The sequence below is a fragment of the Pteronotus mesoamericanus genome, unplaced genomic scaffold, assembly GCF_021234165.1.
Source record: "Pteronotus mesoamericanus isolate MK-2021 breed Mesoamerican mustached bat unplaced genomic scaffold, CSHL_Meso_final scaffold_705, whole genome shotgun sequence".
In the NCBI taxonomy this organism is placed as follows: domain Eukaryota; kingdom Metazoa; phylum Chordata; class Mammalia; order Chiroptera; family Mormoopidae; genus Pteronotus; species Pteronotus mesoamericanus.
In genome coordinates this window covers 13,428,271-13,495,978 of record NW_026555326.1, presented here as the reverse complement: position 1 = coordinate 13,495,978, position 67,708 = coordinate 13,428,271, and the positions used below count along the sequence as shown (strand labels likewise).

General features: G+C 49.5%; 1 protein-coding gene across 5 annotated transcripts; it reads right to left on the bottom strand.

Annotated features, from left to right (window-relative positions):
* Positions 1–10,463: 10,463 nt before the first annotated feature.
* MEF2D (myocyte enhancer factor 2D) lies at positions 10,464–47,423 on the bottom strand. Of its 5 annotated transcripts, none has more exons than XM_054563064.1 (12): positions 47,087–47,423; positions 31,099–31,290; positions 30,276–30,479; positions 28,164–28,301; positions 26,909–27,119; positions 26,646–26,702; positions 24,771–24,961; positions 24,287–24,307; positions 22,942–23,071; positions 15,367–15,631; positions 14,590–14,896; positions 10,464–14,251 (listed from the first exon to the last, which is right to left on the bottom strand). In XM_054563064.1, the coding sequence occupies exons 2-12, from the start codon at positions 31,150–31,152 to the stop codon at positions 14,240–14,242; spliced, it is 1,590 nt and encodes a 529-aa protein (XP_054419039.1). In that variant the 5' UTR covers positions 31,153–31,290; positions 47,087–47,423; the 3' UTR covers positions 10,464–14,239. The 5 variants fall into 5 exon arrangements, with proteins under 5 accessions (XP_054419039.1, XP_054419041.1, XP_054419040.1 ...); XM_054563066.1 differs by lacking the exon at positions 28,164–28,301 and adding an exon at positions 27,974–28,108; XM_054563065.1 differs by lacking the exon at positions 47,087–47,423 and adding an exon at positions 31,640–31,860.
* Between the last annotated feature and the right edge of the window lie 20,285 nt (positions 47,424–67,708).

The following is a 67,708-nucleotide window of genomic DNA, read 5'->3' as shown; positions in this document are numbered from 1 at the left end:
TTGATGTTTCTCTCCCCCTCTTTCTACCTCCTTTTCCCTCTCTCTAAAAATAAACAAATAAATAAAATCTAAAAAAATTAAAAAAAACCTCACTGTGCACAAGAGTAGCAAAAGTGGGACTAACGGGGGTGGAGGAAGGTAGGAGAGGGTAACGAGGGGATGAATGGTGACTTAACTTGGAGTGGTAAGTGCACAATATAGTATACAGATGATGCGTTATAGAATCGTACCCTGAAACCTATGTAACTTTATTAGCAAACGTCACCCTAATAAATTCAATTTAAAAAATGGGGTTAGAGGCTTAAGGAAAATGCCGAAGACTGAGAATTTCTCCTATGAGAAATTTGGTGTCTGGGTAGGGCAGAGGAGAGTAATGGGGAGGAGGAAATGGGAACAACTGTAAGTGAACAACAATAGTTAAAACAAAAGAAAAAAAATTTGCTGCTGCCTTCCCCTCTACCTTTCAAAAGTGAGTTGTGTATCCCGGGGGAGTTGTGGGAATACTCAGAAGGGAGCGATGAAGGATTTAGCAAAAAGTCAGGGACTGAGAGTTGGAGGGTGGGATACAGTTTATTAAGTCAGCAAAAATTAAAAATAATAATATTCAAAGGTACAGGCAAATGAATGTTACCATACACTTCTGGTACAATTTTTCTGGAAGGCCAATTTAGCAATATGTATTAAAAGCTTTTCAAATATGCATACTCCTTGGCCCTCCCTTTTGAGTTCTAAGTATTCAATCTAAGGAAATAAAAGATATGTACAAATATACATTTATAACATACGATTCGCTATTTAAAATATTTTAAATAATTTATTGATTTTAGAGAGAGATGAAGGAGGGAGAGAGAGAGAAACATTGACTTGTTCTTTCACTTGTTTATGTATTAATTGGTTGATTCTTGTATGCACCCTGACTGGGGATCAAACTTTAAACCTTGGTGTATAGGGATGACATTCTAATGAACTGAGCTACCCAGCCAGGGCAATAATATATAATGTCCTATTTATAATGGGAAAGGAGACAAACAGAATTTTCAATAAGACAGTAGAATATAGTACATGTGTAGGATGTAATCTATGCAGCCACTAAAAATGTAGAAAAGTATTTATTGACATGATAAAATGATCACATTATTGAATGAAAAAGAAAACATTATACACAAAAAGTATGTTCCTATTCTTTTAAATGCCTTCCTGCACACACACATAAACACGCATTTGGAGAGAGAGAAAGGGAGGGGGAAAGAGAGATGAAGATGTATATCTGATGTCTTGGGTAACTGGGACGTATTGTGACCACTAGCTAAGTTACTTAAGGGAAATTAAGAGTTTCAGTCTTGAAGATACTGAGTTCCTGTTCAATTTAACCTATGAAATATCCTGGGGATAGGCTATATTGGTAGCTGGATACACAGACACGAAGCTCCAGAGAGTGCTTTAAGATACAGACAGACATAGATTGGGAGTCATCAGCATTTAGGTGGTTGCAGCAATAGGTGACATTTTTTCTGAAAAGGAGTAAAGAAGAGAGGGTAGCCAAAGACAGAAGCCCCAGGAAGCATACTACAAGGAAGAAAAAGGAGTTTAGCCAGCAAAGGGTAATATCTCTAAAATAGCCAACAACCTATAGTTCTACTACACCACCCAGTTACCAGAGACATAACCTTGCTTCCATCTTATTGATAAAATGCACAGGAGCTCCCCTACATTACCTTTCCCCACCTTAAGGGTCTGCATATAATTGCGGCTCGTGCCTTTTATCCTTTCTGCCTACTTGAGAGGAGACTTCTCTTCTTTGTAAAGGCCAACCAATTCCTTCATTTGGCTGATTTCTCAGCTCTCTCCCACTGTCTCTGATGGTGTATTCTCAAGTATTCTTTCTCAAGTATCTTCAGCACCTACCGTGCTGCTGGATTTGTTCCTTTCACCTACAAACATGCTGGGATTTTCTCAATCTTAAGAACTCTAGTTGGCATTATTGTCTCTAATACTTGTTGCTTGATTTTCCCCCTATAGTGTCAAACTTCTCCAATGTGTGATCTATACCCTCTGTTATCACTTCACAACCTTTTTCTTTATAAACTACAGTAATGTGTCTTTCAACTCCTTCTGCTGAAACAGCCTTTTCAAGAGTTACCAATAATTTCCTTACCTTAATATCTAATGGGTTTCATTTGGCCGCCACAGTCTTCAATCTTTCTGCAACTTTGATGATGCTGACCGTCCTTCTTTCTTGAAAACACTTTCCAATTTGGTTCAATAAACACAGATGGAACACCTCTTAGTTAGGTGATTTTAAAAAAGGATAACACTTTATCTCTGTGTGGGGAGTTTAACCCAGATGGAACATTTCAATGAATTTAGCAACAGAGACCTTAGACCTGGTCAGAAAGGTTTCAGTGGAGTGGTGGAAGCTAGCCTTAAACTACAGTGAGCGAAGCCAACTTAGGTGAGAAGAAAGAGAATAGAAATAGAAAATGCAATTGTTCTGTCAAGAAATTTGTTGGAGAAGGGAAAAAGAGAGTGAGAACTTTTTTAAAAAATCACTTTAAGCGGTTATAGGAGAATGGAGTGGTATCTTTAGAATGTGGAGACTTCGGTATGTTCTTAGGTTAAAGGAAAGATGCAAGTAGAAAGGGAGAAGCTGAAAGCAGAGGGGAGTGAGGGGATAATTGACAGGGCAAAGACCTGGAAGACCCAAGAAGGGGTAGGATTGATATCACAGAAATGTTATGAACAAAAGCAGGAAAGTCTTCCACTAAAATCATATATAAGCATGTATGAATGGAGGGTGGGGAAAGCGTTCCTCTTTGGTATTATGCAACAGAGATTAAAGACTGGTGGCCCACAAATCTGGCCTACAGCTGTAGAGTTTTCTTTTTATTTTTCTTACCTGCATAGAGTTTTAAAATAATCTGGATTGATTGTCAACTCTTAAAAAATCATGAGATTTTGAATAAAAACTGGAATAAAAATGTCCAGTTTCATCTTATAAACTGGAAGATATGGGCAACACAAGCATTGGCAACACAAGACGGGCCACGCACGGCCTTTCCTGTTCCCACCTCTCACTCACACACACCACAGGACCATTCACTCATTTATCTTATTTTCCTGGCTCCTTTAGGCATCCGAACTTGTTACCCCTGCTATTATTATCTCTCTTACTTCTCACACACAAAGAGGGAATAGTACCCCTGCACCTGACAGCGGTCCGCCAGCGGCTGTGCAGCGTCCTTAACTACTTTCAGGGCAGCCTGTTTCACTACGAGACACCCATGTAATTAGCAAGTTCAGTTACTTACCTGCTCAACAAATGTTTATGGGCCATATTCTCTGTCGCAGGTACAATGCGAGGCACACTGGAGATTTAGCTGCACAGGGCACCCCGTTGGCCTTCTTCATTCACCCCTTTCCTCTCCTTGCTCACTAGCCTTAAGTAACTTTCAGTTGTGTTTCTTCATTTCTAATGTAGAGATGATATCTTAAAGGGCTGTTCTGAAGACGGACTTATATATGCAGAAATGCTCTGGAAACCAAGTATAATGTAGGTAAGGCTTTCTCCCTTCTCTCCAGCTGTGTAATACGTAATTTTCTTAGGGGTGATTCCATGATCATCATTTAAATTATATTTTACACATACAAAAAAATAATTGTTGTATGTGATATAAAAATAATAAAATACCCATAAATTTACCTTTAACCCAATAACTAGAACATTACCAATAGCATCCATTTGTTCTTCCCTATCCCATCCCCAGTCTCTTTCCTAGGTAACTACTAGTGAATTTTGTGTTTTTAATTCTTTTTTAAAAAACATTTGGTTATATACACCTAAATAATATATTGCTTAATTTTGCTTGTTTTTTGAAATTTACAAAATTATTTCAATTGTTTGTGTTCTGGGATTTCTTTTTTCATTCAATATTATGTTTCTAAGATTTATCTAATCCAACTATATACTCTGAAGCTGCTTCTTCACGCAGCCTTTTCAGATCACTAAAGTACAAAGTGATCTTTCTGGTGCCTATTTAAAAAATGGGCTGAAATTCTACCTTCACTTTTCCTATATCTTAAGTGTCATCACCTCAACTATACAAACTCCTTGGACAGAAGGGAGGCCGCTTATCAAGGCTCTTCTGCCTTGGGTGGCCTGGGGTTCAGCCCAGGCTGTACCCTCACAGGCAGTGAAGGTATAGGTGCTCTGCCTTCCCTTCAGCTTCTCCGGCCTTCTGTAACCTAACTGGAAGGGGTTTTGTGAGGAGCTCCTGAGATAGCGGATATAACATATGGATGAAGAAAGGGGTTCTGTGGAAAGTAACCTCACAGGGTGATGTGAGCATAAATTCCAACTGGGCAGGTGATGGTGGGTAGTCATGTCCCAGGCCTATAACTTCTTTAGTGAAAGGTTTTAGTATAGCTCTGTCCATTGTTCTTGTGCATCTAGGTTAACACACCTTTGAAATGCCAGGAGAAACACCCTTCCAAGGGATATTTAGCTCAAGAGAGCACTAATCTTGTTAACTACTTTATAATCCAACCCCAGCCTTGCTTTCCCCCACCTTATTAATTTCAAATGCATAAAAGCAGCTGCAAAACTATTATTCTCTGAAGAATTTGAGATCTTGCCCTTCAGCATATGTCAGTTTGGCTCAAAAAAACAGACCAACCAACCAACCTCATAAAAATTCTCCACAGGTTTGGATGTTTCTTACATGGACAGGCTTGGTAAACTGAGAAGTATCATCAACAAATTAATATTCACATTACCCCAGAGGGTCTCTGCGCAAAAGACCCAGGCTAATGGCTCTGGCTGTGTTTGGAGATAGTCGTGTGGTCCCTGAGGGCAGCTATCGAAATTCGACTATTTTTAACGGATCCTCCAGGCAGAGCCAGGTCCGACAAACTGTTCTTGGAGGTTAGACTTTTGGGAAAACTACCAGAAGGACAGAGGGCGCTATGTGCCCCTCAAACAGGGCAGAGAGGAGGTTGGGTCTACGCATGCGTGCCTCCTCGGTCTAGGCCCTGGCGAGACCCAGCCAAGATTGATTCGCTGCGCTCTTCCCCCACCTCCCCCGCCATAAAGGGGCTCAATCTTTTGTGTACGCATGCGTCTTTTCCAGGCTGCGGTTGGCTGACCGTCCCATCCGTCATTAGAAGAGCCAAAGAAGTGAGCCGCAAGATCCAGTGCCCCCTGGAGGGGACGTTGGGAATGGGTTTGGGTCTTTGCACCCCTGCAGTTGGGGACGAGTCGATAGAGGAGTCTGTTCTGGCGCGGGCAGCAGGATAGGAAGCTTAGGTTCACTCCTGTCATAGTCGGACGGTGAATGAGGAGTGAAGGAACCGGCGTAAAGGGCGATGGGCTCAACTACTTCTGGCTGTGTCAGAGTGATAGTCCCCAACCAACTTCTGCTGAGGCACTTTGGAATGGTGATCTTCGCCTCCTGGGAGCTTTCGGTCTAGAGGGGCAGGTTAGACCGGTGCCTTTATTGCCTTCTCTCTCCCAACTTCCCCCTTTGCCTTAGATGGAGATTTTTTTTCTTCCCGATCCCTGAACGGCTCCGCTGCCCCGACATGTCCCTGGCTGGCGGCGCACGGATTGGTCGCCAGCCGCCGCTCCTAGCCGAGTAGTGACCGGCAAGGGACCGGGCGCCGCGGTCACGTGAGGGCGGGGCTTGGCGGGCGCGTGACCTTCCCCTCCTCTTTCGGGCCTGCGGTATAGTCACCAGTTTTTATTCCTGTTGTGGGGGCCGCTGCCTCGTAAATAGGATTGAGTCTGGGCAGCCACGCTGCGAAGGCAGGGACTGCACTTTGCGAGATCGGAGACCAAACTGCCCGAGCGAGGCCCAAGAGCTGTAAACATGTGGAAACGCGTACAAAGCAAAGGAGGAGGGATGTTAAATACGAGTAAGTCCAACTGGAGGCAGTAAACCCCAGGGCTCCAGGCCGATCTGAACTAATCTACCCAGGGACAGAGTGAAGCGCTGTGGGAAGAACCTGAAAGTTGCCTCCTCTTTGCGGCCTCAGGTTTACCAACTGTAAAATACACTCTTGGGTATCTGATCTGTGGAACCAGACGTGTCCCTTAGCTGGGCAGTAACACAGAATCATTTAACTGCACTTGGAGCCTGGGATGGGGGTCACCTTATGTCCCTATCACATCCACTAGCTGTTCTTAAAACAAGTTTCCACAGTCACAAGGCTGGAAAAGTTTTACCCAGCCCATGGGACTGAGGGCTGAGTCAGAAGAAAATGAAGTACAGGAAACTGGCCTGGCCTCCTTAGCTGGAACAATCAGGTGGTCCCCTTGCTTCCTGCCTCCCAAGAGCCACCTCTTTTCGGGGCAGGAGCCCAGTAGGTGCTAATTCTAAGTGAGGAGCTAAGCCCGCGCAACTGGAACCCACACTCCATTTCAGCCTCATTGGATCTGGTGCTTCTGGAGCTGGAAAGTAGAAGATGCAGAAAGATACCACGCCCTTGCAGGAAAAAAAATCCTTGGGTTTGAAGCAGTCTAGCTTACAAAGTGCACTTTCACATGCGTTATCTCCTTTTAGTCTGACTGAACACATACTGTGTGCCAGGCACTGAGCGAGGCACAAAAGAGATGAGGCAGTGTTTTGCTTTTTAACATGTTATTTTTAGACAGGAAGGGAGGGAGAAAGTGAGGGAGAAGAACATCGATGTGGAGAGGCCTCTTGCAGGCCCCCAACTGGGAACCACAACCCAGGCACCTGCCCTGACTGAGAATTGAACCGACAGCCTTTTGGTTCGCAGGCTGGCACTCTGTCCACTAAGCCACGCCAGCCAGAGAGAAGCACTGTGTTTTTTAAAGGGGCTTTTAATCCAGTTTTAGAGAGAAAATTGAAACTAGTACCCATGTTTTCAGGAAACATGAAGCAGGTGCTATGACAAAGGGGCAGATTCCTAACACCCATTCGAGAATAACACAGCCACCTGGGTAGGAGAGGAGAAATAAAAGCTTTACAGAGGGAAAGTTGTAGGGATGAAACCATGAATGTAGGAAAGATTTCAAAGACAGATACAGGGGTGTAGAGCAGTTTTTTAGACCTTACCCAAGAAAGCTCATCTCTTTTCATAAAATGGCAAGTTAGCAGTAATAAAAATAACACTTTCTGAGCACTTGATATGGGTCAGGAATGGTTTTAATTTATATATATCATTGAAGTCTCACGGCAACCCACTTTACACAGGAAGCAACTGAGGGATGGAGGGGGCTGATGTCCCGCAAGTTTACCAGGTAGTTCCTCCTGAATATCTTCCAGGCACCTAGGAAAGAAGTCTCATCTGCCCCGGCTGGTGTGGCTCAGTGGATTGAGCGTCAGCCTGTGGACTGAAAGGTCGCTGGTTAGGCTCCCAGTCAGGGCCCGTGCCTGGGTTGTGGATAAGGGCTGCAGTTGGGGGATTGCAGGAAGCAACTGATTTGTTTCCCCCTTTCTCTTTCCTTTCCCCTCTTTCTGAAATACGTAAGTAAAATCCTATTTAAAAACTAAAAAATAACCCTGGCTGGTGTGGCTCAGTGGATCAAGTGCTGGCCTGCGAACCAAAGGGGCCTTGGTTTGATTCCCAGTCAGGGCACATGTCTGGGTTGCAGGCCAGGTCCCCAGAAGGGGGTGCAAGAGAGGCAACCACACATTGATGTTTCTCTCCTCTTTGTCCCTTCCTTCCCTCTAAAAATAAATAAAATATTTTAAAAATATGTATTTTTTAAACAAGGTAGTGTCATCTTCCCTTATCAAAAGAAAACAAACGACCAACCTCTAGGGTTGCACTGGGTGTCTGGCCTTTAGAACCGTATCTTCCTGAGGTTCCCACAATCCTGACTACTGTGCCTAACCTTGTAATTATCTCTGGGGAGCAAAGCACCCCTTCTCCCCTTTGATGCCCCAAAGGATGCACCAGTGAGCTTTCCCTTATTTCCAACTCAGTTCATCCAAAATCTCAGGATATATCTGGTGGCCCTGTCTGGAGCCACAGCAGCCACCATTCAGGCAGTCCCAGCACAAAGTTGGGAGTCATGGACCCTCCACCCTTTCCTTCTCTACCTTCACCAGCCGTTTCCAAGTCCTGCTATTCTACCTCTCAAATATCTACTAAATTCATCCTCTCAGTTGCAAAGAACCCTGACTGGGCCTCAATGTTGTATTCCTTCCAGCTGGTTCTCTGCAGTAGTGGGAGAACGAGCTTGTACTGGCAGGAACTTTCTGAAATGCAAGTATGATCCAGTCCATCCTCTTTAAAATCCTCTGATGACCAGATATCTGCAGAATAAAGTCCATATAAACGCAATCAAGGCTCTTCACAATGAGGCTTGTGCCCAACTCCAGCTTTTATCTGCTGTTCCTTTGACCTGCGCCACAGTAGTGGATTTCCTGAACGCACCGTTCTTTCTCCATACCTTACATGCTATTCCTGCTATTGGGGATGCCTTTCCTGCCCTCATTTGCCCAGGAAACTCCATGTCTTCAAAACCCAACTCCAACACTTGCTCAAAGGAGACTCCCTGAACTCCACTGGCTTGGATTGGTTGTGCCTCATCTCTGATCCCACTGCCCCCTTACGTCCATCCTATGTGACACTTAACCCAGATCGGTGGCTCAAGTATTTAATGGTTCCCTTGGCTCTTGTCCTCACTAGACTGAGTTGCTGAGAAGCAGGAGCTGCCTCGCTCCTCTCTGTATTCCCAGTGCCTAACAAAGGATTTCACAGAGTAGGTGCTTAATACATGTTTGTTGTATTTGAGACAGAAGGATGACATGAGCAAAGACACCAAGGATGTCTAGGAATGGAGTGCGCTCCTTGGCCAGTTTGAGTCCAAGGGATGTGCAGCAGGGATGTGTGGACTAAGCCTGGAAAATAGGTTATTTTGGTTCTTTCAAGGCCTTGGGAGCCAGGCTGAGAAGTTTGGTGGGCAGTGGAGAACACTGAGGTGTTAGATCACCGGAACTATGCCAAAGACAGGAGGAAAAACTGGAGGAGGGGTTGGGGTGGGGGTGAGAGAAAACAGGCAGCTGTCTTATCGTGGATTAAACAACAGCTCGGGGAGATTATGACTACTCAAGGCTACACAGCTGGTAAGTGGCAGAATTAGGAGCTGAACCAGTTCTAGACGATGTCAAGTCCAAAGATCTGCACCTCACCGCAGGGGCTGTCAGTAGATGGGGCTCCCAGGTTGTCCAAGTATGAATGGAGGACAGGTTCTATTGCAGACACAATGCCCAAATCACCAGCGTGACACATTTATTTTCTATTCACACAAAGTCCACTGGTGGTGCTGGGCAACACCTTAGGCAGCTCTGCCATCCAGGCTGCTTTGATGTGCTTCCATGGTGCCCGCAACAGGGAAAGGGCACTTGGAGCATCATGTACTAGCTTTACTTCGGAAGTTTTATCGGTCATACGTACCAACCATGGTTCAATGTGAGCAGACCACACAAGAGCATGAGTATCACATTGAGATCACTGAACGCCATCTTGAAGGCTGTCACCACAGGTAGCCAGAAGGGAGCCTCATCTGGATGATGGTATCTTCCTAACCCTTTCCTGCTCAGCTCATCTTTCATCTCTACTCCAGCTGAGGGAGAAGCAAGGTGAAGTCTGCAATGACCCTGAGAGGGAGGCCAGTTTGCAGATGAGGGAACCCAAGGCACAAAGACATTCTGCGACTTGCCTGACTCCCGTGTGCTTTTGCATCAACCTGCATGTGCAGCAACCAAAGCATGAACCATGCAGTGTAGACTTTATAGACATTTGTAAGCCTGTCTCTCACTGTATAACTGGCCTCTCACACTCCCATCTTTGCCTCTGCAGCACTTAGCTTGAGACTCGTACAGAGGAGTGGCCAAACCTATTAGCCAAGCCTTGCACACTTCCCTCCACAGCCCTTGGACCTGCCCACAAGATAGCTGTGCAGGACGTGGGGAGGCAGGAGTAGGCGTCACCTGCCCATGAGGGCACCAGGTGGGGGGAAGCCCTTTAGGATATGTGAAGAGGGCAGGGGGAGGCTCCCGGGTGCTGCTAAAGGGCAGATGCCCCTGCTGGACTGAGCTCTGTGAAGGTGGAATTCACCCGTGCCTAATGCAATGCGTGGGCACGTTCCTGCTGTGGAAAGGTTTTCAGTAGTCAAAATTTCTCTACCATGCTGTTGCCTTATTGCATGCCACCCTGTTCCAGACCTGGCCTTGAGTGTAATCTCTGTTTCTCTTGTGTCCTAGGATCCCGCCTATGGCTCTTAACGGACAACCGTCCCTAGCCCTGGGGCCGCCCCTGCTTCTGCCAGAGTACCTGAAAGAGATTCTCATGCGAAACCCCACCTCAGTCACCTGCAAGCGCCCACCCGAAGGCTAACACTGCTCTCTCCCGCTGACAGGATGCTCGGCCTCTCACCCCGGCTGAGCCACGCAGTCCCTTTCCCTCCTCAGCCGACCACACCAGAGAAACCAGAACCCAAGCCAAAGTATCAGAAACGTGTATTCTTTTTCTTTTAATAGTAAACCTCTTTACAACAAATATAGTGAAAGAGTTTTCAAACAAAACTCATAAGAATATCGAGGACTTTGTCTTTTCTTATTGTGTAGAATACTAAGAAAGCATCACCATACAGCACGAAAAGAAATATTGAAAACAAATCAACAGCCACACACTTGGACTCGCCCTGCCCAGGACCCAGGAGGAACCCCAGGAGGAGTGTGGGTGATTGTCGGGCTTGGGGGCGGGGCACCTCCATGGCCTGTCCCCTTCCTCCCTCTGGGACTTGAATGGGGAAGACAGAGAGAATCCAGATTCTCCATAAAACATTCCAGCGCCCCTCCCCCAGTACAAATCCCATTTCTTATATCAACTGTTTAGGGGGTGGAGAGAGGTGGCAGAGGGGAGAACAGAGGAGTTCCCAGGCTCCATGTCTCCTCTCCTCCATGAAAGCCTAAATTCACCTCCCACCCAACCCCAGGGGATTGCAAAGAATCAGTTAAAAATATATAGATATAGATATTTCTAGATACACTTTTACATCATTTCTGTTTCTCCAAACAAATAAATAATCATTAAGAGAAGGTGCATTATTTCCTTCCTGTCCAAGATGGGGAGGGCTGGGTAAGGGTCAGGGGTCAGTCTCGCTGCATTGAGTGCACTGCTGGGGGAAGGGGAACGGTGTATTCAGCTGGGGTGGGTGGGGGTCCTCTTGCCCACTGTCCCTGAAAGCTGTGGGAAACCTGGGGAGGAGAGAGACATTGGATGACTCCAGTGATTACTTTGGCAAATGCCCAGTTATTTGGAGGAAGGAGTGGGAGGAGGCAAATTTGGCTTGTGAGAGGAGGAAGAAATGAAGTCCACATTTGAGGTCTGGATTCCCAGGGACCCTTCATCTGGCCGGCCAGGAGCCCCTATCCCCAAGAGAAATCTTGGGGATACCGAATTGCAGAAAAGTCACATATTCACCAACAGACCACCCCCTGCCCCTAGAGATAGAGAAGAAAGGATACACACACATCCACACATGGTAATCAAAAGCCAGGTTTGCCGCTAAAGGCAGAGGGCAAAACTGGTAAATATTGCACCGTGAATTGCAAGGGCCCTCACCCGCACCCCATGTTTAATGGTGGCCAAGCCCAGCCTAGAAGGGTGGACAGACTGATGGCGGGAATAGCCTGACAAGGGAAGGCCAGTCATTCAATATTTATTGAGCACCTATCATTCAACCACTCACCCGTTTAGCATTTAACTGAGTGCCAACTATGTGCCAGGCACCGGACAAGGCTCTGGGGATGCACACACATAGGACTACGTCCTGTCTTTCATGGCCCTGATTAAGCCTCAGCAATTCTTGAAACTCCCTCTAGGAACCTGCAGGAAGACTGAACAGGCTTTGAGGTGGGGGTTAAGGTGTGAGTAAGGATGGTTCACTGATCAGGTGAGGAAAAAGGTTTAGGGAGGAAGAGGAACTTGACTGTCCCCCTGAAAGCAGGCCTGGGGTGAGGGGAAGAGGGTATTCTGGACAAGGGGTTATGTGTACAGGTGTGGGTTCTGGGTATACAATTGTGTGTGGAGCCTGGGAGAGGCAGGGCTGCAGGGAGAAGCAAAGAGGGTGAACTGCTAGAACCCTTCGAACTGAAGGGCAAAAACATCAGAGCTGAGGGTGAGAACAGGTGAAGGAGCAGGGCATAAGGGAGTGGAACTCAGGGAGGAGGGTCATGGAGCTGGAGGCCAGGGCTGTGTGGCTGCAACAGCCACCTGTCCCTCTGTAAACACATACCCAGGCACATGCTCACATGCACACAAACAGACACCCTCAGAGCTCAATTCGCCCACAGACTCATATGTATGCCCAGATGGGCTCAGGGACCCACACGACCATGCACACAAATACAAAGGGACACTGGGACATACGAATACCAAACATCTTCATGAGTGCACTGGGTGCCTGTGCAGCCACATGCCTCCCTCTGCTTCTGGTTTCTTCCCTGCCTCATGTTGGAATACTGCTAGTGGCTGGGTCATAGAGATGGGCAAAGACAGTCACCTGGCACAAAACTATGCCTTGTCTCCTCTGCTTTCAGCCCACCGAGGTGAAACCCCAAAGGAGTGCTGCACCCTGTGGGCAGAGGGGTGGGCTTACGTGAAGCAGTGGGACAAGACCCCAGTCTGCCTGCCCATGCACCCTAAGGTGGCGGGTGGTGTGGATCACGGGCTAGGGGCCTGCACCCTCCAGTCTGATCTGACATCCAGCCTGAGGTCTCAGGATCTGGGGAGGCAGCAGAGAGGGGCAGGCTGGGGGGAGGAGAGGAGCAAGAACAACAGCAGAAGAACCTCATCTGTACAGTACGGGCGTTTGAATCATTATTATTACAATATACTTTGACAAAAATAGAATCTCATTTCATATCAATACAACAACAACAACAACAACAACAAAAAACAGTTCCTGGACTGTTACACTGCTAACGTTTTCCAAAGGTTGCTATTTACAATTACAGTAGCCAAGAGGGAAGGTAGGATGCGGCCTGGGGGTGGTGGGACAGGAGGTAGCCAGACAATGAGGGTGCCAAGAGCAGGAAGGTGGGGTCCACAGCTGTTCGGGAGTGGAAAGAGCAGGGAGAGGACCGGTGAGAGGGGCCAGGGAGGAAAGAAGGGAGGTCGGCCTCCTGCAAACCTCCCGGTCCCCTCTCCCGTCCTCACAACCCTAACCCCAACAACCACTCCCCTGGGGATGTGTACGTGCAAGGAAGAGCAAGTCCCCTCACTCACACCTGCCCGTGGATGCAAGGGTCCCAGTCCTCAGGCACCCCGGGGTGACCAAGGCCTGCTCCCACTGAGCCACCTCGCTCAAGTTCCTCTCCCCAGTTCTCCCTGTGCTTTGTGGCCAGCTTTACAGGGCTGGTGTCAACTGAGGGACAGGGAGCTATTGCACTGTGTATCTTAGAGAAAATGCTGGGAAAGGGAAGGGACACTGACTCACCCCTAGCCCCGGCCTTCTGTCCCTCCTCAGCCCTCTCCTCGTGGCTCTCTCTCTCTCCAAATGTGCTTCACAGGGGCCCTACCTCAAAACCTATCCCCAGCCTCAGATTCCCAGGCAGCCTTCCCAGACCAAAAGCTCGGCCCGCACCCCCACACCCCAGAGGTGCGGCTCACACAAGAATCAGTGAGAGAGTGTCGTGTGTGTGCAGGGGCACATGGGGGCCAGGCGTGGGCATTCTGCCCCACAGAAACAGCCCAGAAGCAGAAACCCTTTGCACAGCCTCTGACTCATTTTCCCCGAAACACAAACCCACCACCAAGCCAACTTTGGGGTTTTGTTGTTTGGTAGTTTTTTTGGTTATTTCCCTCTATCTGGGGGATGGGGTGGGAGGGCTCTGCATGCAGGGCTCGGCACCTGTCCTTTCCCAAAGGCCCGTTGGCCCCACCCCCTCCTGCAGCATATGTGTACAACGTGCAAAGTGTCCCCCCTACTTCCCGCAAAAAAGAGCTCCCACAGCCAGTGAAAATGGCGGGGGTGCAGAAAGAGGGAATGAGAGCATCCCCTCTCCAAAGTGAGAATCCAAATTAAAAAAAATATAATATTAATAATAATATAATAATAATTATACACAAATGTAACCGTCAACAGGACACGGAGCACAAGAAAGGAAGTGGGGGTCGAGCGGGAGGAGCCCAGGACAGGGGGGTGGGCGGTGAGATTGTCAACTCTTCATCAGGGAGGCTGAGAGGAGGGGAGTGGGGATCGTCACTTTAAGGTCTGTGAAGAAAGGAGATGGAGAAGGGGGTATGAGGGAGTGGCCCAGGCTACAGGGTATGTGTCCCCCACGCCCTTCTCCCTGTAGGGCCAGGATTCTAGTGGCAGGACCAGCTCTGAGCGGAGGACGTTATCGAGCAGTAGGACTGATGCTGAAGGGAGGGTTAGGAGATGGGCCTTCGGTGGGGGTAAAAGGGCATCGATGCTGCCCTGAAAGGGCTGACGGGAGAGCTAGCTGGCCAAAAGGCCTCTCGGGTGGGAGATAAGACAGGCTGGGGGCACACGGAGCAGTCCCTGGGTGTAGCAGACACTGGCAGACGGGAGGGGCGATGCTACAGTACCCAGGTGTCGAGCCGCATCCTCTTCACCGCTGAGCCCTCGGCCTCGGGCTCTGGGGCTGGGCGCAGCAGGCCCAGTGTGGGCCCGAAGTCCGCCCGTGCGTCATCCCGGTCCCCTGTCTCATAGGAGCCCCCAGCTGGGCTGCTGAGACTGTCACCAGGCTCAGGGCGGGTAGCTGGGAACACAGCTGGAGGGGGAGGCGCAGGGCTGCGCTCACGGCTTGGGGACACAGGTTCCGACTTGATGCTGATGTGTGGATGGGTGGTAACCGTGAGGGCAGCACCCACATGGGGCAGAGGGCTGCCAGGGCTGGTGGCATGAAATGGGGATGGTATACAGGGAAAGAAATAGAGGAGAGGAGGTGACAAAAAAAGTGATGGGTGTTGACAAGACAGAGGGTGAGAGAGGACAGAGAATGAGAAGACAGGCAATGAGGGTGTGAGGAAGAGACAAGTGGATGGGGACAGAGAGACCAGGAAAGAGAGATGGCCAAGTGAAGGGAAAGAAGGGAAATAAGTCATATTAGTTCTCTTTCTATCATATGCCATCTTTTGTAGTCTAGGGTCCCCACCCCACCCCCACCCCAGGCCGGCTGGAGGAGGGGCTCGGCGTGGGTATCCCAGGCCCATACCTGGGACACAAAGGCTGCCATTTGGTGCCTCATACTATCCACTGATGATAGACAATTTCAAAGGGATCCCAGTTCTCAGGAAGCCCCGCCTCTTCTCACCCCTCAACTGTCCCTTCCCAGACACCTGCACGGATCCCCAGGGACTCACATCAGGTTGCTGAGAGACACAGGGACCAGGTGGGGCTGCTGCTGTGGCGGTGGTTGCTGCTGCTGCTGCTGCTGCTGCTGCTGCTGCTGCTGCTGCTGCGGTTGCGGCTGCGGCTGCGGCTGGGGCTGGGGCTGTGGAGGTTGCGGCTGTGGAGGCTGCTGGGGCTGTGGCGGCTGCTGCCAGGCGGTGACATTGCCTAGTGACAGCCCCCCAGGTGAACTGAAGGCTGGTAAGGAGGAGAGCTCCGCACTGGTCAACTGGTAATCTGGGTGGGGAAAAAAGAGGATGAGCCTCAGTGGGAGGGAGAGGACTGAGGCTCGGGGGCACCTCCAGGAGGAACGTGGAGATGGAAGAAGTTGTTAATGATACACGTGACTAATCCCAAGAACCCATACAAACTCAGGAAAATGGCACTCCCAGTTGAGAAATGCAAATTGATAACCATGAGGTGCCGTTTTTATTTGTTGTTATTTTTTTAACAGGGTAGAAAAAGAGGTGGTTTTTCATTTTCATTTTTTAAAGATTTTATTTTAGCCCTGGCTGATGTGGGTCAGTGGACTGGGCACTGGCCTGTGAGCCAGGGAGTCACTGGTTCGATTCCTGGCTGGGGCACATGCCTGGGTTGCGGGCCAGGTCCCTAGTGGGGGGTGTGCAAGAGACGACCACACGTTGATCTTTTTCTCTAAAAAGCTTTTATTTTATATATTCTTTTTAAAGAGAGGGGAAGGGAGGAAGAGGGAGAGAAACATCAATGTGTGGTTGCCTCTCCCCCCACTGGGGACCCAGCCTGAAACCCAGGCATGCATCCTGACCGGGAATCCAACCAGCGACTCCCTGGTTTGCAGGCTGGCACCCAATCCACTGAGCCACATCAGACAGGGCAAGAGGTGGTTTTTTAAAAATAGTGTTTAACTTTTTATTTTATTTTTTTTACTGTGCGTAGGTATCACTTTCAGAAAGTGAGTTTATAAAAAGGGTAAAAAAATAGGGATGGTCTAATATGTTTGTCATCTCTTCAACCGCCAAGTCTTCAAGTGCCTTTCTGAGATCAAGGGGAGTCGTGGTAAATGCCAGGTGAATGGCACATCTGAAGCAAATTACTGTTAATGACCATTTCCACCTTTTGTAAAGTCTAGAGTCTCCTAAAGACTGTCAAAGCGTAAGGAGCAGTCAAGGTTTGAGCTGCTGGGCTCATACACATGAACACAGAGGATACATGTCTGTCCCCCAGAAGGGCCTGCAAGAGCAAAGCGGCCGGGAGAGAAACAGGTCTGCAGCCCAGCAAGCCAAGGTGCCGCCCAAGTTCTCAATGAGGTGCCACTCATTATTTTCCAAAATTTCTGTCTCAATAAAGAAACTGTGATGTTTGCCCTGTCACAGAACAAACAGAACCATGAGATGCTTTACAGTTTACATAGCACTATTATGTTTCAGGTTGCATCATGTTTGGGACAGTGTAGAAAATGTCTCCCCTAAGGAGTATAACGTGCTCGCACTGCGGCGGCGGGCGGGCATAAGCACCCACTCGCTGCAGCAGCCTGCTGCCACCGCGCTCTTACTCAAGGGCCCATCTGCTCCAGCCCTCTGTCTTTATGCAGAAAAGAGAGTGCTATCTGTGCGACATAACAATAAAGTTACAGGCATGAACGATGAGGTCAAACTTCCTGGCTACCTCCACTTATAGGTCGTGTCACTTAGATAAGCTACTTACTCTCTATAAAGTGGAGGCAATAATCCTGCCTATATCACACAGCTGTTGTGAAGACTGAGTTAATACACATGAAGCATAAGAGCCAGCAAATATTCAAAAGATTTACTTATTGTTGTTATTAATTTACAAATGAGGAAACTTCAACATCCAGTTTGAGGAACTCAACCCAATTAAAAAATAGGCAACAGATCTAAATAGACACTTCTCCAAGGAGGCCATACAGATGGCCCACAGACATATAAAAAGATGCTCAACATTACTAACCATCAGAGAGATGTGAATTAAAAGCCACAATGAGATGTCACCTCATACCTATCAGAATGGCCATCATTAATAAAGCAACAAACAGTATGTGTTGGTGAGGCTGTGGAGAAAAGGGAACTGTAGTGCACTGTTGGTGGGAATGCAGACTGGTGTGGCCACTGTGGAACAGAGTATGGAATTCCCTCAAAAAATTAAAAATGGAACTGCCTTTTGACACAGCAATTCCACTGTTGGGAATACACCTTATGAAGCCCAAAACACCAATTCAAAAGAACTTATGCACCACTATGTTCATAGCAGCACAATTTACAATAGCCAAGTGCTGGAAACAGCCTAAGCACCCCTCAGTAGAGAAGTGGATAAAAAAACTGTGGTACATTTATACAATGGAATACTACATAGCAGAAAGAAAGAACTCCTACCTTTTGTGACAGCATGGATGGAACTGGAGAGTATTATGCTCAGTGAAATAAGCCAGTTGGTAAAAGACAAATATATGATCTCACTTGTAAGAGGATTCTAACGAACAAAATAAACTAACGCGCAAAAGAGAACCACAGGCATGGAAACATGGGACAGACTGACAGCAGCCAGAAGGGAGGCAGGACGGGGACAATGGTGGAAAGAAGGGAAAGGGAATAATCAAAGAACATCTATGAATGACCCGTGGGCATGGACAATAGTGTGGATATTGACTCTGGGAGCGGGGTGGGGGGTGGCACTGGGTGGAGGAGGGCAAAGGGGGAAAAATCAGGACAAATGTAATAAAATAGAATAACAATAAAAAATAAAAAAATAAAAAGACTTCCAACCAAGATGTAGGCATAGTAGATATACTTTGCCTCCTCGCACAACTAAAAGAAGAACAACAAATTTAAAAACAAAAAACAACAGATTTAAGAACAAAAAATAAACAGAACTGCCAGAAAATCGAACTGCATGGAAGTCTGACAACCAAAGAGTTAAAGAAGAAACATTCATCCAGACTGGCAGGAGGGACGGAGACCCACAGCTGGGGTGGAGGATGCACGGCAAAGCAGCAGCTGGCAGTCCCACGTTTGTGTGCCGATAAACCAGGAGGAACAACTGGGGAGCAAGATAGACCATGCAACCCAGGGTTCCAAAGAGGGAAAAGAAAGTGTCAAAAACCTCTAGCTATAAAAATTATGACAGTAGCCAGCAGCAGGAGAAACTCCCAGCCTCACAGGTGAGTTTGTTGGAGGGACCCACGGGGTCCTAGAATGTATATAAACCCACCCACCTGGGAATCAGCACCAGAGTGCCCAATTTGCTTGTGGGTAGCGGGGGAAGTGACTGAAAACCCGGCGAGAGCTGAGCAAGCGGCATTGTTCCCTCTCTGACCCCTCCCCCACATATAGCATCACAACACAGCTAAGTGGGTTGCCCCGCCCTGGCAAATACCTAAGGCTCCACCCCTTACAACGTAACAGGCATGCTAAGACAAAGAAATATGGCCCAAATGAAAGAACAGATCAAAACTCCAGAAAAACAACTAAGTGACAAATAGATAGTCAACCTGTCAGATGTGGAGTTTGGAACACTGGTAATCAGGATGCTCACAGAAATGGCTGAGTATAGTCGCAAAACAGAGGAAAAAGTGAAGGCTATGTGACGTGAAATAAAGGAAAATATACAGGGAGCCCACAGTGAAGGGAAGGAAACTGGGACTCAAATACACAATTTGGAGCAGAAGGAAGAAATAAACGTTCAACTAGAACAGAATGAAGAAACAAGGATTCAAAAAAATGAGGAGAGGCTTAGGAACCTCTGGGACAACTTTAAACATTCCAAACCGAATCATAGGGGTGCCAGAAGGAGAAGAGGAAGAGCAAGAAATTGAAAACTTACTTGAAAAAATAATGAAAGAGAACTTCCCCAATCTGGCCAAGGAAACAGACTTCCAGGAGAGCCAGGAGGCTCAGAGAGTCCCAAAGAAGTTGGACCCAAGGAAACACACCAATACACATCATAATTACATAACCCAAGATTAAAGATCAGGAGACAGTCTTAAAAGCAGCAAGAGAAAAGGAGACAGATACCTACAAAGGAGTTCCCGCAAGACTATCAGCTGATTTCTCAAAAGAAACCTTGCAGGCAAGAAGGGGCTGGAAGGAAGTATTCAAAGTTATGAAAGGCAAGGACCTACATCCAAGATTACTCTATCCAGCGAAGCTATTATTTAGAAAGGAAGGGCAGACAAAGCACTTTCCAGATAGGGTCAAGTTCAAGGAGTTCATCATCACCAAGCCCTTATTATATGAAATGTTAAAGGGACTTACCTAAGAAAAAGAAGATCAAAACTATGAACAGTTAAATGACAACAAACTCACAACTATCAACAACTGAACCTAAAAACAAGCAAAACAAAAACAAACTAAGTCAACAACTAGAACAGGAATAGAATCACACAAATGGAGATGAGAGGGGAGGGGGATAGGGGAGAATAGGGGAAGGTACAGGGAATAAGAAGCATAACTGGTAGGTACAAAATAGACAGGGAGAAGTTAAGAATAGTATAGGAATTGGAGAAGCCAAGGAACTTACAGGAACGACCCATGAACGTGAACTAAAGAGAGGGGATGCTGGTGGGAGGCGGGGTGCAGGGTGGAGGGGAATAAAGGAGAGAAAAAAATGGGACAACTGTAATAGCATAATCAATAAAATATACTTAAAAAAAAGAAAAAAATTAAAAAAGTTTAGGGAACTCGCTCCAGGTCACAGAGAAAGCCAATAGCAGAGCTAAGATAAGATCCTAGCCTCTCTGTTACCTTTAAATCTCACCCTAGAGATGGTCCGTGCTTGCCTCTGGCCTCATAGTGTTAGCCAGGAGCTTTGAGATGCTTATGTACATATTTAAAAAAGCAGAGCAAGGTCAGAAAAGGGCCCCTAGCACCAACTATTTCTAACACTCATTTAACAAGTGAGGAAGCCAACCACAGAATAGTGCATTACCTGCCCAACATCCCTCAGCAAGTGAATGGTTGAGCCTCAAGTCCCAGTCCCCACCTTCGCAGCACACTCCAGGCCCGTCCACCCAGAAACTTGGCTCCCCAAGAGGCTTGGCTCTTCTTAGATAAGAGGAACATGGCCTGGGGGCCACCTGGCATCCCACTTGGTCTGCTCCTAGCATGACCATAGCCAGACCTCTACAGCCAGTGTCAGCAAGGGCTGTTCCTTACCTGAGACACGGCCACAGCCAGATCAACCACAGGCAGAACCTGAACTGGGACCCAGGATTGTAAACAGAAATAGCTAAACAGCAATGTGTTTGTTAGGGTTTTGTTTATGTACCTAGAGTCACCAGAAAACCCTGCTGCTAATACACTATTGGTGGGAATGCAGACTGGTGCAGCCACTGTGGAAAACAGCATGGAATTTCCTCAGAAAACTAAAGACAGAACTGCCTTTTGATCCAGCGATCCCACTGCTGGGACTATACCAATTCAAAAGAGCCTATGCACCGCAATGTTCATAGCAGCACTATTTACAATAGACAAGTGCCGGAAACAGCCTAAGTGCCCATCAGTAAAAGAGTGGATCAACAAACTGTGGTACATTTACACAATGGAATACTATGCAGCAGAAAGAAAGAAGGAGCTCCTACCCTTCGCGACAGCATGGATGGAACTGGAGAGCATTATGCTGAGTGAAATAAGCCAGGCGGTGAAAGACAAATACCATATGATCTCACCTGTAAGTGGAACCTAATCAACAAAACAAACAAAAGAGCAAAACAGAACCAGAGACTTGGAGATAAAGAACAAAATGACAGTGATGGGGGGCGGGGGGTAAGAGGGGAAATGGGAAGGGGCAAGCAAAGGAACACGAATAAAGGACTCACGGACATGGACGAGGGGGGACAACTGACTGTGGGAGTGGGGGGATGGGGCAGACGTGAGCAATGGGAAAAAAGGCAGGACAGCTGTAACCGAAGACAAATAAACAAACGAACAAACAAATTTAAAAAAATGAATTCCTCCTGCAGCAGGAAGACCTGGAGCTCCTGACTGCCGAGAGGATATGAAGAAGGCCATACAGTTCCCAGCATCGGGGTATGTCCTCACACCACACCGACAGATATAATCTAGTCTGGTCTGCTGAGCACCTGTCCCAGGTTCATGGATACCCACTAACCTCTCTCCTTCACAGAGTGGCAGAGGACCCGAAAGGACAGCAGAAAATCACCATGGGATTCCCAAACCAACAACAGCTTCTGAGAAGTGGTCTGCGCTGCCCTCTGCCGACCACCCCCAGCCATCCTCAGGGAGCTGGTTTTTCTACTCAGGCCCGTGGCCCCAGCTGGCAAGGCTGGACAAGCCTCAGAGACCTCCTGCCCACCCACAGCTCTCACAGATGAGGAGATCGGCACACAGATACACGGCCAGAGTCTAGCCCTTCAACATGAGGCAGTTCCTCCAGCTGTCTTCCCTGCCCCAAAGTGCTTTCCGACATACAGGGCTGGGTTCTGGATTTTTACACGTGGGGAAGAGGTGCAATTTCGTGGATATTTATACTGATGTCTGGGACCTACTGTGGTTCAACTCTGGAATGGGGGCTTGGAAAGGGGAGAGAAGTTGAAGGGTCTCCTGGTCTAATCTGATCTCATCAGTAAGCAGTCCTAATACAAGCCATTTGAGAACCTGGGGGAATGGCAGAGGTCTTCTCAGCAGGAAACTGACCAGGCTCCCCTGCCACACACATGCTCTGAAACCAGGTGACGAGGCATTTCCCTGCAGGCAGTCCTTCCTGACACAGCAGCTTGCAGTGCAGGCAAGGAAGGCCAAGAGTGTCAGACAGTTCCTGGGAGGATGCGAGTGGTGGCACAGGCCAGGACCGCCCTGGGTACCCAGGATGGCCTGGGCACTGGGAGTCCTGTCTGAATTCTTCATGTCTCCAAGTGACTCTTCACCTTCAGCTCCCTCTCCTCCACCTTCATCACTCTTCCTCCTCCTTGTCCCCCTTATCACCCCACCACCAAGCCAGCATCAGGGTGAAAGACAGGCTCTGGATCCCTCTGTGGCCTTCCCTGGAGCCTGGATAAATCCTCTGGTGTGGCCTGCTCAGCTCCCTGTCTCTTCTCCCTCATCCCTTCATTCTCCTCCTCTAAGAAGGCTTGCTGAACTGGCCATGTCCCCCTCCTCACCCCCCGACCCTGGTAGCCTGAACCATCTGCTCAGCCCACCTCTGGCCTGGCTTCTCCTAAGGGGAAGCTCCCTAAAGACAGGGCTGCCCTTCTCCATTAGGTCCTCTATTAAAAATAAGGGATACCCAGTTAAATCTGAATTTCAGATAAAATGATGAATAATTTTTTATTGTGTAAGTAGGTCTTTGGGACATACTTTGCAGAAGAATGTCTTTGAGACATACTAAAATATTACTCATTGTTTTATCTGAAATTCAAATTTAACTGGGCAGTCTAAGTTCCTAATGACTAAATCTGGCAACCTCAATTAGGGGCTCTCCCAAATCAACGGCCTTCCTCAGACTTGGGTGTCTCCCAGAGAATATTTCGTGTTCCCTCTGGCCCCTCCCCTGTCCCAAATCCATGTGCACACAGTTCAGGCCACCCAAATACTCACCTGTGTTGTAGGCAGTGGGCATGGAAGAGAAGGGAAGGCCCTGGCTGAGTAAACTCGGTGTTGCCACGGAAACCACTGGGGTGGTGAGTGAGTGGGTAGACTGGGAGACCCCAAGGCGCTGGGCGTTGTTCTGCAGGAGGAAATGGTCTGTCAGGAGGTGGCCATGGGGGTGCTGCTTGATCGTGGCCTTCCATTCCAAGGCCAATCTGGGGGCCTCTGAGTCCCAAGGCCCAGGCGGAATGCCTCAGCACAGAGGCCCCACAGACACAAGAACATATGCCGGTGCATTCACAGAGACTGAGATCCATGGAGAGAAACATGCCACACAGATCCACTCACGCCTACACACAGAGAGGAACGCACTCATGCTTGCCCTGTGGGCCCAGCACTGAGCTCTCCTATGGCAAAGGGAGAGCCGTTCTCCTGGCCGATCCCTCTGGAGTCTGTTCTCCATCCATCACACTGCAGCACATGCTCAGGGAGAAGCGTGCTGGCATCTGTGAGGGGAGTGCGTGTGCCTGCGTGTATGCACACACGTGTGTGGGGCTGTCAGCTCCATCTGCTGCTGACTCACTTGTTTATTCCAACTCCACGCTGGGGCCGAAACTGCCGCCGTGTTGGCCGCCAAAGCCTGCCTGCCTTTTCCAGCCTCACTGGCCTCCCACCAGGGAGTTAGGGAGGGAGGAGCCCCCGCTCCACTCCTGGATGAGGGTGAGTATGCAAGTGTGTGTGTGAGAGAGAGAGAAAGAGCAGTTGTGTTTGCCTCTGAGTGTCTGTGAGGCGGCCTGTGTGCAGGACGGAGCACAGAGACAGAGGGGAAGCAGGGAGGCCACCCACTGAGGACAACTCTGGCCATGCCTTAAGCCTCAGCTTCCCCCCGAAAACAGATTTTATTGTCTGGCTGGTACCCCTTCTACAGAGGTCCACCCTGGGTTCCAAGAATGCTCAGTGGGCCTGAGTAGAGTCAGAGGGCAAGTGCAGCCCAGCCTCTGAGACACATCCTAGGACGCATCCTGGGACAAGGTCTGGGGCAAGCTATGGCCCACTCCTCTTGCACATGCACAACACACAGACGAAGGTGTGCTTGCATGAATGCAGTATCACAATAAGACATCCATATTGCACAAGTACAAACACATGCGTGTCTGACCCCTCACCCATACCCCATTCACTTCTGTATCCCACTTGGCACTAAGCATAGCTTCTGGCAAGTAACAAAATAAACAATATGCTACACACACAGGCCAAAGGACAAGGGCACACACATCCTCCATGCTGTGGGCCACAGAGCAATGAGATGATCCCAAATTCAAAGCCACAGCAAACATCTCACAGTCTCACTCACCAGATCTAAATGGTCCTCAGTCTGGGAGCAGAAATAAAACCAAGGGATGGTTCAGTCTCTTGCCTCCACCTTCCCCTCATACCTCTGTCCCCAGAGCCATCCCATCCATCTCTCTGCATGGGAGCAGGATGGCTCTGCAGCCAAGAAGCACAGAGCTTTTCACTGTCCTGATGGATTTCCAGAAGATGCTACCTCCTGAAGTCCACCAGGTAGGAAATCCTCACCATCTAACTCCCATTCCTCTGTTGTAATGGCAGATCTTTCCTATTCTCCTTCCTGTCACAGAACATTCTCTCCCACCTCCTCTTCCCTTTTACTTCCTTTGAAGCTGGTACTCCTGTGTTCCAACCTTTCGTAAAGCCCTCTGGGGTTTCTTCCCAGCCATGCTGCCATGATTACCCTTCATCTCCCTGCTGGAGGTCAGCTCTTTCCTCCCTCCACTCTCCCATTCCCCAGCCTCTCACTCCACCCAGACCCCACTCACCAAGTGGTGCATTAACCCCTTTCCTCCCTGGGAAGTGATGACCCTGAGGTCGGGCTTGCGGCTGGGGGCTCCAAGCTGGGTGCTGTGGGTAGGTGGAGGTGGAGACTTGGCAGGGATGACCTTGTTTAAGCTGTTGCCATTGGCCACAGGGAGGAGGCCAGGAGAAGCCCGAGCACTGACGTAGCCATTCCCTAGAGAAAAGGAGATGAGCTTAGAAGGACAAACATGGGCCCACCCCTCAGCCCTGTTAACTGCCTACATGCCAATATTCCTGTCACCCAGCCCATCAAAGCCACACTCAGGCTTTGAGTAGGTACTGAGCTCTCTGATTTTCCCCTAAAACCCCTAACTGTCAAGTCATTGGGTTCATCTTCCTGACTTCAAGCTATGCATGATGGGGCTGGGTGGTAGGAGCTCTGAGGTTGGCAAGGAAGAACTGGAAACGGAAACCACCATGGCCAAGAAGTTCTCCTGTAGCCAAATCTTCTCCACCTCTTCTCTCTTTGGTCTCCACGGGCAGGAAGTTCAGCACCTTCTGATCCCACTACTGGCCCCTGACTGGGCCCACAATGACCCAGGCTGGAAAGGGGGTGCCAGGCTGGAATGTAGGCCTCAGTGAGGATCCTGCTCACCAGGGCCACTCTACCACTCAGGCTGCTCCCTTCACAATAAGCTGGGGACGCAGTGATTTGGATGAGCACATGACAAGATGCCCACAGCTCTGGGGAAGATGAGTCATTCACTGCTGTTCCTGACACTGCGGGACTGATAGCCCAGCCATCACCGTAATTAGACTGGTAATAACAAGCACAATAACTATCCTTACATTTGCTCCATACTCCACAATCTATGTGGGGCTTTCACATGCCTATTATCTCACTTAGTCCTCACAGTAACCCTTAAGACGGATGGGACACATATCATTAGCCCTATTTACAGAAGAGGAAACTTGAGGCTTGGATGGCTGAGGTGTTAATGACTTCTCCATGGCTACACAGCTGGATGAAAGCCAAGCTGGGGCCCTCACCGCCCTCCACATGCCAGGCTTGAGGGCCCACAAGCATCGCTGCTTCCTGAAGGTCTGCAGGCATTTTTCTGGCCCTCTCCTTGGAGAGGGAGGGTATTCATCCTTTTCCCCCATTTCCTGAACCCGTACACAATTACTGCCAAAGAGCTACTATACGGTGCCTGGTGATAAGCCTGGGATTCTAAAGCCCCAAGATGCGGGGGTGCTTACAATCAGAGGTGTCACCTTGTTCTGTCGCCTGAGAGCACACTGTTGTCCTGTACTTGTGTGGCTGCCTCCATCCCAATTCTCAGATCACTCTGGGAATGGCAGGAATGCCAGGGTGACGTCAATGGTGACATTCGAAGTCACAGTCACCAGCACAAGGCAAGAGGGACGGTCAGCTGCCGGGTTTGGGAGTTTGCTAGGGAGCAGCCTTCTTCTGGGGCTTATAGATGTGTACAGACAAATGTACATCTAATGTCTGGATATTTCCACGAGTAAGAATGTCTGTGTGTGTGTTTAAGTGTGTGTGAGTCTGTGCCTGCTGTTCGTCGGCAATGCCAGATCCTCCAAATCCCAACCAGATCGCCCCCAACTCAAACTGGAAAAACTTGGATCTTCACCTCCAACTAGAAATGTTGGTCCATTCTTATGGTTTGTCCAGAATTCCCTGAGCCTACAACTCCACATCAATCATTGCTACAGACAAAAAATTCCTGGGGCTTAGAAATCCTCAGACAAGATCTCCAATTCAGGCCTTGGGATCTTCCTCTCCTGTAATCTAGGTCCTTCCTGGTCTCTGGACCCCCGAGGCCTCTGCGCAGGCAGACCTCCCCCCACCCCCAGGCAAGGGCAGCCGCACTCACCGACAGGGCTGGGGCAGGCTCCGTTAGCACTGCTGAGGTCGCCCCCCAGCATGGCCCCTGAAGGACAAACAGACCCATGATGAGCTGACAAGACACCCCCTCCAGAGTGAGTCTTAGGGACGAAACAGAAAGAGGAGTTCCTTTCCTCAGGAACCACAGAAATGGGAGAATGCTATGCAGATGAAGGGAAATTATTGAAAATGGAATCCCAAGTCCCCATCACGCCTCATTTCCACCTCACCTACCGCCTACCGCCCACTCACCTGCACTGGCTGGGCGCTGGGGCAGGCCAGGAGACACACTGTTCCTCTGTAGTGCTGGCTGCTGGGGGGACAGGAGCCGTGGGTCCGTGAGGGATGACGTCACCAGGGAAGGGGTGACCAGGGAGCCGCTGGGATTGCTGAACTGCAGTGAGCTCTGATTGGACACGGGCACTGTCACAGGCATGGCAAAGTTGGGGGCCGGGACAGCTGACTAGACAGAAAATGGAAAGGCTGGGTCAGGCCAAGGTGACCTCTTACCCTAGACCCACTATGCCTGAGAAGGCAGGCGAGGGTTCTTCTAGTGTTGGGCAATGTGTCCTAGGGCCAGCAGCTCGATCTCTCTGCCCTGGGCCCTTTTGGAGTCCTGCCTGCCACTCCCACCAAGGAGGTATGCTGGTGGGAATGCTTTGGGATCCAGCGCTGGCCCAGAGAATGAGAACAAGGTTCTGCTCACTACAGACAGGACCAGGGACACCTGGAACGCCCCCTAGTAGAGGTAGGTTAGTTCTCAGCCAGGCAGGACACACAGGGAGCAGGTTAGAGGCCCTGGGTACAGATTCAAACTCACACACACAGCTGTTAACAGGCCTGTGCCATGGGCCAGGGCATTATTTCTCTTGTACTCTCTCATCCATACGGTCTGCTGCAGAGGGTGTTCACTCCACCTCACCGCCTTTGCCTTTAGCAGTCTCTGCCTCCCCTAAACAATGCTACTAAGCACCTGAGCCTGGGAGTGTCAGAGAGGCCCAAGGGGGTCTATCCCCGAGAAACATCCAGACAAGAGCACATTCTCTACATTCCTGTCATCTGAGGATCTCATGTCACCCATACATTTCTTGCTGGTGAGGGGGACACTCCAGGCCTCCCCTGGCTTATGCTCCATCCAAGTGAGTCTTAGCAAGGGTCACAGGTTTATCGCAACCAAGGTCAGAGGTTGCTCACGAGTCACCAATAGCCCCAGCATGGCTCAGAGCAGAACATCCATCAGAGGCAGCAGAGGGCCGGGCCAGGGCGCGAAGCCACACCATGCACCACAAGGAGGCTCTCCTCCGTGCTACTACTCACGGCCAGTCTATAACTCTGCATCATTTTATCAAACTCCTCGTCTATCTTTTTATATTTCTCCTCCGTCTGGGGGGTCAGGGCAAACACCTCGTCCACCTCAGGGCTTTCACATTCCCTGTGCTTCTTGTGCAGCGCCTGGGGGGAAGGAGCCGGAAGGGGGGCCAACAGAGAGAGAGTGAGTGGGGCTCACCCCATAGCGCCGGAAGAGCCCGTCGAGCTCCTCACTGGCGCGCCGGTACTTGTCCTCCAGCAGGGGGCTCTGTTCCAGCGAGTCCTCCCCGTCGGGCTCTGGGCTGTCGCAGCCGTTGAAGCCCTTCTTCCTCAGGGTCTGCAACCACACCACTACTGTCAGCAGAGGTGAGGGTCCCCCCCACGCCCATCGCTCCAGTGTTCTTTCAGCCCTTCCAAAGGCATATTAACTTCCCCAACCTCCATCCTCAGGGGTCCCAGCATTTCCCCAGCCCCCTCCCTTGGTGCCACCTCCCCCTCCTGGGGCATTGTGTGAAGATGTGGGCAGTGTGGGGGGAGACATCAGAATGCAGGGATCAGCCCTGGCTGGTGTGGCTCAGTGGATCCAGTGCTGGAATGCAAAGCAAAAGGTCGCCAGTTCAATTCCCAGTCAGGGCACATGCCAGGGTTTCGGACCAGGTTAAGGGGCGGGGTGCGCCTGAGAGGCAACCACACATTGATGTTTCTCCTCCCTTTCTCCCTCCCTTCCCCTCTCTCTAAAAATAAATACATAAATATCTTCAAAAAAAAGAATGCAGAAATCACATGAAAAAAGGTGGGCATAGCCCAGGGAATATACACTGGGCAGAGAGACATGTGTTTCCAAGGTGATAGGTGAGGAGGGCTCTGCGGGTTGGGAGGGATGGTGGTGCCCTGGCCAGCCCCTGCCTTACCACCCATGACCAGCCCCAGGTAGAGGCACGGAGCATTCCCCAGGGAAAGATAGTTAGGGCTGGCTTTGCCCAGCTGAATCCCTGGGTCCTGCTTAGAAGATGTGGGAGAGAAAAATAGAGATGAGCCAGAGAGAAAGAGAGACAAGAGGGAGAAAGGCACACAGGGTAACTAGCATTTATTAGGTTCCTACAATGTACCATCCCATATGCTGTCCTTGCTCAATGTCAGAGCTTCTCACATGTGGCCAAAGTAGGGACACACCAGTGGATCTGAAGTAGATCCTAAAGCTGCCCTCTCAATGTTCAAAACACCTTCATAGATACTTGTTTTGTCTTTAAAATGAATGCAAATTTTACATTCTAGTCTTGATTAAATGTTTTTTCTTCTTTTGTTTATTGTTCAAATAAATTTGTCTCCATTTTCCCGCCACCACTTTCCCCTGCCCGCCCCCCCACCTCCCACCCTCGATCCTTCCCCACTTGGGCTTTGTCCATGGGTCCTTTATACATATTCCTTGATTTGACCCTTCCCCTCTTTCACCCATTTCCCTTCTCCTTCCTTCCCTCTCGTTCTTGTCTGTTTTTTCTTTCAGTGTTGCTGGTTATATTTTTTAATATGTTTTCTCTAATATAAAATAAGGGAATTTCCTCCAAGTCTTTGAGTTGAAGTCTTACTCCAGGAAGGCAGGCCTGTGCCTTTGCACACATCCCTCTCCATCGGCACAAGTCCACATGCCCAGTGCACGCATACTTCAGTGTGAGGAGCAAGAACCGGACCATCTCATTTCCCACAAACCCTTCAGAGCAAGCACTGGCCCCATTTCGTGGAGGTGGGTGAGCACCAAGGCTCGGAAAGGCTAACCCAGAAGGCCATGTGGCCAGTAAAGGCCAGAGCTAGACCCCAAAGCCCGTGTCCCTTGGCAGTTCACAATGGCAACTCTTTTTGAAACAGAACATAGGGCCATGGGAGCCCAAAAAGGGACTGAGACAGCAGGAGAGAGAAAAACAAAGAGGGGGGAAAAAAAAAAAGGAAGAGTCAGATGCAGTAGCAGACCAAAAGCTGGAGAAGGGAGAAAAGACAGAGAGTTTGAGAAAAGACAGAAAAGAGAGGCCGTGTCGTCCACAACAGACATGAAGAAAGACTCTGCAAGAGGGCCGCAGTGGGAGAAGGCTGGGTGAGCAGCCATACCTGACATCCACTCACTGACCCTCCTTCCTCCTCGGCCCAGATTTGTGTGAGAGGATGTGAGTTTCTAGTTTGTGCACACAGGTGAGGAGCTATGAGGGAAGGTGTACACAAGCACATGTACGGGCAGGCCCATGCGTGCATGCGTGTGCTGCACAGGCACATGATGTTCGGCGGCAGGCAGGGAGGGTGAGGTCCGCGAGCGTGGGCCCACCTCGATGATGTCAGCATTGGTGCGGCTCTCGTGCGGCTCGTTGTACTCTGTGTACTTGAGGAGCACCTTGTCCATGTCGGTGCTGGCGTACTGGAACAGCTTGTTGGAGTGGTTGAAGATGATGAGCGCGATCTCACAGTCACACAGCACGCTTAGCTCATACGCCTTCTTCATGAGCCCGAACTTCCGCTTAGTGAATGTCACCTGCAAGTGGGTGGGTGGGCAGCCAGATCTGGCTCAGTGAAGGCCTGCCTAGGAGTCCCCACCTACAGGCAGCTGGAAACAGCCCCTTCTTGAAAGCCACCATCTCAGGATGACATAGCTCTTTTCTCAGGCGCCCCTGGCCTGGGGAAGAAACAGGCCAGCACCCCTCTGCCAACACACGGGCCATGACATAGCCCACAGCCAACTCACTGGAGGCAGAGGATTCAGATGAAAGGACCTCCACTTCTCTATTTTGGGGACTATAGCGAGGTCAGGGAAGGAGAACAGAAGGAGTTCCTGGCTCTTCCACCGGGGTAGGAAGAGGAAAGGATTCATCTTGGGAAAGGGGGTGTGCCTGGGTGTGGCCCGAGACTTGCATATAGCTCCTGGGTAGGGCGCACAGGTCTACCTGGTTGCAGCAGCAGGAGTTCTGAGACACAGGGTTCTAAGAGTTGCAAGGAAGTGGGGCTCCTCTTTTCCCAACTCAGCCCTTCCCCTTCCATAATAACCTCCAGAGTACAATTCCTCCAGGAAGTCCTGTTGGGGTGGCTGCGAGAAATGGAGGCAGAGGCCAGCTCCCTGCCCTCATCCACACTGTGTGGCTCCAGGACCTCCTCACCTGTCGGTTCCGCTCATCGGTGATTCGCTGGATCTGAATCTTTTTCCTCCCCATCTTCTCTGGGGATCCTCAGTGCTAGGGAGGGGAGGGGATCGCTGGATGGTGGGTCTCAGCACGCCTCACACTGTGTTCATGAACGGTCTGGGACCAGTGCTCAGTTCATGGTCTGCAGGACACTTTCTGCACAGCCTCCTGTGGGAATAGGGTCATGAGAGGACTGTTAGCCCTGGCAGCCCTCAGCCCCGCTCCTTGGGCACACAGGCCAAGCCCAGAGCACCTCTGGGAGAGGCTGTCAGCGTCTGAACCCCATCCTGAAAATGAGGACATGGTGGCAACCGAGGGGATGGCATGCCACAGCCAGGTACAAGCTGGACCTCACACTCGAGAGCCCAGGACTCTGGTACAGACCCTTTCCACACCATCACTGCTGCCCTCACGTTCCAGGTCAGACAGGGTACACAGAGCTCCCCAGCTTCTAAGGGCCTGGGTCTTCGAGAACACCCCACACACTTTCTTCTGGAGCAGAGACACCTGAGCTCACCAGCTGGCCCTCTGGCCTAGACTGTGGTTCTTGTGCTGCAGCATGGTGCAGAGAATGTGTTGAGTAAACACCCGCCAAGTCCACAAACTGCTGGCACAGGGCACCTGGCGCCACGATGGGAGTGTTTCTGCATTCCTGTATCAAGAACATATTAGAGCAGGTCTGGAGCAGGGGTCCTCACACCTGGTTCATTAAGTCCTGGTGCCTGGCAACCTGGAGTCGGATTGGGGCTACAGACCCCCTACCTCTTCAACCAGGGCGCTTCCACACCAGTCTATTTCCTTCAGTGGGCCTCAGCCTACAATTCTTTTTTGAAGGATCCTGCTATCAATCTATCAATCAATCAATCAATCAATCAATCACCTTTCTAGACCAGAGGCTGGCAATTTTTTTCTGTGAAGGGCCAAATAAAAAATGTTTCAGGCTTTGCAGGCCGTAGTTGTAACTACTCAACTGCCATTGTGGCATGAACGCAGCTGTAGACAACACATCAATGAGTGTGGCTCTGATCTAATAAATCTAGATTTATTAGAACAGGCATGGGCCATAGTGCTGATTCCTGCAATAATGAATGGGCTAAGTCCAGAACCCAAGCTCACTCTGAATAGTGCTTCCCAACCCTGTTCACTGTGAAGCACAAAGAGAAAATACAAGCCTACTGGAGGACGCAAAAGGAGACTGCTGGACGCCAGAGAATGCACGCCTCAGGCAAGGATCTGTGTCTCAGCGTACCGATAAACCAGTCATGGCCCACTGGCTGAAGAGCTTCAACTCCAGGGCCAGAAAGGCTCTGTACTGTATAACTCTGGAGGCACCTTGGGATGGGAGGGGGCAGGGGTGAGAGCCCAGCCTGAGCCAGAAAAGGGGCATGCTTTCAGGCGTGGGTAGTGCCCAAATAGGCTGGGTGAGCCCCATAAGATAATCCCAGGGTCTCCCCAGCTCTTAGATTCCAGAAGTCTTTGCACCAGAGGTGGAGCCTTCCGGGAGATGTTGGAGCTGGTGGTGAGAATGGGGCTCATGTTTTCTAAAGCTTTTCTGACTGGTTCCTGAGAGGAGCCCAGACCACAAAAGTCCAGCCCTTCCCTCCAGAGTTCCCCCTTCCACAGAGCCCCTGCCGGAGATCCCACTGCAAAGTCGAGGGAGACGGGCAGAGGTGTCACTGTGGTGTTTAATGACAGACATCTGTAATTCGGAGCCCCCTCCTCAGCCCCCATTTCCAATGGCTGAGCTTTTCCAGCTCCATTCAACAGTGGCACCCAAGGTTCCACAATAGGTGCTGAAGATCACCCTTGGCATCTTGGCATGGCGGAAGGGAAGGCAGGGAATCTGTGGACTTGGGAGGAGCCAGGACTACCCCTCTCCACTCTTTCCCATTACCTGGACTATCCCTCAGGCCTTCCCTAGCCCAGCTGGAACAAGAGCTTCTACTCTGTCTAGGTATCTTCAGAAAGCCATGCAACTCCCTTCCCACTCCTGGAAGGACCCTCTGCCCCTCTCTCCCCCCAGACACGAATGTTCCCTTTTCCTTGTTCTCAGCCTGCTCCATGAGGCCTGAGCCTTCTGTTGTCTGCCCTCACAAAGGCCCTAAGACAACACCAACCCAAGCCCCGCCAACCCTGAGTAGCCCAGCAGACACCTCGGCCCAGAACCGCTCCATCCTGTGTGTTTCTTGCCTGTAAACCCAATTCTGCCGAACTCCCACTACAAAGGCTCCAGCAAAAGGATTTCAGTTCCCTTGCCACCTGGTGCAATCCATAGGCTGCATTTTCTAGAGTTTTGCTGGAGAGGTGGGGAGGGCACACCAAGGGTCGGGGGTGAGGCTAAGAAGAGGGCTTTTTAAACAGGATTCTCTGGCCTGCCTTGGAGACTGCAATCCAGACTGGTAAGTGCAGTCAACACAGCACTCCTAGCTCACAGCATCTAACTGCCCTCCCTCTCCCATTTTACCATCTCCTTCTCACAATCCTTTGTTCATAAGCAAATTCTTGATGAGATGTGACCTCTATCAACTTATGGCCAATAACGTCTTACTCCAAGTCAGAAGAAAACCATCTCTTAGCTCTCATGACCCTCAGAAAAGTCATTCCTGCAAGCCAACCTCACTCCTTTGGTTCCTCCAATTATTTACTCTCATGGTATCTTGTTCTTTTCTTTCTAGCACTTATCATGACTGTAAATCATTATAATTCTGAGCTTCTATTTAATGCCTGGCTCCCCTATGAGACTAAAGCTTCGTGAGGGCAGGAACCACATCGGTCTTTTTCACCACTCTGGCCCCTGAAAGGAGAAGCTCAGGAAATATCTGTTAAGAGGAGGAAAGGACTTATCTTCATGACCCTGTGAGAAGGCCTTCTTGTGGTCCTTCAGTCAGTCCTGCTGCAGGACCAACTCCTCTCTCCATCCTGTGTGGAAACAGAACACTTCCTCTGCCAGCTGAGCCTGAAGCTTGACCAGCTGGAAACCATCTACCTTCCAACCACCTCTGCCTTCAACCTTCTCCACCCTTGGGATGGCTGGAACAGAGGGTGAGACTCTGAAGTCTTCTAAGGAGCAGCCCTAAGCACATGGAGATGGAGAGGATGGGGTTGCTTAGGCAACTGTCGCCTGGCAACCAGCTCCCTGGCTGATCTCCTACACCGCCCCCCCCACCCCCGCCTCATGCTGGGGGAGCTGGGATGTGAGAGGGATCAGGGCTGAAAAGACAGGGAAGCCAGAGAGGCCCATCCAACATCCTCTAAGAGGGAAGTCAGGGCATCATCTATCCCCAGTCCCTGCCAAGGTAGCCCAAAGGACTTTTTATAATTCCATGTCCTCATGGCCCCTTCTCCATTACCCTCCTATCTTTATGCCAATACTGCCAGAGGAGGAGATGCCCCTGCCTTAGGCAGCCCTTCCTCCTATCTAACCAGGAGCTCTCCTACAAAGCAGGCCCAGGTTATACCAATCTCTTTCCTCTCTGCTCCCCATTCTACATTATTGCGGTCTTAGAAAGCCCTGGGGCAAGAGCATGAACTCACCTCTGACTTTGGAAGAAGGGGCGGCTGGGGCCTGGATGGGCGGCTGGGGCCTGGATGGGCGGGCACAAAGGATCCTAAACTGACCCTATCCAAGGTACGGAGGTCTGTCCTGTCCAAGATTTCCTCCTACACAATTAGGGAGATTTTAATGAACACCTGGACCTTCTTTATTAGCCCTCTGCCTAATTACCTAACCAATTGCCAGGAGCCAGAGGCCTTGGCATCTGTTCTCCAGATGTGAGCCTTTTCTCCCTCGTCTGCTCTGGGCCCGTTCCTCTTCTTTCCCACCTGCTCCTCCTCTAGGAAGCCCTCCCAGATAAACTGGCTTTTGGCTACTTCTCCTGGAATACAAGGCTTGGGAGGGCTCAGGGCTGCCATGGAGATGGGGGAGGGGCAGGGTGTTAGCCAGGATGGCCTTCATGCTCTGATGGCCCCAGGGCCTGCCCAATCCTGACCTCAGGCCACAGCTATGACCCCTTCAGCTGGCAGCATCTGTGTCACCAAAAGTACCCCCTGGAAGTTTCGGACTGCTTCTGATTCACCCCCTGGGGCAGTGCTGGCAGGACAGGATAGAGCAGCTCCTCTCCTGGGGGTGGGGAGTGGGGCAGGGAGAGGTAGGGCCTTCCTCATGGAGACAGAAGGAGCAAAGCGGGAGGGAAGATTGCAGCTGGGCTGCAGAGAAGTCTTTGCAAATGGAGAGCAGAGAGGATGAAGGGTGGGAGGCTCATGTGACAACATTTGGACAAGGAGGAGGGGCTGTGAGGACCAGAGCCAGGGGAGATCCAGAAGGATCCCATGGACAGCCTTTCTTCCAAGCTGTGCTATAAGACCCAGTAGGAACACGTGAGTTATATTAACATGCACATGAGGTGCAGATAATATGCGAAATGTACCCTAAAAGGGGTCTTGGTTTGAAGGGGGCCTGGAAGAAGTAGCAGGCCTCAGCCTCCCCCAATGTAACACCTCCTGGTACCTGAGCAATATTCAAACCATTCTTGGGGTTTCAGAATGATACTATCTCAGTTCCTGTGTAAGAGTGGCCTGGGGCCAGCGGGGGTGGGGAGCGGTCAGGGCTGTCTCCCGGAGCACAGTTGCAGCAGCGCTGCCCTTCCTGGGGAGCCACAGAAGTGCCTTCCAATGGCTAGTGTCAGGGGAGTACCTGCCTCTCCTTCCCCATACCTTTCCACCCATATCTGTCCTCTGTTCCACAGACTCAGAGGAACTGCAAGGCACCGCTTTCAGAACTGCCACACCAGTGCAGGTCAAACAGGGCAGATGCCCAGAGAGGCTGAATAAGCAGCCCCCATCACAGAGCAATGGCTTCAACCCTGCTCCCTGCTCTTCCACATGGTGAGAAAGGCAGCTCTCATTAAGTGAACCTTTTATCCCTCCCTCCCAGGCTGCTCCGGGCAGGCAGGCGGCAGGCTGTGGACTGGAGGGGAAGGTAGGAGGCGCTGGAGACAGCTGTCATCCCTCCTCCCGCCCCTTCCCTGTGGCTGGGCTGCAGGGCATGAAATAAGCAGCAGGAGCTGGGGGAGGGGGTGACAATCCAATCCACCTGTCACCCCCACAGTCAGGCGGCCTCAAGCAGCCTGCTCACTAATGAGAGAGGAGGTGTGGGTGAGGCAGACACAGAGGGGGACAGACACACAGACGTAGGAAAGGAGAAAGAAAAGAGGTAGAGAGGCCAAAAAGAAGGCTGAATATGGTGCAGAGGCACACAAGGAGAGGGATGGAGGAGAGGGGGAGGCGGGAGCAGACAGAGGGGAAGGTACAGAAATAAGTGGGTGGAGAACAGAGACAGGACCCTGATGCCAGGCCTGGCGCGTGGGCATAACTCAACAGGACACCATCCCTGCTCTGAAAACTTGCAGTCTGCCCAAGAGACAGACAAGAGAAGGGCAGGTCCCCCTTGGGTGAGGGCAGGGAGAGGCAAGGGGGCACTTGGGGGCCTGCACTAGGCCCAGTCATCGTCCCCTCCCCCCCGTGCGCCCCGCCTCCTGTCCTGCTGCTAAAAGGATCATTTCAGCCCTTGAGGCTCTAGATTGTGCCCAGCCTTGAATGCAAGCAGGTCCTGAGAGTGGGCAGAGGTAAGCACAAGGCCCAAGGGCACTCTCAGTCCCCTGGGTACTGCCTTCATTCCCACCCCAGCCCAGTCACTCTCTGAACCACAGCCCTGGGACCGCTTCCCTGCAACCGGAGGCATACGATGAGGAGCTCTGGGAGATGGGGGGGGGGGGGGGGGGGGGGCGGAGGTGAACCCAGTGATGGCCCCCAAACACGAGGAGATGGGGCCCTGGACTGGGAGCCCTTCCTTCACAAACGTTGTACTGGTCCCGAAGTGGGGGCATTAGTCTCCCAGGTCTGAGCAAAGGCAATGCCCCCTGCCCCACCCAATTCTTATCGCCCCCAGCCTGTTCCCCACCCACTACTCAGTGGCTCCATTCTCAGTCTCCCCCATCCCTCCCCATGTGACAGTCTCCTCCCTTTCACCCCAGAGTCCTTTGGTCTGCTCTCAAAGGCACAGGTGGGACCCACCCCCATCCTCCTCCCTTCAAAGTTCTGTTTGGCAGGCTCTTACCCAAACCCCTGGTTCCCACTATTTTCCCCTCCCTCAGGGACTCCCCTCCCCCAGCCCAGCAGCCTCAGGGTTGGGCAGGGGCTATTTTTAGCCTGGGCACTGAGCTAATTTTAACTCACCCACAAGGGACCTGGGGGCCGGCTGCGGGCTTAGGGGGAAGGGGGAAGGACCAGCCCAGGAAAGCTGGACCTGCGGCAGGGGTGGTCTCAGGTCCCAGGCACCCTAGGAATGCAAGTGGAGGCAGGGCATTACAGCCTCAGCTTAAGGGACAGGAACTGACTTGCCAAGAAGAGCGCCCGGTGTGGGAGCAAAGCTGAAAGCCCTCCCTCCAGCTTCCGCTGGACAACTCTTGCCCCACCCTAGGCTTCCCACCCTGTTCTCCTTGGCACATCTCCTGGGATGGGGTCATCCTGTTCTCTGCCCAGGAGATGCTTCCCCAATGAGGGTCTGTCTCCTGAGTCTCCTCCACTTCTTCCCCACCCCAGCTTGTCCTTCCTGTAGTCTAGCTCTCATCCTTCCTGTAGCAGCTGTGAGGCTGTTCTGTCTCCCTGCAGAGGCAGCAGCCAGTCCGCCCTCCCAGGCTCCAGCACCTCCCACTGCAGCTCTGGCCTTCTTCCTCTGGTAGCCTCTGAGCCGATTCCTAGGAACCTCCCCAAACCCCCGCAAGTTCTTGGAGCCACCCAGCCTGACCTCAGGAAGAATTTGGGAGCAACAGGAGATTGACTCCTAATAGAAAATGGGTGCGTAGCATCCCAGGGAAATATGGGGGGTCTGGGCAGGGATTCTGGAGACCTAATTCTAGTCCCTGCTTTCGCCCTAAGTCACCGTGTGACCCTGAATTAAGTCACTGCTCCCTCCAGGTTTCACCCACTGGCCAGTAACGGATGGGTAGAGTGGACTAGGTACTCGAGTGCCCTTCCAGCCTGAACATTCAGTTCCTGTGCTCCTCAGAGAGGCCCAAAAGGAAAAAAAGGTCAGGGCTGTGTGATTTCAAGGAGAGGTAACAGCAGAGATGACCTGGCTGTGTCCACTGTCCTCCAGTTTAAGAGGGGAAGGCAATGTGGAGGCCAGAAGAAAGTAGGGAGGCATCTTTGAAGAGGGAGGTGCTTTCTGAACAGGCACCCCCACAATAGATGGCTAAGGGTTGACAGAGGCTTGTGGCCAACTAGGTCAGGCGCCAGGTGGGGCACAAAAGGCCCTGGGGGCAGCTTCAGTCATCCCCATCCCCTCACGCACCTGGAAAGCCTATCAGACCAGGGCTTGGTTCCTGCTTCTGGTTACCGAATAGTGGCTGGCCCGAGGCCACTGTCATGGTTATTAGTGGGGCCAGTTCTGGAACCCAAGCCTGAGCCCTGCTTCAAGCTCCACCCCAGCAGGCCAATCAGTAATGACTCACTATCTCTTATTTGCATGGGGATTTGCATAGTGTCTCTGACCTTATTCCATCAGGCTCAACTTTTCATTTCAGGAGCTGGGCCACCCAGCATCCCTAAGGCACTTAGGAACCCCAAGTGGCGTTCTTAGTACTTCAGGCCTCCAGTCCCATCCTTCTCCTCCCAAAAGCATTCATCAATGATCAATAACCCCCCCTTCCCTGTACTGTCTACAGTTCTCAGCCAACTGGGTCCTCTAGTCTTGTCCAGGTCTCTGTCCAGATAGAGACAGGGACTGGGGGAGGTGTAGTTATGAGGAATTTAATAAGATTCACAGGGTGAAGGGTGCTGACTCCACAACTGCCTTGTGGCTTCCCAGTAGAAAAACTCCATGTCCCTCCTTGGTGCAGAGGCTGGGCAACAGGAGGATGAGGTGGGTGGTAAACTTCTACCTCCATCTCCATTTTTACAATCCACTCCTAAGAATGCCATACAAGAGGCAATGGCTTACCACAGCAAGCAAGAGAGATGCAAGACTACAGAGAGGACTTCCCCGGCTGGAGTCTTTGGCCTCCAAATAGTCTCCGGGGCTCAAATTTGCTTTGTTAGAAGCCACCCAATCAAGCAGGGACAGCTAGTAACACCGGAGGGCATGGAGGTACTGGCGTTACACTCTAACCAACGGGAACTGGAAGAGGTCAAACTGACCTCTGCTTGTCCAGTAACAGTATTACACTTTCAGCCACACCCTCTAAAACAATCAAGCCCAGCAGTGGTCTCCAATCCTGGGAGGTCCTTCCTGCTATCTAACCACCATCCCTCTCACTGTAGCCAATCCTTGCACTGCAACCTAAGCCCATTTCAGTCACCTATATGAGAGTGGCAGACAGGACCCAGGCCATCTCAAGCCTCAGCTAAGGAGAGGTGGGGGCGGTTGGGACGGTTAGTGTGTCACCTTCCACCTCCCCACCCAACTTCCCCCTGGGGTCTCAGGAGACAGAAGTGAAAGTGGCAGCTGGGGCCTTGGGGGCGGGTCAGCCTGAGAGCCGTTGGGGTGAGCATCATGATACCAGTGCCAAATCTGGGCTACCTGCCATTGTAGCGGGTGGGCTGATGGTTAGATCGGAGGAGGGACTTCCCATGGAAAGGAGGGTGGGTTTAACTGGCCAAAGGAAAACCGGGCTGAATAGGAAAACGTGGCGAAAAGCAGACAGTAGACAGTCTCAGAGAAGTACTCTCTTCCAGGGCAGTGCTTTGTCCCCTTGTTTAAAGCAGCGAGATCCTTTCTTTCCACCCACAGAACAAGGGCAAGGCTCCTCTGGCTGAAGCAGATGAAGGGAGTCAGGCCCTGACTGCTGGGACAGTTGTGAGCAAGGCGGGCGGGGAGGGGGCCTGCGACCTGGGCCCTCAGACTGGACAGCACCAATCCTGATGAAAGGAAAGGTGGAGGATCAGAGTGTGATATGCCCACCTACAATTACAGACGGGGGCCAGAAAGAGGCCAATCCAATCAGGGAAAGCAAATCCTGCTAGAGAGTCATGCCCCTGGGAAGCCACAGAGGATTTAAAGGGGCCACTCAGGGAGGCAGCTGGGTCTCCTTCTGACTCAGAAGGACAGTCCTCTAAGCCCCTGGCAGGGGAGGGCAGGCAGCGCAGCTTCATGGGCTGCTGAGAAGGCCAACCAGGCAGCTCTTACAGGATTAGCTTGCTGCTTTCAGGAAAGGTGCCAGGTGAGGCTAAGATGCCCAGCCAGATGGAGGGGGCCCTGGGCTGGCAGGGCTGGGGGGAAGGGGACCTGCACACAGCTATGCAAATACTTGCCCCCAGATTCGATTCATGCTCCTCACCAACACCCAGCTCCTCACCTTTTCATGGAGACACTGTGCAAAGACCCCTCTGGTTTCTGTCAGCAAGGACCCCTGCCTACCAAGCTTTCTCTGCCATTACTGTGATCTGGAGCGATCCTTCCTCTGAGTGGGAAGTCCTGCCTGTGGTCTACTCTCAATCTTGCTACACTTTATAACCAGGCCCCAATCCAGGGAGCAGGTGAGGGGGCCAAGAGGTTCCTCCTCTCCCCTCCCCATCAGCTTCCCACCCACTGGGCAGACAGGTGGGCAAGACAAGAGGGAGCAGCCGGTCCTGGACACCTGTTCCCACCCAGTCAGCCGAGGCCCCATGGGCCTGCCTCGGGGTATGCATAGGGGAGTCGGCAGGGAGGAAAGCAGCTGTGGGAGCTGGAGGAAAGGGGATAGAGGTCAAGAGAGGTGAGAGTGGGAAGGCCTGAAGCATTTTTTCAAGATAAGCCATTTCTCCTGGTTTACCCCCAACCATTGTCCCTCACCAAATACAGAACATATGCATGGTTTAAAGGAAAAAACTTAAGGTGCAAGGTCATTTGCTCCATCCCCATGCCTCCAAGTTACTTGATCCAACTGGAGTGGGAAGACTCCAAGAAAAAAGAGACAGACTCCCCCTACACACCCGCACCATGGTTTTCCCTTGAGGTTTGGGGTTGCGCTCTCTCTCTCTTGTTCTCCCAACCCTCAACCCCAAGTATTTGCTGGAGGGGTGGGAGTGGGGAAATCAAGAACATGAAGCTAGAGGGATGTCGTAAGCTCATGGGGCAGAGTGCGGAGGGGTTCTGAGACCAGGAGACGACGGGCTGGGGAGCGCAGGGCTGCACTCAGCTTCCCAAGCCCATCCCAGGGTCAGGCTGCGCCCCAGGCCCGGAGGTCCCCTCAGGGCTTCCTCAGTTGCTCCCCTCCTCCCTAACACAGACACCAAGTCCCTACCTGGGACACCCCCTGCCCCCACCCCACCTTCTGGGTGGCTGCCTTAGCCAGCAAGTCCTGGGCCAGATGAAAGCTGACGTCTGGAAGAAAGGACACACCTACTTTCTAAGCACCCTCCACGCATTTTCCCATTGAGCGCCACACATTTTCCCATGGAACCTCCTTTCTTTCCCAGGTGAGGTATCTCTTTCACAGAAATTAAAACCAACTCAGAGTTGGGCAGGGACTTGCCGAAAGTCACCAGGAATAAGTGACAGAGGTGGGCTGACTGCTGAGTACAGCGCTTCCCTGCGTGACCTGGGCTGAGAGCAGGCAGAGTCTCCCTCCACCTGGGATTACAGCACATATCCTGCAGCACAGACCCCCAGAACCTCTGGGCCTGGAGAGGCTCCTGTCCGCCGTGCCGGCTGCCTTCACACAAGCCCAGGACTCTGGTGGCTCGAATCTTCCAGCTCTAGTCTCTTTCCTCATCCATCTCATGCGGCAACTCAAGGGGTACTACTGGGTCCCCAGGAGAGGTCTCTGAGTGTCACTCATTTCTCCCTTCACATCTCTGCTTTGGGGGCTCTCTTCTATGGCACTCCATCAGAAGACAATACTTTCTCAGGGAAACAAAGCACCTTCTCTCTACTTGCCACCAAATTTTAATTCTCTGCCCTTTGCCACAGAACCGTACCAGGCCCGCCTTTTCCTTCACCATATCCTCCCCCTCCTTCAGGTTCTCCCTGGGCCATAGGTTCCACTGTCCCCTGCAGGACAGGGCACTTTCCTTATGCTCAGACAAAAGTCCCTAACCCCTCCTCACTGGGAAAGCTTGAGCAAGTCATTGAAACCTCTGATGCAGTCTCCCAAACTATAAAAAACAATTGTAGAGAAAAATAAACAAGTCTTCATATGTTTCCATGCCCAGTACAGAGCTTGGCACACAGCAAATGGAAGTTTCCTTCCTCCACTCCCCAGGGACCTCAAAAGTTTTAGTTTTTTGGTCTCCAAAGTTTATTGGAAAATAGGGGGAGTTTGGGTAAAGCTCTCCTGACCAGGGGCAAAAAAAAGCTCGTTCCCTATATGCTTCCCTGGCCTGCCAAACTCCTAGGGCAGTGGCCAGAGGCACCACGCCAAGGTAAGTGACCAGGCCTAGAGCCCAGAGCCTCCTGGGACAGAGAGTTTAAATGAGTAAATATGGTCCCGCCTGGGTGTGGCCAGCAACAGGCCAGAGCTCTGGACAAGTCCCTCCGCTCCCAGACTAGAACAGAAGGGAAAGAAGATCAGAGAGCAGGAACAACGTCCCCTCCCCCGCTTTCAGACTATCCCGGTCCTATGCAGAGTCAAAGCATGCATCTCCCCATCTCCACGCCTGGCCAGAAGCAAGGCTGGGCTCCCCGGAAGGGAAGGTTGTGGCCACAGCCTCAGGAAAAGGAAAAATCAGATGCAAAGGGCCTTGGAGATTACCCAAGCCAGGGATCTGCCCCAAATGCCTGAGGGCTCAGATGCAACCTTGATACCTCAGAGTGGACAGCGCTCATCAGCACGAATGGGAAGGGCAACAGAGACCAGTGACAAACCACCAAAACACCCCGGGTGCTCTCATCACAAGGTTAGGCAAAACTCCTATACATCTGGAAGGCTAACTTATCCAAGGACACAAGGCCAGCGTGAGGGACAGAAGCAGGCTAGGCCAGGGCCACGGAGAGATAAATGGGGGTGGGTGGGGCGGTAAGGGACAGTGATGGAAGTCAGCCAGGGCTCCGCAACTCACAAGCTGTGCTCTAGGTCTGCCCATTTGTACCCCAACCTCCATCCTTCATATTCCAGTCAACCCTTCTCTCTTCAGAGTTCTTGCATGACCTTCACTTCCTTGCCTCCACCTCCCCCCGCGTTGTATCCCCAGTCTTCAATCCTTTAATCATCTTTGCCATTCAATATCCCCTGCCCCCCCATCCCTGATGGGGCAGCAGCTGCTCTGTGGGTGCCTACACACCACGTGTGAGCGCGGCACACCTTCATGCCTGTGTGCCACTAAATGCTGTGGACCTGCCAGGTGCCTCTGGACATATCTATCTACACAGACCCCCACCCAGCCCTGCTGCTATTCCGCAGGCTAGCCATCCCACAGCTGCAGGACAAACTCTCCTCAGAATGCTTTCAGCCCCAGGCAGCGGGAGAGAAGGGAAAACAAATATTTCAGGAGCCAAACTGCACCATTCCCACTAGGCCAAAGTTCAAGGCCTTTCAGCAGAGCCACCAAGAACCACTGAAGAAGAAAGTGCTTTGACATCCCCTTTTTTTCCGAAGCCAAGTTAGAGCCACCTGTCTCTCCAACAACTGGCTCCATTGGCAAGTTCTTCCTGAGGTCGAAACTCCATTCTGCCTGCTATAACTACGGACAGACAGGGCAATATCAACCACAACACAGCAAGGTGTCCAGCTTCCAGAACAGAGCTACTAGGACCTTACACCTCCCCCTTCCCCCACAAGTAAGTCACCAAACTGGAACAGAGGGACAGACAGTTGGCCGGACTCCGACCCCATGACTGGCTCATAAAAGCCACCAGTGATTACAGTGATGCTGAGGTTATGCCGGCCTCACCACCATCTCCTCCTTCCCTGTAAAAGGGAGATAATTGCCTCAAACTAGTTGGTCTCAGAAAGTCTGGAGAGTCCCAGCCATAGTCCCAAGGGGTAGGGAGAATCTGCCACGAATGCCACAAGACCTAGAATCTAACCCCTGATGACGAGTTCTAGGCCCACACCTGGTCCTTCCACTCACTGATAGAACCCAGGTGAACACCAACTCTGACTTGTGGCCAAGAGGTAGACGCTGCTATTACCCGCCTCACCAACTCATCTTCTCCACTAAGGCCACTACCTTCTGGACTAAAGAAGGGGAGAAGCAGGGGTAGTGGCTCCAAATAAACCTAGGAAATTGCTGGACCCACCGATTTGTCCCTGACCCCTGTTGTCCGCAAAGATAGAGAAGTAGGTGGCAAAGTGTTTGACACAGGGCCCACCCACACCAGGCCAGCACCAAGATAAGCACTGAGATTCCAGACCCAGTGCCAGCCAGAGAGGGAAGGGGGCCCAGCTGGCAGAAGGGGAAGGTTTGACAGGATGAACAGAGGGCCAGAAACACCCACAGCAGAGACCATCCCAGGGAAGGATCAGAGGGGGAGGGTGGGAGGGGCTAGATAACAATCAATGAGGATCGAAACCCAAGGCCTCTTCTTCCCCGTCCACCTCAGGGGCCAGGGGTCTGCGGCCTCCCCCAGCCTCCTTGCCACTCGTCTGCCAGGACGCTATCTAGAAGTCTATCCTTCACCTTCTCTCCCCATCACACCTCTCAAGAAAGACCCAGGGAAGATTTTTTCATTTCCTTTCTTTCTTTTCTTTCTTTCTTTCTTTCTTTTTTTTTTTAAATAAGGAAAGCCTGCTGGAGAGAGATTATATAACAGCAGCCAAAAAGACTATTATATCTCCCAGCTGATGAGCAGATCCAGTAGCCCAGAGGGGAGAGCTGGGAAGCCCAGGCCCCTCCAGCACAGGGGCAGCAGGTACTGAGTTGAGTGGACAATGGGCACCTCCTGCCATCCTTCCATGTCTTTCACCTCCCTGTTCCAGGCATTGGGTACAGAAGACAGAAGCTCTAGTCCAGCCTCCCATGCCTGTCCCCCAACACAAGGGTTATGATGCTCTCTTACTGGGTCTGGCTACAAGGATGGTGTCTTCCTATGGTCTCTCCCTACCATAAAGCTATGTCTGAAAGAGTGGCAGTGGGACTCAAGTTTTGACACAGATGTGCTGTCTAATCTTAGATAAAAAGCTCAACCCTTCTGGTCTCTAAAGGAGTATGAGCGAAAGCTTCTCTTTTCCCCAGAGAAACGAGAACCCCCCCACCCTTACAAATGTATATGTGCAGAAACACACACACACTAGTTATGTTGGGAGCAGAAGAACTATGACAATGAAAATATGATCACTGAGACCCAAAGGTCCAAATACCTATGCTCAGGCAAGTGGAGAAAGAACTACACATAAGCTTCCCAGAAACTGGTCCTCAGCCACCCTCACATTGATCCCACCCCACCCCCACCTCCTGCCCAACACTGGGAAACCACAGGAAGGAAATTCATTCCCAGGCAGGCCACGGGAGCTGTAACAGCCAGGCTAAGACCTGGAACGGGTGTGACCCTCAGCCACAGGCGGATGGACATCTGTGAACACTGACATATGCCTTTTCGATGTTCTCCTTGGCCACCCTTGGGGGTTTGGAGGGGAATGGGAGGTGGACAGCTCCCTAACTTCGAAACACTCAATCTTGTGCTCCCCTCCTATCTCCAGGCCAGGGCAGCCCAAGGTCACTGCCCCAGATGGCAAATTTCCCATCGGCAAGGCTGGCACCTGAATTGCCTACCAGACCCAAAGAAGGGGTGGGGAAAGGGGAGGGGAAGGGCCATGCGGAAGGGGGAGGGGTGAGCCACCCTCCAACTCTCCCCCACCCCCAAAATAGAAGCCTACAAGGAAACCTCAAAAGGGGGGCTGGGCACAGACTAAGAGACACAGGACTCACCCACGGTACCCTCCCCTAACCCATCAACAATGCAATGCTTAAAGGGACTTACAGAGAGCCTCCCACTCCGGACAAACCTGGGATAACCTAAGCAGTGGCTCCAAGCCTGTTCACATCTAAGAGCCCTCCTCTCATAAGAGAGACCGCAAAGGAGGCTTCGGAGAGGTCAGTTTGAATCACTGAGGAATGGAGGCCCTTCCCCCCCCATCTCTGTAAGACCTAAACCTGATAGGATGGCGCCCTGCTGGGATGAAAAGAGAGACTAGATGCATCTTAGTTTCCTTGGCCCTCCCTCCCTAAAAGCCCCCACCCCACTCCCCAGACCCTCAAGTCTGGGCTCAGTTCAGCCCGCCATAGGCGGAGAAAGGGACTGGAGAACTCTTGCTCAGATGTCACACAGCTGCAAACTTCTGGCCGCTGACAAACCAGATCAGGGGTCTCAGGAGCGGGCTAGGAGATCCGAAGGAAGGATCTTGGCGTGCCCACCTCCGTGGTGACTCCGTGTCCGAACTCTACAGGCGCTCGGCAAGCCCGGGCCGCGGACACACACTCACACACCCCAACCCACCACCCCGGTGTCATCTGAACAACAACCCCCCTCCCTCCCCCGCTTCCCAAACAGCTGCGGCTCTCCCCCCCCGCCCCCACCCTCCCGCCGCCCTCCCAGGCCCCCTTCTGCACCATTTCGGGCCAAGGAGGAGGGAACAGGCGGCGCGAGGAGGGAGAGGGAGGGGGGCCGGCTGTTAAAATGTCAGTCGCTCCCGGCTGTCACCAGAGGCCCCCTCTAAGGATGGCGTCCCTTCCCAGACCACTTGGAGGCCGTCGAAACACCCGGACACCAACAGTCCGGCGCACTCCCAAACTGCCCGTCCTCACCCCGACCCCACAGACCGCTCCACTTGTCCCCCACAGCCGATTCCCTAACACAGTCTCCCCATGTAATCTCCCACCAACGCCACAGGAAAAACACAGTCCGCTTCGCGAGTTCCTCCCGGCCCAGAAGGCCACCGCATCCCACCCCTCCAAGGGGACGGCCTGGACCACCCTCCACCTCAACTCCAGGGAGGGGTGGGGGAGGGGGCCTCTTAAAGCGACAGGCGCATTATTTTTCTCTACTCACCGGCCCTGCTGGGGGAAGGGGAGTGTCACAGCGGGGAAGGGGTATCCCTTGCTTCTAGTCCGGGGGATCTTCAACACCGGGAAGCTGCAGCTCCGGGCGGGGGAATAATAAATGAGGCCGGCGTCCACGCGGGCCCTGGGCGGTGCCGGGGAGCCTGGGCCCCCGTCGTGGGTGTAGGGGGCGGGCAGGCGGGCGGCGGGCAGGCGGAGGACAGGGGCCGAGCGCCCGAGCCGCCTCGGCCGTGTTGATATTTTGCTTCCTTCCTCCTTTCAGGCTCCAAAGGTAACTCCTCCAGCCCCGGGGAGTCAAGGCCGACGTAGGCACTGCTCAGCCTAGCTTGAGGGGTGGGAAAACAAGTGGTGATGGACAAGCGAGAGACCAATAGGAGGAACCCATGGAGCTGGGGGGCGGGCCCTAAGCAGGGGCGGGCCTGAGGACGCGGCCCCGCCCCTCGCTCCCTCGGCCCGCCGGGCCGGGCCGGGCCGGGTCGCCCCCACCCCAGCGCCTGCCCAAGCTAGGCTGTAACACCAAGAGCTGCAGATCCCTCCGCCTGCCGGGAGGGAGGGAGGGAGGGAGGGACCAAGGCTAAGTGGGGAGGTGAGTCCCAGAGGCCTTTAAAGGGGTCGGGCCGCGCTCTTGGAGTCCCCTCAGAGCTCTGTGGATCGCCGCTTAGCGCTGCCGCCTCTATGCACTTAAGACGATCCTTTTCTGGGAGGCTCCGCGCTCTGTGTGCATACTCTCATAGGCATCAAGGCTGCCCCGACAGCTTACCCTCCGAAGCCCCCGGAGAATAAGGAGGTGGCAGTCTAAATAGATAAATTAAGGGTAGACACTAAGTAATGAAAAGCGTCCATCTCCCCCACTTACTGTGTGCTGAAGCTCACTTAAAAGGACACATTCACTTCTGGGGCTTACCTAGGGAGCTCGTTTGCTCCCTCTACCTGTGACAGACCCCCTTCCTTACCAGGGCCTGGCTAGGCAGACGCCCTGCAATTTAAAGCGACAGCTCATAGTTCTTGGGTGACCTAATCCCCGAGCCTGCGGCCCTAGAGCACTTAAAGCCAAAGGGAACAATTTAAAGGGGCGGGACCCTAATTTTCCCCAGCTCAGGAAACGCCCAAAAGTTTCTTATTAAAGAAACAGTCGTAGCTCTTTAAAAAAAAAAAAAAAAAAAAATTCCTGGTTGCTCCAGGGTGTGGTGAATCTTCACATGCCCTAAACAACAGTGTGGATGCCATAATGGTCAGACTTCTTCTCCGGCCTCTCTGTTACCTCTAAATTCTGCTTTCTGCCCAGAGCTTGAGGAAATGATGGAATCGGGCTTTGATCTCAAAGAACCTTGCAGAACATAAAGGCATTCAGTTCTTCATACACCCTGATTTCTATCTGGCTGGCTTTGATTTACTGGACAAAGACTTGATTCTGGGTTAAGTGCTGAAAAGACTAGCATATACAGAGGGAGGCAGCATATCATGGTGATAGGAAGCATCAACTTTGTAGTAGTCAAGCTTGTCTTGGTTCAAAGCCTTATTCCACAATTTATGGACTGTGAACACAAGCACATTATTTAACTGCCCTGTACCTCATGATCCTCATGGGTAAAATTGGAGATGGTGGTAATAGTACCTAACTCATAAATTTGGCGTGAAGATTAAATTAGTTCACACAAGTAGATTGGTTAGAACAGTATCATGCTGCATTACAATAACTCAAGGGCCAGACTGCAAAAACCCCTTTAGACCCATTATCGCATGCAAGCCCCAGAGGAGACAAGCTCTGTAGAATTGCTCTGCAAATAGGTTGAAGGCTTGTCTTAAATGTCCTAAGTCAAGGAGACAGCAGGCTCCTGTTTCCTTGGCCTCAGTTTCCAATCCTTCCACTTGGCTTCTCCTTCAGGAAACCTGATTTAAAGTGTTCCATTTTGTCCCCAAATGTAGCTCCTCAGTTCCCCATTAGGTCTGGGAGATGGGGCCCCAGCACCAGAAGATGTCAGTCTTCCTTACCAGTCAGGGTTAGCTTGCCCTAAAGGGTAGGCAAGAGAAGCCCATCTGCCCTGTCTCCAAGGACTCTGAGAAGAACAGTCTTGTGCCAGGCCTGGGGCTATGTTAGCAGCCGGATGGGAAAGTGCACTCTCCCTCCCTCAAGTGGGGAACCTCCCCTCACTTGTAGCCTCTATTTTTAGTGCTTCCCCAGGCTCTTGCTGGAGAAACCGTTTAGTCATCAGGGTGTTTATTTTCCGGCTGTTTCCGATGTCGGGAAAGCAGAATGTTGAGACTGGAGAGATCCAGGGCTGCTGGAAAAGGCTTCTTAGGAACAGGCCCGGGAACTCAGCCTTCAGACCATTGGGTCCCAGATCGCAAAAAAAAAAAAAAAAAAAAAGTGGGGCAGCCAAGCCCCCAGGGGACCTAGAGAACTGGGTTCTCCACCAGCCTCCAGTTCTGAGGTTCTCCAAGCCAGAGACCTCTCTGGCCCCAGCTCTACTAGAAGGATTCTCTCAAAAACAGAAGCAGTACTTGAACAAATTCTTGCCCGGGTTGATTCCCAGAAACCCCCTCCCCAATCTCCTATAGACCTGCCGTTGTGAGCCTCCCGCCAACCACAGCTCCAGCCAATATCAAGCCAGAGGCAGGTTTGCTAAGGCTGTGATTGGCCAGTTAGTCCTCCTTGCCTTGGAATGTTGGGTCCTTAACAAAGGAATGAGGAAGGCAGGTGAGTCATCTGGGAAGGTGTTTTAAAGGGCCAGAAGCTGGAAGGATAAATGAAGGGGATCGTGTAGGGGGAGAAGCCATGAAGGAAGATGGGATGTCCTAGACCTGGAGATGCTGAAATGATAATTTACTAAAGAGCAGAGTAGGAGAGGCTAAGGGATAGAATATATATAATTTATATATCCATGGAGGACTAAGAAAGATTCTAGGGAGTAATGTTGCTGGAAATCAGATAATAATAAAGACTTCCTGAAAGTGACTCACTGCATCCTTTTCTTCTAGTCCCTGGACTACCCATCCCACAATCCTCTAGGTGGAAAATGCCTGAGCAGCCTCAGATACTGGGACCTCATTCTTCCTTCTCTCCCTCTGGCTGCCAACCCGTATTCCCTAGAGAAAAATCATCTCACAGCCCAAAGTTGCTAAAAAAAAAAAAACAACCAACCAAAAAACAAAAATCTCCCAGGAGCCAGAAAGACATCCACCAAAGTCCTACAAAGCATGTGTAAACTCCTCTGTACAGTCTCATCCTCATAAGTCTATACAGAAAAGTGACATCAATAGCCCCCTTGATTCATGCCTCCCCAAGCATCCCTAATTCAACCTAATTTGGCAAGGTCTTCCTCATCCCTAAGGGCTGCTTCTCTTCCGCCCATTGTCTCATATCTCTGGGGAGCCATTATGGCTGTTTCAGTCTCTCTCCAGCTGCTTGGTGACCCCTCTTGCCTTCCCCACAGTCATGTGAAGAGTCTTCACCCCCTATCTCCATCCATCTCATCTCTTTCATTGTGCAGATCACTCCTTCAGTTTTTCAGTGACCCCAACCACGTTCCCAGCCTGTCCCCTTGCCGTCCATCTTGCTGAGAGGGAAAGGGCTGTGAGCGGCCGTACTGGTGGCCCTTCGTGTGCACAGCCTCCATACAGACTCGCGTGTCCGCCTGTGCCTCTGCTTGTGCATGGTGCTCTCTACTCTCTGTATCTCTGCCCCATCCGTACAAACCATATTGTACTGACATTTTCGGTTTCTAATGTACCCTTCTTCACCAGATCCTGAGTTCCTTCAGGGTAGCAGTTGAACTCAAGTTTGGGTTTGTAGGGCTATACAGGGCCTGGCCATGGAACATGCTCAGCAAATGTCTGTTACAGGCTCTGTTTATGTGTGTAACTGTGCATCTAAGTTAAGATTATAAAAAATTTATTGAACACGTCTATTTGTCCGTTGATAACTGTCCTAGCTCAGGAATGGGGCTCTCTGGTCTGGAGTCCTGGACAAGTTCCACAGGCCAGAGGTAGGGGGTAGGGGAGCAGAGTCAGGCAGAGCTGTGCCCCAAGCTGTGCCGGGGGGTAGGCCTGCTGGGGCAAAGATCAGAGGCCCTACCCTGGAACTGAAAGGGGCAGGGAAGGGGTGCCAAAGCCAGGTCCTAGACCAGTGCCCCCCACACGAGTTCCTTGCCTGGGCAGGATGTGGTGGCAGCTGCAGGAGGGTGGGCAGGATGTGGGGGTGGGGGCAGCTGAAACGAAGCCTGACAGTCTTCTCCCAGCTCCTCCCTCCTTCCCTGTCCCCTCCCCACCACCCCCTCCAAGTCACGTGCTTCCAGCCGGGGCACCAACGGACTATTTCCCCTTTACGCGGAAGGACATAATTGACATTGCAAACTCGAGCCACTAGCGACTTCAGCTGTACCACGCCTTTTCCTTGCCCCGAAGTCCAAAACGTCAAGTTTGCCAGATACACATTTCTTTAAAGCCCTGATCATTAATTCGGGAACGGCCCCTTTAAATGCAAATGACAGACTTCTTGCTCTCTTCCCCCAACCCCCATTCCAACTTTGCTCCTCGTGCCCAGACCACGCCAGCTGCCATTGACGTCATGCGTGCGTCAGCGTCGCCAACCCAACCAGACGGCACGTGGGGGGAAGAAGGTGGCCTTAAAGGGCCAGAAGCTTTCGGTTTGCCCGGTTACTGCTGGGAGTTTTGGCCTTGAAAAAGAGAAATGAAATGGAAGGTGAGACAGTCTATTGGGACAGGAAGAAATGCACGATAGACATTAGGAAGAATTTCCCAGAGTGGGGGGCCAGGACTTTCCTCTAGAAGTTTGAGTATTTGCACCTGGGAGAGAGACCCAAAAAAAGCAAGACAACTCTGAGGGTGAAGGTGGCTTGGCATTGAAGACTAGTCCTTTTACTATTTCAGCCTCTCCTCTATTCCTGTCCAGCATGTCTACAGTGTAAGAATTTTATTCACCCCAACAACAAGAACAAATCACTTAGTGGATACGAATGGAGGCCAGTACAAAGCCCCCTCCTTTAGGAGGCTTTCCCTGATTGCCCCACTGAGCATGCATAGCACACACCTGCAGCTAAAGACAATCTCACTGTCTTTTGAACACCCACCCACAACATTTAATGAACTTGTGTCTTCCTTCCATGCATTAGTGACCACGGGCAGTGTTAAGAGCACAGAACCTGCAGTCATGTAAACCTGGGAACCAATTCCATTTATACTGTTTAGTAGCCGGGTGACTTTGGACAAGTCTCTTCATCTTAGTTCTAATAACTGTCAAATGGGGCTTATGCTGCTTAGGCCATAGACTTGCTATGAGGATTATATGGTACAATTTATCTGAAGCTCCTGTATGATATCTATTGCACAGCATGATATCTATTGCACAGCAAACCCACAGTAATGGTGGGAATGGATTGTAAGCCATTTTCCCTCCTGAACTGTGAGCTTCTTGAGTCAAGGATCTTGCTAATACTAATTATTCCCAGCACCAGCACAATGGGAGGCTTATAGCTGGTGCTTTTAAAATGTTTGCTGAATGAATAAACAGGAATGAATGAATGATATCAGTGTTTGCTGAAATTTGACTTCCAAACCCACCCCTGAAGTTTCACCCAAAGGTAGAAAACATTAGAAATGTCCCTTTTGTGTCCAGGTTTTAAGCTCTGTGGTAGAGCCTCAGGTAGAGTTGAAGTGAGCTCCTAATCTCTGTGGTTGAACCAAAAGTATTATTCAAACAAGCTGCAAATGATTGGCCTGCAGTGGACACCTGAGGGGCCCTCCTCACCTCTCCCCATCCCCAGCTCAGCGGCTAAAACCCTGTCCCAGGAAACCTTGGCTGGGCTTCTGCCAGGGACACAGGACGCTAAAAGGGAGCAGAAGAGGCGAGCTTCTTGCCCCGTCAGAGTTCGTCAGTCAGACAGTAATCCATGTATGGCCTTTTCTGAAGCCTAATCTGTAACCCGCCCCCTGCCCTTCCCCCCCATTCCTCTCTCCAGCACTGCCTCTCACCCCCGACCCCAACCTACATTCCCTCCACAGCTTTCCAATAATTACAGTGGGGGCAGAAAGCACAAGACCTCTTAAACCTGATTCCAGCTTCTTGGCCAAAGGAACAGTAGCCACCTAGTCCTGGTTCAGCCTGTTTTGCAGCTGCTTGCTGATCTCATTGTCAATATCTGCTCCCATCTCTGAAGCAGAAGGGCTGACAGACAATAGAAGGGACTTCCTGTCAGGGGAGGAGCTATGAGCAAGAGGTAGTGAGAGCCCTCTCCTTCCCTGAAGACCAGAAAGAAGCAGTGAGACCCTCCCCGGGGCTAGGGTAGGGAGCGAGGGGGTAGGGAGAGATTCAGGTGGGTTTCCCCTACAAGAATCTCCCAATCTCTCATCGGCTTTGATGCTGGCTCCTCCCCCTGAAGGGGTGGGGTGTTGCCCAGGAGCACTCTGTGTTCCAGAAAACCCCAAAATAACTGCCTTTGCTGTCCAGTTGCTATTTCTGTCCATCTTGTTTAATTATTTAAACCAAAGTTGGGGAGTGAACTATAAAAAGCTCTCCTACTTGGGGACCCAGGAGAGCTGGGAGCCTCGCCAGGTTGCAACAGCAGCAGGCAGCAGTTTGGGTGAGGTCACTTGGCCTGGCCTCCTGCCTCCTGCCTCCTCTGTTCCATCTGCTGTTTGCCTGCTTCCTGTGCTAGAAGGCAGAATCTAGGACCTGCCCCCCTCCCCAAGCTTCCCTCGTGCCCTCATTTCAGCATCCATCCAAACCAGGCCTGCCTGGGAGCTGAGCTCCACCTCTCTCCCTTTACTCTGTTAAGTATTTTCTCCTAGCTATCTCTTCACTGACTGCTTTCTTGTCCTGCTTCTCAACCCAGAGACAGTATTGTCAGACCCGAGCATCAAGGTCTAAGGGAATGAGGTGGCCGGGAGTACAGGTAAAGAGGTCTAAGTCAGGGGACACGGACAGGGAGACTGGAGGACACTCTGTTAGCTGGGGTCTGGGAGCACTCTTCTGGGAGTGTGCAGGTGCCTGATATCAGTCACAAGTGTGAGTCTCTTCAAGGGATTCTCCTGAAGCCTTCAATATTGTAGCTGAGACGATGGAGAGGAGGCAGCAGGAAGGACCTACTTTCTTTTTGGGGCCTAGTCTTCTCATTTGCCAGAAGTCTAAGGTCAGTTTCCATGGAAGCTAAAGTCCAGGGCAGGCTAAATGACCGAAGCAGGATTTCCCTGGGGGCCTCCTCTGTGCCACCGTCCTGTCCCCCTGTAACAAGGGGTGTGATCATGGTTCTTATAACAACATGGGGGCGTGCCCTTGGAGGTGGTAAGGGGATTGCTTTAGTGAAGGGAAGACTGTAAGTTACACTGTCTAAGCAGGAGGTGGCCAAAGAGAGGCTGGGACAGCCACAGAGACCCCATAGACAGACGCATGGATGTAGAGTTACAGTATGGACAAAAGAACAATGGGCCTTGAGCCCAAAGAGGAGAGACCATAGGGATAGATTCAGAGCCCCAGGGCAGAGAGAAGGGCAGACACGGGGGATGAGAAGCCCAGTGTTGGAGGGGGAGCCAGCAGCCTGGCAGAAGCTGGGGGCGGGGCAGCATGGCAGGACTTTCCAAGAGCCATTGTGGGTCCTGAGTGTTAAAAAAAAAACTTGTGTTTCATATTCGGGCCTATTTGGGGGCTTGTTCCTACAAATTCCCTGTCAGCAGCAGCAGCAGAAGCAGCTCCTGGAGGTCCAGCCTGGCCCTCCTTGCTGCAGCTGATACTAGAACTTCAAGGAGGATGCTGAAGTCCAGAAAGAGGCATGCCATTGCTAAGCAACAAAAGGCTGTGTGCCTGGAAGGCATAGGAGGGAGCCTTGGCACCGCCGATGCAGGGAGGGCAGGGAGATGTACAGGAGCAGGGTGGACAAAAAGCTCAATGCTCCCTCTCCCGTCTTCCTCGTGACAGTTGCAGAGGAGGGGTCTCTCTATCACTCAGTAAGCATGTTAGTGAGTTAAGTGTGTGGTCTTTCTCTAAATTGCTGTGATTGTGTGCACATGCCTACGTGACAGTTACCAGACTGACTCTGAGGACTGGCAGGGACAGGGGCAAGGGCACGAAAGACCAGGTTAAGTATCTTTCACAGGGTGATAGGAGTCGTCAAGGACCTGCCACGTTTGTTAAAAGGTAGCGAAGCCTCTGTGGAAATGCAGAGGCCTGAGGGTGGCAGCTTGTGAGGAGACAGAAAAAGTGGAGACGCTGGTTGTAACCTGCACCAGCCTCCTGGTCGGAGAGAGGCTCCAGAGGGCGAGGCAGCCTGGAAACGGTCCCTCACCCACCTGGGTGTCCGTGTTCGTGAAGCTGAAGTTCTCCGCTGTATTTCGTTATTTTTATTCTATTATTTTAAATTTATTTATAGGTTAACAAGAGTTTGACAGAGGTAACCATCAATAAGAAAGACTGTTCTTTCTCCTCTGAGCCCTGTCACCTACCCAACCGCCTCTCCAGCGAGGCTGTGGAAGTAGCTGGGCTGCCACGCAGTGTGGACACAGTCCCATCACCACTCTTCTCCCATTGACTCAGCTGAGCACTATCATTCAACAAGTGCTTATTGGACACCTATGGTAGGGTGCTGGGGAGGTGACGGGGTAGGCTCTGCGGCGGACCACACCGAGCCCCGCCTGCAGAGGGCCAGTCTGCGCACCGGAGTCCCGTCAGGCTCCGGTTTTGCCACCAGACTCTCCACTTGCACATGTTCCACATACTGGTTAATAACTTCATGCTGTCTCTCCTGGTGAGGTCCCCAGTTCCACAGGGAACAGAGTGTGCTTCAGCCCCTTCCTCTCAGTAAGGGCTGGGAAGCTGTGCGCCCTCTATCTTACATACTGCAGACCTGCTCCTGGAGGGCTGTGTTGCTGAGAGGCACAGGCCAATGAGAAGCTGCCTTAGGCCTGACCCAGGGGAAAGAGAAGTTGGGGTCAAAAAGGGTATAACCTTGTTTTGTTTTCATCCCTGCCAGGCACTTGGAAAGGCATTGTACACAATACTTTAATCATCATACCATAGCCCACCTGACATAGAATTATCACCCTCATTTTACAGATGATGAAAGTGAGGATCAGAGAAGTTAAAGACCATGTTCATATTCGTATAACAAGAAGAGGCCATGGGGTTCCAACCCAGGCCTGTCTGTGCCCAGTGAAGGGTGAAGGGGAAAAATGGTTTCACTGTTGCCCAGGAATAGTACCCTGACTCTGTGATCACAGGGATACGGGAGGGGCCAAGGACTCCAGAGCATAGTTATGAAAATACGCTCATGAATTCAATGTTTGACAGTGCCCATGAGGAAGAAACGGCCACACAGAGATCTGGTGTGGTCACACAGCGACCCTGGAATTGCTTGGATTTCAAGAAAGCCAGGAGAGAAGGCTGGGTCAGACAAAGCTAAAATCCAATCTCAGCTCAGTCATTTCTAGCTGTGTGATCTTAGGCATGTCACTGACCCACTCTGAGCCTAGTGTCCTCAGTGACAACGTGAAGGTGACACTCATAAGGTGCTGCAAAGATTACAACAGATAATGCAAATAATGTATGTATGGTGCCTTGTAGCAAAGCCCGTCTCCTTTCATCCTCTGCAGGACAAGAGGACCGCATATAACCAGGAGTAAATTCACGGGTGCAAACGTGGTAGGATGGTACCAGGAAGCCCAAAGCCTGGCAGAGGTTTGTGGAACAATTTACAGTTTTCTCTGTATCATGGCAGGGGCCAGGGGAAGGTCGGTCATATTTAGAACAAGAAAGAGTATCAAGAAAGGTCCCAAAAAGAGTCCTCTGCTGAAGCAGGTGGAGTGCTGGTGACAGAAGACAAAGGAAACATAATTTCCAACTCCTGTTTTCATCCTTTTTTTCTCCTGAGGCAGATATTTATTTATTTTAAAGATTTTTATGTATCTTTAGACAGAGGGGAGGGAGAAAGATGGAGAGAAACATCAGTGTGTGGCTGCCTCTCACGTGCCCGCACCAGGGACCTGGTCCGCAACCCAGGCCTGTGCCCTACCTTGGGGATTGAACTGGCCACCCTCTGATTCACAGGCTGGCACTCAACCCACTGAGCCACACCAGCCAGGGCTCTCCTGAGACAGATATTTAAAGTGGAAATAAGAGAATTGAAATTGTGGAAAGGTGAGAATCAAATCGACAGCCCGTTTGTTCAGCGTCTTCCTATCTCCCCCCGTGAAGTTCAGCGGTGGTGTGGAGGGAACATGCACAGATGGTTATGGGGGCCTTGCCCCCGCCCCCGTCTGTGAGGAATCTTGGAGGATAGAAGAGGTGTCAAAAGACTGGAGGTAAAAATAGGAAGCTGCAATCTTTAAGAGGAGAGAAAGACAGATTTTCAAAACTCCAGGCTTGATCCCCCTGCACCCCTTTTGGAAGGTTAGAGAAGAGAGCAGGGATCATCTGGAGCTAGCTGGGGGTGGCCAGCCCCTGACTACTCAAGTGTGGGCATCACCTGCGAGCCAGTAGAACTGCCAAGAATTTTAGCCCACTCCAGACCTGCTAATTACAACTTGCATTTTAACAAAATTCATAGGTAATTTGAATGTAAGCATTCAAGATTGAGAAGCACTTCTCATCACAAGAAAAAAAAAATGAGTAACTATGTGGTGTGACAGATATTAACTAGACTTATTGTGGTGATCATTTTGCAATATATGCAAATATCAAATATTGCAATATTCGGTTATGTACTGCATAAGGATTTTCAACCGGTGATGGACTGCATATCCGTAAGATTATAAGGGAGCCAAGATAATTTCTGTCAGCAGTGATGTCGAAGCAATCATAATGTTGCAACACAAAGGTTACAAAAAATCACCAGGGCCCGTGGCTGAGGTGGTAAACAACAAGCAACTTTAACCTGGTGGGAGGGGGAGGCCATTACGGAGCTCCTAGAGGTGGGTCCTGGGGATTGGCCAATGAGGAGTTGTTGGAGCTGGAATAGGAACGCAGAGCTGAAGAAGAGGCAAGAGAAAAGGGAACCGCAGGAGAAAAAGATGAAGAAATTCAGTGAAGGATTTAACAGAAGCTATTGCTCCTTAAAAAGTTTGGAAACATGGATCCCAACCCCGAAAAGTTTTCATTAATAGAGAAGAACGTTCATAGTACATTATCTGCTTACAAGCAAATCTTGAAAAAAAGAAACAAACCAAAGAAACCACCATGGACATATTTCTGAAAAGAGGGGCACCTCTTCAAGAAGCGCCTCAGGCAGGTCCTTCAGCAGGTCTTTCAGAAGAAGGCATTGTTACCACAGGAGATGACAGGGCCCTGTGTATTATCGACCCTGATGACCTTCCAGTAGGAGAAGACATGGAGGTGGCAATGTCACAATAAGAAAAGCATGGGAGATGGCAGATTTTGATATGGGCATCTCAGAAAATATAATCTGCTACATTTACTAATTATCAAAGAAATGGAAACTAAACAACAATGCTCTTGCATTTTTCCAATTAACAACAATTGCTTCAGTTAATACAGTAAAAGCTAAGTCCTTCCTTGTCAGGACAGATGGGTTAAGTTGTGCTGCAGTGAGAAACACACCAGAAATCTATCTCAGTAGATTAACACAATAGACATCTCAGTGCCAGACAATGGTTGTTTCTCCAGGGTGCTACCAGCTGGTGACTTAGTCAGTGACACATGTCACACACAGGTTAGTAGGGAGGGCTGTGCTCCACATAGAGTGGGCAAAAGTAGGTTTACAGTTGCATTGTGACATTCTTTTCAGGTAATAAAACTACTGTAATAATCGTAACCTGCATGTCTTTTCCCATATGAACAACTGTAAACATACTTTTGCCCACCTCTGTAGTCACTCAGGGACCTAAGTTGACAGAAGCGCTACCATGTTGTAGCTACACCATCAGAAACAGATACCACATTAGGGAAAGAAAAGAGAAGTACATATGGGGTTTTTTTTTTAAAGATTTTATTTATTTATTTATTTATTTATTTTCGAGAGAGAGAACGGAGGGAGAAAGTAACATCCACGTGCGATCGGTTGCCTCTTACATTCCCCCAACTGGGGACCTGGCCCGCAACCCAGGCTTGTGCTCTGACCAGGAATCGAACTGGTGACCTTTTGATTCACAGACCAGTGCTTAAATTCCTGAGCCACACCAGCCAGGGCTGGGATTTTTATTGCTAGACTTAGAAATTACACACTATACTTCCACTCACATTTTGGCACAAATTAGTCTATATAGTCCTGCCTAAATGGCAAGTGAAATGTAGCAGAATAAATGGAGTTTTTGGTGAGTGTCCCTGCCACACCTGGTATGGCGCCTACCAGGCCATACATGATGGGTCTTTCTACATCTTATCTGTCAGACCTTTTCTCCAGACAGGTACAGGCTCACCTCTTCACCTCTTTCAAGTCATCACTGAGATGCCTTTTCTTCAATGAAACCTCTCCTGAGCGCCCTGTCAAAAATCGCCACCCACCCCCGCTCCTTTCCTTCACCGTGGTGCCCCTTGTTCTGCTCTTCGCTTTTGCCACAGCACTTACACCTTCTGACAGGCTACCGCACCTGCCTTCCCCTGCTGTGCTGTCAGCTCCATATGGGCATTGATCTATGTCTGCTTTTGTTAATGATGGAGCCCAGGTTCCTCAGGTAGGGCCTGGCACATCTTAGAGGGCACTGAATAAATATTTGTTGAAGGACTGAATTTTTAAAAATATGTGCTGCTGGCAAGGGCATGGTAAGATTACCACTTCTATTCCTTCTTAGTGGGACTATAAATTGGTACAGGGTACAGTACCCTTTTCTTTATCCTCACCCAAGGAAATTTTTTTTCATTGCTTTTATTTTACTTTTAGAAATATTTTTTAAAATTTATTTTTAGAGAAAGGGGAAGGAAGGGAGAGAGAGAGAGAGGGAGAAACGTCAGTGTGCAGTTGCCCTGCACCAGGCAGCCGGCAGCAACCTAGGCGTGTGCCCTGACTGGGAACTGAACTGGAGACCCTTTGGCTTGCAGTCCAGCACTCAAGCCACTAACCACCCGGGCCAGGGCTTTTACTGCTATTAGGTAGAGAGGAAGGGAGACAGAGAGAGAGAGAGAGAGAGAGAGAGAGAGAGAGAGAGAGAGAGAGAGAGAAACATGGGTTGGTGGCCTCCTGTACACACCCAGACCTGGGATTGTGTGTGGAACCAGCAAGGTAGGCAAGTACCCTGGCCAGGAATCAAACTCACAACCCTTTGGTTACAGGGCAGCCCTCCAACCAACTGAGCCACACAAGCCAGTGTGGCTTTTAAATAACCTTTTAATTTTGGAACAGTTTTAAATTTACAGAAAAGTTGCAAACACAGTACAGAGAGTTCCTATATGCCCCTCACCCAGTTTCCCTAAGGTTAATATCTTACATTGCATTTGCCAAAACTAAGTAACCAATATTAACATATAACTGTTAGCCATACCCCAGACTTTATTTGATTTTCTTGTTGAAGCACTTTTCTCTGTCCCGGAATCTAGCCCAGGGCACCATATCGCATTTGGCAATCCATGCTGTCCTTTTGGAGAAAAGGGCCCTCTGTGCAACACTGTTGGAAAGGCAACTGAGAGGTTCTGCAAGCCCCAGCAAAGGCAGGTTCACTGACTTACAAGGTTGCTGACTTACAAGAGCCTGGCTGAGCTTCTTCCTGGATCCTGGACCACTGGCCCCAGCAGGGTATACCACTTTTCTCTTCCCTTCTGGGACCTTTCTCTTTCTGTTATTGATACAGATTCTCTAGAGAACATTAGGTCACATGTAAAAAGATTCTGTATAAAGTGCTTACCTTTTGATGCAGCAACTTCCCTGTTAGAAATACAGTCCAAGGAAATAAACATGAGCACAAAGATTTAGGTGCAAATACAAATCAGGACAGAATCTTTGTAAATGACAAAACACAGTGCCAAAGAGCTTCAGCAGGTAGGAATTTGTTGGGAGATGCTGAGGAGCACTTTGGGTTATAAGGAATGAGATGATTTGACCTGGAAAAGATGATGCATTGATCCTTCTAGGGGGACCCCAGTGCCAGAAACTGGTGGCCATCTCTCCAGGGTGCTGCCAGTTGGTAATTCAGCTCCAACTGGCTTCCCTTCCTGGGTTCTGTCCTCAGAATTCAAATTCCCGCAGTAGAGGGGAAAGAAGTCTAGTGTCTGTACTAGAGTCCTGAGCCCAAGATCTGCTCAGTGCGAGGCTGATTCCACCAACCATTAACCCCACCAGACACGTGGAGGGAATGAGGGTCAGTCCCATAGAGGAAGAGAGAACAATGTCACAAAAGATTTGCAACACAGCATTCTTTTATATATCAAAACTTAAACCATCTAAGGTGATTGCATTGTAGTGGATGGATTAGTTAAATTGTGGTATATTTCATTTACTATGGGAAAATGTTTATGATGCTAAGTGAGAAAAAAGCTGGTTACAAAATAATATGTGTAATGTGATTCTAATTACAAATATGATTGGAAGAAAATACATCAAAATGTTACAAGTGGTTATCATTTTGTGATGAGATCATGAATTATTTTTACCTTTTTTTTTTTTTTTGCTCTTAAAATATTTTTAAAAAAGACTTTACCTATTTATTTTCAGAAAGAGGGGAAGGGAGGGAGAAAGAGAAGGAGAAAAACATCTGTTGGTTGCCTCTCATATCCCAACAGGGGAGCAGCCCACAACCCAGGCATGTGCCCTGACCAGGAATCGAACTGGTGACCTTTTGCTTTGCAGAACAATACCCAACCCACTGAGCCATGCAGGTCAGGGGTGCTCTTAAAATATTTTCTACATTTTCTACAATAAATATGTATTATAACCAGGAAAACATGATATTTTAAAGTTTCTGCTCTTTGTTCTAGTTATTTCTCCTCTAGCTTTCTAAGGAGATAATTAAAAGTGTATTTAGATATGTTGTATACAAAGATATCATTACAGAATTATTAATAATAATGAAAATAGAAAACAACTTCAGTATTGTAAGAATGTCAAATACAGTAAATACTTGGGGATTTCATTTATAAAATCTGGAATTTATTTATAAAAAATTTTTTATTTATTCTTGTGTTTAAACCTGAGTCACCTTCAAGGTACTCTCCATTTGATGCAATGGACTTATCACGACGTTTTTTCCACTGCTCAAAACAGTTTTTGAACTTGTCGATTTTTTAAAATTTATTTATTTTTAGAGAGAGGGGAAGGGAGAGAAAGAAACATGAATGTGTAGTTGCTCCTCGCATGCCCCCTACTGGGGACCTGGCCCACAACCCAGGCACGTGCCCTAACTGGGAATTGAACTAGCAACACTTTGGTTTGCAGGCTGGTGCTCAATCCACTGAGCCACACCAGGCAGGGCTGAACGTGTCAACTTTTAAAAAATATTTTACTTATTTACTTTTTAGAGAGAGGGGAAGGGAGGGAGAAAGAGAGGGAGAGAAATGTCAATGTGCAAGAGATACAGTTGCCTCTTGCACCAGCAACCTTTGGGTTCACAGGCTGGTGCTCAGTCCACTGAGCCACACCATCCAGGGCTGAACTCAAAGATTTTGATGCCTTTTAGTGCTTCTGTCATTTTTTGTTTTTTCACCTTCTCACATCAGCAAAACATTTCCCTTTGAGGACTTTTCTCCTCCTGGGAAACAAAAAAAGTTGGTTAGAGAGAGATTGGGTGAATAGGGAGGGTGGGGCACGGGGGTCATGCTGTTTCTGGTCAAAAATTGCTGAACACTCAGCACAGTGTGGGCAGGTGTGCTTGTAAATCACCCATCATGAAATGGGGAAATGCATTGAGTCTTCAAAAAAATATTTACTGAAGCCGAATGCAGTGTCTCACAGCAATGCCAGCTGGTACACTGATACAGATAGGTTCCTAGAACACTCACCTAGCAGAAGAAGCCTGTACTACAAGGGGCCTGCCCTCCAGAAAATATTCGGGTTTTTGGGGTGTCCCCCCTCATATATGGGCTTTATTATAGACATTAATGCTTTGAAGAAATTTTAAAGACATGGAAAAATATTTTTATGAGTAAATGAATAAAGAAGACTTCAACATTGCATGTACAATATGATCTCAGCTACTCCAGTAGTATGTCTAATTCAACAGTGTTAATTCCTATATCACATTACTAAAAGTATGCCCTCTAGAACAGATTTTGTCAAACTGTCTGCAGTGAAGAGCAGTTTTTGAAAAATTTCAATCGGTTATGAACTGATATTTTTGTGAAATACAGTAACAACTTGTTACTAGAAAAATGAAATGGAAAAGACCTATAAAATACACACATTTTTTTTCTTACTCAGTTTCACACAGATCTAGACCATCATCGCTAGTGTTCCTTTGGGTGGTTGCCCTACTAAGATCATTGCCATAACAAACAATACCACCACAAAATACTCCAGAGCTCTCTGTTCTTTAATCTGGTATAGCCATAGGAAAAATTCATTGCTCAATATGTGCAGATACAATTTAAAAAAAACACAGCTTATTGAAATATAATTCACATACCATAAAAGTTACCCTTTTAAAATACACGATTGAGTGGTTTTACTGTATTTACAGAGTTGTGCAGCCATCACCATTATTACAGAAGATTTTCATCACCCCCAAAGGAAACCCCATACTCACTAGCAATCGCTCTCCATTCTCTCCTTTTCCTAGGCCGTCATAACCACTAATTTACTTTATGTTCCTACATAATTTGCCTGTACTGGACATTCTGTATAAACAGAAGCATACAATATGTGACCTTTTATGTCTAGCTTTCACTTAGCATAATGTTTTCAAGGTTCTTCCATGTGGTAGCATATATCAGTACTTCACTCCTTTTTAAAAATTGTATATTCTTTCCTTTCAAAATATTTCTTATTCTTCAATTTCAGTTGACATTCAATATTATATTAGTTTCAAGTATATTGCGTTGTGGCTAGACCTTTATATAACTTACGAAGTGATCCCCCTAATAAGCCTAGCACCCACCTGACACCATGTTACCGATATTCCATAAGTTGTACTTTAAGCCCCCATGACTGTAACTACCAATTTCTACTTCTTAATCCCTTCACCTTTTTTACCCAGGCCCCAAAGCCTCCTTCCACCTGGCAATCATCAGTTTGTTCCCTATAAGTTTGTTTCTGTTTTGTTCATATATTTATTTTGTTCTTTAGATTTTACATATAAGGGAAACCATATGGTATTTGTCTTTCTCTGTCTGACTCATTTCACTTAGCATAACATCCTCTAGGTCCATTCCTGTTGTTGCAAATGGTTAAGTCCATTCTTTTTTGCAGCCAAGCAATATTCCTCTATATACAGGTGGGGCAAAAGTAGGTTTATAGTTGTGTGTATGGGAAACACAGAGTTTATTCTTGTATTGTTATTTATTAATTATTGTATTATTTTCCATATAAACAACTGTAAATGTTCTACATCTTCTTCATCCAATCATCGACCGATTGGATAAAGTATGGTTACTACCATATAATGGCTATTATAAATAATGCTGCAATGAACATAGGAATATATATATCTTCTCAAATTGGTGTTTTGGATTTCTTTGGATAAATACCCAGAAGTGGCATTTTTAATTTTTTGAGGAACCTCCATGTTTTCCATAGTGTCTGCACCAATTTGTGATCTCACCAACAGTGCTTGAGCTCTCCCTTTTCTCCACATCCTCACCAACATGTGTGTTGATTTTTTGATAACAATAATCTGACAGGTGTGAGGTGGAATTTCATGGTGGTTTTAATTTGCATTTCTCTGATGGCTAGTGATGTTGAGCATCTTTTCACATATCTTTTGGCCATCTGTATGTCCTCTTTGGAGAAATGTCTATTCATGTCCTCTGCCCATTTTTTAATCGGATTGTCTGTCTTTTTGGTGTTAAGTTGTATGAGTTCCTTATATATTTTGGAGATTAACCCCTTATCAGATGTGCCCTTTGCAAATATTTTTTATTTTTATTCTGTTGATGGTTTCCTTTGCTGGGTAAAAACTTTTTAGTTTGATGTAACCCCATTTGTTTCTTTTTCTTTTTTCTCCCCCCTTTGCCCTAGGAGACATATCCCCCCCCCAAAAAAAGATATTACTAAGAGCAATGTCAGAGAGCTTACTTCTTGTGTTTTCTTCTAGGAATTGTATGGTTTGGGGTCTGACATTTAAGTCTTTAATTTATCTCAAAAAAAATTTTTTTAAATTTATTTTTAGAGAGAAGGAAGGGAGGGAGAAAGAGAGGGTGAGAAACATCGATGTGAGAGAGAAGCATAGATTGATTCCCTCTCTCACGAGTCCTGACCAGGGACTGAACCCAAAACCTAGGCATGTGCCCTGACCAGGAACCAAGTCAGTGACCCTTTGCTTCATGGGACAGCTCACAAAAAATTGAACCACACAAGTCAGGGCAGTCTTTAATTTATCTTGAGTTTATTCTTGTATATAGTGTAAGAAAGTGGTCTAATTTTATTTTTTTGCATGTGTGTCCTTTTTCCCCAATGCCATTTATTGAAGAGACTATCTTTACCCCATTGTATATTTCCCCCCCTTTGTCATATATTAACCTTAAACTCTGTTCAGAAAGCATCCAGCAATACGACATGAAAGATGGGGACATTTACTGAAGAAGATGCAAGATACAAGAAACATTGTACATAGGGCAATAACGCCTCAGTCTCCTTCAGAGTGGGCACCTTGGAACGTCACACAGTTCTCCCAGCGTCTCTTCCACTGTCCAAAATATGATCTTGATCTTGCCATGACTTTGCCACACCTTCTTTGGATGTGGAGAACCAGGTGGCTTCCATTGGGACGACTAAGCCTTTTTTTCTGGATCATAGCCACAGACCCACGATTCAACTCCAGTTATGACCTTCTTGAGGAAACCTGGTTCATTGGTAGCAGTTTGAATCAAGTCATTAGCAACTGCAACATGATGTTCCTTTTGCTCTGGTAGCAGAAGCCATGGAACGAATTTTGCCATGACACATTCCATGCCAAGATCCTGGGTCAAAATCTCGGGCACAGTAGTTTTTGGAATCCCCAGGTCAGCTTCTAGTTCTTGCACTGTCAGTCGCTGATCTTAGTTGATTGCAGCCCATACACATTCAACATTATCAGTATTTTGCTTCTTGCAGGCGTTCCGGAACATGGATCACTTTCAACAGATTCTCAAACATTTTTCATATGTTGGGCCACACTTTTATTTGCACTGCACTCACTATGTTGTCCCCAAAAGCCTTCTGAATCATCCAAATATTTTCTGTGGAGGAATGTTCAAGTTTAATGCAAAATTTGATGCAGATTCATTTTGAATGCGACAGCCACATAGTACACATGCTCACCCAACAGCATCTACCACCCCTACTGGCAGTGACGTTGTCATTGTTCATGCATATACATTCCAGTCCACTCTCCTTGGCTTCCAGGCACATTGATGTTGCACAAACAATTCTCATTATATTAACAATGGCTGGAATTTTTCCGGACAGAACTTGGTAGGCCTGGGATTATTTCCAGGTTGTCTATTCTGTTCCATTGATCTATGTGTCCATTTTTATTCCAGTACTGTGCTGTTTCAATTACTATAGTCTTGTGGTATAGTTTGGTATCAAGTAGTATGATCCTCCCAACTTTGTTCTTTCTCAAGATTGCTTTTGCTGTCCAGGGTCTTTTGTAATTCCATATAAACTTTAGGATTATTTGTTCTAGTTCTAGAAAAACGTCATTGGTATTTTGATAGGGACTGCATTAAATCTGTAGATTGCTTTGGGTGATATGGACATTTTAGTGATGTTAATTCTTCTTATCCATTGTGCACGGTGTATGTTTGGATTTATTTGTATCTTCTTCAATTTTTTCTTCATTGTCGTATAGTTTTCTGACTATAGATCTTTTACTTTCATGGTTAAATTTATTCCTGGATTTTTTAAATGCAATTGTGAGATTGTTTTCTTAAATTTTCTGATAGTTACTGATGCTTAAACATGAACTCAATTTCTGAATATTAATTTTGTACCCTGCTACTTTACTGAGTTCATTTATCAGTTGTAGTAGTTTTTTGGTGGACTCTTTAGGGTTCTCTCTGTATAATATCATATTATCTGCAAATAATGACAGTTTACTTCTTCCTTTCCAATTTGGATGTCTTTTATTTCTTCTTGTCTGATTGCTGTGGCTAGGACTTCCAGTACTATGTTGAATGGAAGTGGTGAAAATGGACATCCTTACCTTGTTCCTGATCTTAAGTAAAATGCTTTTAGTTTTTTACCAGGAACTATGATGTTAGCTGTGGTTTTGTCACACTTACTGCAGTGATTTTCAGCCAGTGTGCCACAAGAAATTTTAAAACATGCAAATCCTGACTATTTAGTCTGGGACACTGTCTTCTTTTCCCTTAGATTGTCAAATAGAAAAATAACAGCCAACAAAATAATAGCTGTTCTGTGTGAATGAATCAAAATTATACCATTTTTTAAAAATCAGATTGGCAAAAATATATTTTTTGGTGTGCCTGAGAATTTTAATAATTAGTTTATGTACACAATGAGATAAAAAGGTTGAAAATCACTGATATATGACCTTCATTATGTTGAGATATATTATCTGTATT

Excerpts from the sequence above, each read along its gene's own strand:
- MEF2D (XM_054563064.1), bottom strand. The coding sequence starts at position 31,152 with ATGGGGAGGAAAAAGATTCAGATCCAGCGAATCACCGATGAGCGGAAC. Across the intron at positions 28,302-30,275 it reads CCAATGCTGACATCATCGAG|ACCCTGAGGAAGAAGGGCTT; the intron begins GTGGGCCCACGC and ends GTGTGGTTGCAG. Across the intron at positions 14,897-15,366 it reads GTGTCTCTCAGCAACCTGAT|CCCTGGCAGCCCTCTGCCCC; the intron begins GTGAGTCCCTGG and ends TCATGCCACCAG.